Source organism: Chelonia mydas, chromosome 1, assembly GCF_015237465.2.
Source record: "Chelonia mydas isolate rCheMyd1 chromosome 1, rCheMyd1.pri.v2, whole genome shotgun sequence".
Lineage (NCBI taxonomy): Eukaryota > Metazoa > Chordata > Testudines > Cheloniidae > Chelonia > Chelonia mydas.
The window spans coordinates 170634624-170706712 of NC_057849.1; the positions used below are offsets into that span (position 1 = coordinate 170634624).

The 72089-nt window shown below is 39.7% G+C and overlaps 1 long non-coding RNA gene across 2 annotated transcripts; it reads left to right on the plus strand.

The window, feature by feature from the left end:
• The first annotated feature begins 11418 nt into the window (after nucleotides 1–11418).
• LOC122464104 lies at nucleotides 11419–56588 on the plus strand. Of its 2 annotated transcripts, XR_006287982.1 has the most exons (4): nucleotides 11440–11542; nucleotides 45256–45414; nucleotides 46693–46797; nucleotides 56480–56588. It is a non-coding gene; the product is annotated as an uncharacterized LOC122464104 (long non-coding RNA). The 2 variants fall into 2 exon arrangements; XR_006287981.1 differs by lacking the exon at nucleotides 45256–45414 and having other exon boundaries at nucleotides 11419–11542.
• Nucleotides 56589–72089: the final 15501 nt, after the last annotated feature.

The following is a 72089-nucleotide window of genomic DNA, read 5'->3' on the forward strand; positions in this document are numbered from 1 at the left end:
CACAGAGTTAGGAACCTAACTCCCACCTGCAGGGAGGCACCTATCTCTGCTTATGATCCATAACTGTGAATCCTGCGTCTGGAGTTAGGCAGCTTAGGTGCTTTAGCAGTTTTCTGTCTGAATGAGTTAGGGCAATGGGGGAGGGGAGTGATCTAGCCTTTGGACTGTGGAATATGCTGATGTGGGGGTCTCAACCTCTCCTATTGAAGTTGGTGCCCTTTAAGTAAATAATTAAATACTTAAATATTAATTGGGCTAGAGAGTGACAATCACTCTAAAGCCCAGTGGCTAGGGAACTCACCTAAGGTGACTCCTGTTTGAATTCCTTCTCCTCCTTTGGCAGATGGGAGAAATGAACCAGTGTCTCCCACATCCCGAGTGAGTGTTCTGAGCACTAGGATAAAGGCTCTAAGGGAGATCCCTCTCTTCTCTCCCTGCCATTTTGTGTAGAGTTTGGCATGCTCTGAGCATGCCTACTGGATTGCCCCACCCCCCCAGTCAAGACAGGTGCTCCTCTGCCTATCTTTCTGCCTATTATCCTCTTTGTGGATCACACTAGGGCTTAGGCATGAGATAGGTGTCCAGACTCCTAGAGAGAAGCAGAAGTGTGCATGCTCAGAGGTAGAAATATAGGTGGCTAAGGAACTTTTACAGTGAACATTTAGGCACCAAGTGAGGGTTAGAAGACAGCCGAATGGGGCTTTTGTGGATCATGGTGATGCCTAACACTGGAATTATGTATCTAAGTCAGTGTGTGGATCTGGACCAAAAAGTGATTTAATTAGGCTGCAACATTTATTAACCTAATAAATCTTGGAACTATCTGGCAATAACTCACACACTGCAGATCATTGTTTGTTCATTAATTGTGTCCACATGATGGAGGGCTGATATCAGCCACTCACCCTGCAGAGCTCCTCCCAATCAGTTTTTGGGACCGCACCACCTTCCTCTCCTGTGAGAGTTAAGGGGCTCGGAAAGGGGGTTGTTTCCTCATTGTACTAGACACTAAGAGCCCAAATCCCGTTCCTCAGATTCTTTAGGGGATTCCTTCTCTTAAGCCCACTTCCAACTCCCATTTTTCAGGGAACCAGATCCCAGTGTAACAAGTACCTGCACTCGACACCTACCACAAGGAACTGCTAGCAATTAGCTGAGCTGCCTCACTCCCACTCTAAGCTGGGGTCACAGCTACTTCACAGTTCCCTCCCTAACATTGACCAAAAGTGTATCCACTCCTCAGTCAGAGAAGTAATTCAGGTACAAAGTATAATATTTTTGGAGGGTAATTACATATCCTCTTTATTCCTAATGTTTCACACATCTTCTAGCCTTGTCAAGCCCTAGAGTCCTGGCAGCCCTCCATTTCTCAATGAATTCTTACTAACAAATTAGGTCCAGTCATGGAAGATGCCTGCTTCCTCAGTCAGTTGCAAAATACCCTTCCCCAGGGCATACCCAGTGTGTGAAATTGAAGATCGCCAAAGACACAGTTCATGCAAAGTAATCTTCTTGGATGATTCAGCCATCCTAGCCAGCTCCTGCAAACTTGCCAATTTATTAAGAGTGAGCAACGATACCTGCCTCATTGTATCAAACTTAGTATCCAGACAAGCAAATCTAGTGAGGATGCGGAGAGGGAGCTGTTGGTTTCTTCTGATGGTAGTATTCCTATCTTACTAGCCAAAGTGCAATGAAATGAATAGCCTTGAATCCTGCTGAATCCACCCTAGTTGCATGTAAAAGTGTATCCGGGTGGCCCATCACCTGCAAAGCTGATTTTAACTAATCAGTAACTCCTGGGCTCAGGTTATTCTGTGTTAGGTGGGGAAAGGGTATTGGTCCCCCTTCCCAGCCATGGGATGCCCTCTCTAGGGAGTCTGTCTTTACCCCTACACTGCATGTATATGAGGAAATTATCTCCCCTTTTGGAGACCCTTCCCTGGGGTCTGATTCCTCTCTCTGCCTTGCCTAATGGGGGGCTCCCTGACAGAGGTGTACCCCCAATATCCATGGGGTATCCATAAGCTCTGTAAAGGTTCCTATATGACAGATGGCAGCCTCGTGGCTCCTGCATATGTGCCTTGGGGTTCTCCACCCTCAAGTAGGAATCACACTATGTGTCTTATTCCTTCTCTTCCTCAGTTCTCCTACTTTTGTCTAGAGTCTTAGCCATATCCATGCAGAGTTGTGCTTCCATCTTCCCACTTTCAGCTGGGTCTTAGCTGCAGCAACACTCAGCTATGCCTCAGTTTCCCTGTTAAGTGAAAGTGGTTGACTGACACTTATGAGTAGGCTTCCTCTCTCCTCCCCTTACAGAGACTTCTACACAAACCTGCCTCACTGATGACTGAGACTACTGCCTATGTACAACTTGCCACACTGTACAACACGCTCACCTTCGTTCAGGGGGAGCTCTGTCTGTGGCCTTTGGATCAAAGATGTTAGAAGATACCAAAATTTAAGATTTCCAAAGCACCCTTCATTATGTTCTCTTGTGCACATGAATTGACGGTCTTTCCCTGACTGACTTTCATGGGCCTTTTCCTGTTAGGTAAGGTGGTATTATTAAACTCATTTCACAGATGGGAAATCAAGACAGATTTGAAGCCAACCCCGGTGTGTGTGTGTGTGTGTGTGGGGGGGGGTGTCACTAAGGCCCCAATCCTGCAAATGCATATGTATGTGTTTAACTTTACTACCATGATTTCAATAGGACTACTCATAGTAGTAAAGTTAAGCCACATGCATGTTAACAGGATTCTGGTCTAATTTTGGTGCATCAATGATTGGGCACTTGAAATACTTAAGACCTGATTTTTCAGAAGTGCTGAGCATTGATAGCTCCCACTGACTTCAATTTCATTCCCAGGTGAGTCATGAGTGCTCAGCATTTCTGAAAGTCAAGCCCTCCATGTGTCAAATTGAGTCCTCAGAAAGTGAGGAATACACATTTAATGGTCACCTCCAAAACTATGGAGGTAAGAGATTTGTCCAATGTTATTCGGGATGTTTGGAGCAGAGGCAGGGATAAGCAAACTCTCAGAGGTGGCATTTGAGTGTCTTAATCACAATATCATCCCTTTGCCACCTGAAGTCTTCTGCATCATTCACCAGACCCTTTCCAACTTCTGCAACAAATGAGGTCCTACAATCAACAGTCTCATTCCCTATACAACCCTTCCCCATTCACCATCTATCATGGTCACTCTTCCTCTATTTATACTACATTTCTTAATCTGTCCTATGATTTATAACCAAAATATCATCCGCATTAACAAAACAAAATATTTTTAACCTTCTAGCTCAAGAGACTTCATCATCAGAGAAGTCCAGCTATGAAATAGTCAATTGCTTATATGCCAGTTGGTAACTTGGCAGGATACCAACCATCCAATTTATGAAGCCAGATGGGACAATTATGCAGAAGTACTGGGGAAATGGTGTGATTAAAGGTTAATCTAATGATAATATATCAGATGAACCCATAAGGGGTTCGGTTGAGGCTGGCAATAAGAAATCATCATTATAGGTGTACACATAATCAATTAAGGTGACCCAATATATTAAACAGAGTGAGTTCACAAACTAGCTGTGATATGAACCTTAGTTTTTATAAGTTGTTAACTAAGATCAGCTGCATTAGAACACTCATCCAACAAATTAACTTAAAACTTACCAGTGATAGTCAGCTGCTAGCTACATAAACTAACATAAAATTCTACTTTAGTGAAGCTGTAATATAAAATCATCAGTGAAGTCATTCTGCAGTGTATACTGAGAATAATAAAACTGTTTAATTGCAATTCACATTCAATATTGAGAATATCTTATTTTACTTAGAGCTGTGTGAATAATGGATTTTTTGGTTCACTGATAATTCAAAAATTCAGGAAAAAATTCTTTTGGGTCTAACTGAAAGCATTTTTAAAAAATAGTGAGTCAAAAAATAAAAAATGAAAACAATTCATTTCAGGTCAAATGAAACATTTTGTTTCACCCAAAAAGAAACATTTCATTTTGATTTTGAGTATTAATACTTTTTTAATTTTTCAAAGGAAATTCCAAAACAAAAACTACTTAAAATGAAAAAAAAAGTCAAAATGAAACCTTTTTTTAACCAAAACAATATGATTGACACAAATTTGCAAAACATATCAGTGTTACCAAAAATGCATTTTTTTTGGGGGGGGGGGGAAATGGATCAAAAAAATCATCCAACTATAATTTTAATTTCTGAGAGCTCTTGTGATAAACAAAACCAAAAAAAACTGTATAGTTCCTAAAGTCAGAGTTTCTGTTCAGCCTCAGAATTCCTAATGTTTTAATCCAGTGTTAAGATAAAACAAAATTGGAGCCCTGTTGTTAAACGTTCTCTTTAATTCATTGGACTTCTGGAATTAAATCCTAAAGCATACAGATGAAAGGCCTGCAGCAGAGAATTTAGGATAGGATGAATAGTGCCTCTAAGTTACTAGTAAAAAGTACAAGATAAATATGTGTAATGGAAGAATAAAAAAAAATATATCATAACTGACTAGCTATTATACAAACAGGATAGGAATAAAAACTATTAAAGTATAAAAGAGACACAATGGAAAATGCATACAAATCAATGGGAGTGCTTAAGTAAACACATTGCTTACTAGAATGAATATAAAAGAACAACATATTGGATTCCACAATATGCTAGCTAAGGTTATGGCAAGTAATACAAAGATTAAATAAAATACTAAAGGTGTTTTCAAATATGAATGGTACAGTAACATTGCCAGCACAGTCAATTGACAAATGGAATAATTTCTGTTACTAAGGTTCATAGCATAGCATAGCATATTCAAACACTGAATAACAAATTTGGGAATATTCAAGCTGATTTCTACACCTATTTGTATTATTACAAATACAAATATATTTATAGTAGTATATGTATTATTAAATATATTCGTATTATGGTGATGCCTGCAGACCTCAATCAAGGATCAGTGTCCCATTGTGGAAGGTACTGTACATATTTTAAAAAGAGAGTCTCTGCCTCAGAAGCTCAGAGAAATCTGAATTGGTTCTGGAATCAGCTAGAAAGTAAATATACTAATAATTTCCAAAGAAAAGACAAAAGGCTTGGGATTTTCAAAGGGGCCCAATGGATTTAGTTGCCTAAATCCCATTGAAATCAGTAGGAGTTCGGGACCTGAATTCCTTTGGGTCCCTTCAAAATTCCAGCCTTTGGTCCCAATTCAGGATGGCATCCTCATCCATGAAAGCAATTACTCAACTGTTTAACTTTCTCCTCATGGTGTCATTACAGGGAAGACTACAGATATGTCTATTATACACATCTCTGACAGCAGCATGTAGGGTATGTGTAGCTACACATAATAGAGAACGGCAATCTGCGTCCTGCCAGAGCCTTTTCCTGCTTCTGGAGTCTTTCCCTGTCGCAGGAAAAGGCTCTTGCAGTGGGACACTACACTCCTAAAAATAACAGCATAGACAAGGGAGATGCTGCGTGGGCGTGCAGAGAGCCATGTAGAGTAGGTAGCCTAAGGGTTCAGGCCAAGGGCAGGTGCAGGGTCCACAGCTCCTGGTCCAGTCCGGCTTCTGGCTTGGCCGGGGTGGGACCTCTGGCAGAAGGGGTAGGGCCACGGAGTGGGAAGAGGCCCCTGGCACCCCCACTTTTGGGAAGACTCTGCCACCACTGGTTGAGGCACATCTTTACTCAGCTAAGCAGTGCTTCATCATCTACTCTGCTGTTTATATCCATGCGAAGGGTGTGTGCAGTGTGTGTACTCTACATGCTGCTGTAAAGAGTCTGAAGTGTAGACATGTCCTTAAAGCTGTCTGGGTAACCTAAATGTGCATTTCCGTGCCTTGTCATGTTGTTGTTGTTGTTTTTCCTTAACCTTAACTCTGAAGTTCCTGAGTTTATAATGCTAGTTTTGGGGTATTACAACATCCATATCATGTATTGAACCCTAAATTATTGGTACGTACTCTCAACCCTAACTCCATCTAAACACAGTTTTATCTGGGCTCTAATAAGGACCCAGTCCACATCCCCTTGAAGTTGACAGAAAGACTTCTAGTGACGTCAATGATAGCTGGATCTGGCACTCACAATGTCAACTCTTGCTTGGCATTTTATCCCTCCGCTAATACAAACCAGTATATTTTTTAGTTTGTTTGTTTTACAACTGCTGTTCACTAAGCTTAACATTCTAAAGATTTTTTCCAGTTATCTCCACATCCTTTCCCCATACAGTGTGCTGCATGGTTTGGTTCTTTGCTCTCAGACAATTTTTCATGTAGCTACTGAGAACTACATTTGCCATCTTCTGAACCATTCACCAAAGCAATCTGAATCCTTTCAGGTTCAGCAACATTGTTCCTCATTATTTGCTCTGTGGTGGAAACTCACTCCATCACAAATTGTGGGAACACAATGAAGACCTAAAAATCAAACAAACATCTACCAAGTGTCATGCTGTCTGGAGTGTCTCATGACTGTGAGTGCCAACCTCAGGTCAGTCTGTCAAAAAGCAAAGCAAAAATGCCAAACTGCTTGTGTGTTCTAATTAGATTTCACCAACCCAGTAACAAGTGTGAAATATAGCCATCTTACCATGGAGTCACAGACAGTCCCCTTGGACATTCCAGTCTATTTTGCCACCCAGGCAAGCTGGACTTTGTGACAGGTAGTCACTTACACCAAAAATTACATTAATATTCAGGTTAGTCCCAGTCCCAAAGGGCCAGTGACTTACAAATGTTTTCTGATCTCAAACCAAAGACAATGCTTGAAGCCAATCCTGTAACAAACTAACTAAAGGTTTATTAACTAGGAAAAAGAAATGAGTCATTTACATTTAAATCAGGCAAACATACACACATAAATGAGTTACAGTCTTAAATTCAAAAGGTAATAGAAGCTTCTATAATAAGCAAACTTTTATTTCCTTTACGGCTAATCTAAGCCAAGCAGTTTGGGGATCTTTTGCTTATGTTTGGGAATCTTTGCCCCTCAGAGTCCAGACAGCATAAAGATACCAATTTCTTCTTAACCGGCATTTTTATTCCCGTCGCCCTAGAGTCCAAGCTGAAAAGAGGAGCAGTCTGATTTCCAGCTATGCATTTAATAGTATTCACTTGAGGCCTAGGCATGAGCTGGCACCTGGTCTACCAGCATCACAACTAGTATAGAACCCTAAGGAACATTCTAGTCAATACCATTAAAAGCCACTCCAAAACCTCCATAGGTAACACAGTAAAAACAAAGGGTCTGATTCTCTTTTCACTTGTTCTGGTGTAAAGAATTCCACTGAACTCAGTGGTTTTACATTGGGGTAAAAACAGTGCAAATGAAAAGATAAATGGGCCCAAGATGAAAAACAAATTAAAGTGTTTCTATTATTCCAAAAGCTGTAATCAGCATTCAAAATATGCCTACACAAGCCTAAAGTCAAATATATCTAAAGCTAAACAAGAGCAATCTTCTATATAACCAGTTAAAAGCCTGATCTGCAACTCTTACTCAATCAAATAGCACAGATATTGCTAGTCAGTGGGATCAAGGTTTGCATAAAACGGTCATATTATATTCATAGAGAAATAAAGCAATGTCAGAAACATAAAAGCTGTTTATTTTCCAAGCAAGACAAATTAATTTGCAACAGGAACAATAGGAATTTGCAAGAGGCCCTGTCCTCCACAGCAGTACTGCGACCCTCCACCATCCGCTCCCAGCTACCTTACAATGCTGCCAGAGCTTCTTATGGTAATATCCTTTCTGACCTACTGCCTTGGGACATGCTCCTCCAACTTATTTGAGGTAAGGAGGGGATTTTCCATAGCATGATGGGAAAGTCAATGCAGCATGATATTAAATTAACATTTATGTGGATTTACAGCGGAGTTGTTGGAAAGGCTGAGGCGTGTCTAGATCTCCAGCCTACGTCCTTTCCACCCAGGAATTCACAGACCAGTAGAGGGCTGTCTATGGGTTCATGGACAGGATGAATTGTGTTACAGTGGCCCCTCTCTCATGTAAAAGTGTGAGATTCAAGAACAGAAACTCCATAACACACAAAGATATCAACAGGACAACGTACCCCATAGAAACATAAAAGCAACAGATTGTTGCTGGAAGACTAAGTGAAGAAAGTGAGTAAGAAGTGAAAAGTGTGGTTTATAAGGAAAGATATAACTTACAAAAACAATTACAAATGAATAACATCACCTTTGATGACAGCCTGGGAGACAGGCTAGGTAGCAGACTTATAATAGAGTAAGGAGAAAAAGGAAAGGGATTGGGAGGAGAAATCAGAAGATCTGTTTTGGAATGACTAAGTTTGAGAAAGCAATGGCTCATCCAGGAGATATTAGAGACACAGCTGGAGATGTAAGACTGAACAAAAGAGGACAGGTCAAGAATCAAAAGATAGAAATGGTAATTGAAGCCATGGGAGAAGATGAGCTTGCATAAAGAGACTATATAAGAAGGGAAGAGAAAGGAACTGGGTACAAAACACTGAGTGACCTCAACAGATAGGGAAGGCAATGAACCATCAAATAAAACATTAAAGGAGCAGTCACTGAGACAGGAGAACACTGAAGCATGGAAGACATGAAAAGAGAGAAAGTAGAAGGGAACAGAGTGACCAATCATCCAGTGCAGCAGAGAGCAAGAAACAGAAACTGAGACATGCCCTTTACAATATTAGATATTTGAATATGATAATGCAAATATTCCTACAGTGATTACCTGATGAGTTAAGAGTACTTGTTATCATGAATATCTGCATACCACATGAACAGCATTCCTTTGCAGAAACATATACTATAATGAGCATAATGCTAGGTAATCGAGTATCTTCCTCCAAGGAAATATTTACACCAATTACATTCACCCATTTTTTAGTCAATACATTTACATAATTATATAGTACAAGACACTATATTTTTTGCCACAACTAGGTTGCTTGAGGAGTCTTATGCTGCCTGTATAGAACAAGGTGGGCAAACTACAGCCCGCAGGCCACATCTGGCTTGCCAGCTGATTTTATCTGTCCCTCGAACTGGGGAGCAGGTTCTGAGGCTTGGCCTGGTCTCACGCTCCAGCCAGTGAGTGGGGTCAGGGGGCTCTCTGTGCGTGCTACAGCCCATGGAAGCAGCGGCAAATCCCCTGCTCTGGCTCTACATGTGGGAGCAGCCAGGGGGCTCCGCACGCTGCCCCTGACCCAAGAGCTATCCCTGCAGCTCCCATTGGCCAGGAACTATGGCCAATGGGAGCTGCAGAGGCAGCACCTGCAGATGGGGCAGTGTGCAGAGCTTCCTGGCCATGCCTCCACGTAGGAGCTAGAGGAGGGACATGCCGCTGTTTCTGGAAGCTGCTTGAAGTAAGTGCTGCCCAGAGCCTGCAACCTTGATCCCCCTCCCACCCTCTGAACCCCTCAATCCCAGCTCAGAGCACCCCAAACCCCTCATCTCCAACCCCACCCCATGGCCTGCACCCCCATCCAGAACCCTCTCCCCCTCCCCCATCCCAATCCCTATCCTAGCCCTGATCCCCCTCCCACCCTCTGAAACCTTCAGTCCCAGCCTGGATCAACCTCCTAAACCAAATCCCTTATCCCCAGCCCCACCCCAGAGTCCGCACCTCCAGCCGGAGCCTCACCCCTCTCCCACCCCACCCTTCTGCCCCAGTCCAGAGCCCCGTCCTGCACCCTGAACTCCTCATTTCTGGCCCCACTCTGGGGCCCGCACCCCCAGCCAGAGCCCTCACCCCCCCTGCACCACAACCCCAATTTCATGATCATTCATCGCACGCCATACAATTTCCATACCGAGATGTGGCCCTCGAGCCAAAAAGTTTGCCCACCTCGGTGTGGAACACTATCTTAAAAAATCAAAATGCTATTTACAGAAAGACGAACTGAACAGATCTGTTATGAAGACTGGGAAGGATTTTTTTTTTCAGATTGTTCAGTGTACAAGAAGTATGTTCACTGCTGAAAATAAGATTTGTTGCTTGACTTTTGCATTTCCAGGAAAGATATGGCGATGAAATGTTATTAAACAACCTTTGAAACAGAGCCCTTCATTTAATTTAGAATGATTGAGAGGAGACTTATGTATACTTCTACATAGGGCTCAGCTTCATAAACAAAAACAATAGTGTGAACTTTTCAAATTGCTCAAGTAATCACAAGCTATTAGTGTGTGTAAGAAGAGAATAAAATAAGCTTATTAATTAAACAATATTTTTGAGAGCAGCAAGGAGAGCATGTCTGTGAAAATTGGCCTTGTGGGAGAATTAAACTGGTTTAGAATGAACAGGGGTATAGTATTTTTAAACATAATCCTGAAATAGAGCTAATTCAAAATTTTATGTGAATCTTTGATTAAATGTGTCAAGGTTGAATCTCTGTGATACTTCTGTGTTCACCTCAATTTATTAGCTTTGATCCTATATTTAAAAAGTCACTTTATATCTATAGTATTATATGGACAGTCACAATAAAGAACTTAGGCCAGAAGAAGTCTGCAGAACTATTTTGATCAAATAAAAGGTTTTATAGGGTTATTAAAGACAGAGAAAATTATCCACTAGTCATTTTTTAAAAGAAAAAAAAGCAGATCTCATAGATACAAATGTGATGATGTGGTGTTAGACTATCCCCAAATACCTATTGTAGCACCAGATACTTGTTTCATTTATTAGTTTATTAGAGGCTGGGGAGGTGGGAAGATGTGTGGGGAGGCAGTGCTGTAGAGGATGAGTTCGTGGTCTCAGAAAGACATTGTGGGAGATATTGAAAAATGTAAGTAAAATCTTCATCACAATCTGAATTTTTGAAGGGCCAGAGCCACAAAATTTGGATCTGGATTTTGAAACTCTGCCAATCAAATCCACAAATAAAAAGATCAGAGGACTTTAAATCCAGAATTTTGGTTTAGCACCATTGTAGAAATGTGGAGGCTGTCACAAAATGTTGACTTGTAACAGACTTTGGATTGTGAACCACCTCCCATTCAATGGTGTTTCCGTTCAGGTATTTGATTTAGGTTCAACTTTAATTTGAAATAATAAAAGACCCATTAAACCCAAGGTTATTCATCTTTGGGGAATGCTGGTCGTTCATAAATTGCTTAAAATATGTTGTATGAGTTTTTGCTGGTTGATCACTTTAAAATGCAGTTCTGCTCTGCAATGTGAATGTATAAAAAATGCATTGTGGGTGTGACAGGGTGGTGGTGTTTAGGAATACAGGGCTCATCTGTTAGTCACCCTAGGCACAGGTGATAAAACCCTGCATTAAGATTCACTGTAATTACTAACTAATGGTGCTAGCAGGTGAGGCCAATTAAGTCCAACAAAGCTATAAGAGGTGGAAGCCAGGTTAGGGACTTACAGGGAAATATAAAGCTTAGGCTGATGGTGTAGTTTTGTGACTATCAATAACACAAATACTCCTTCACTCTGGGACATAATTTGGACACTAACTCAAGGTCACTGTGTTCTTCCTATCTTGGCCTGCTAACAGTAGGTTTTCATGTTTATTTATTTTAATGACTCTAGATTGAATGTGCTTTGTTTAATGCTTTTCCCTCTAACTTCAATTCTGCCATCTCATTTTCAGATTTGAAAGTAATATGCCTTTCTTCTACCACAGAGAGTTTATCCATATTTACTTATATACTCAGTTCCAACTTCGCTGTCTTCAAAATCAACTTTCAGAAGACTGGGCAGACTTGCACTAGTGTAAATGACCTGAAAGGTTAAGAAACAAGACTCTTGTTCATGCATAGAATCTAGCTTACTCTCCTATAGCTGCTTTTAGTTAAGCACAGCCAACAGGAATAAAAAGCACTAAAAGTTTTAGTTACTGGAGTAAGGGGATAGGACTTTGAATAGATAGAAGGTACAGATTTGTTCTAAAGATGGTACTATCTTTACATAAAGCACATTCTGCCCTAGATAGTGACTAAGTGATTTATAAACTAGAATTTAAGCCATGTCCATTTCCTGTAGGTAAGTGCACCATCATACAGAATTGTATGAAATTTTACATTCCTATTTTTAGCATTTATTGCTTTCAATTCGTGCTACTTGGAGAATTATAAGAGTCACTTAGCATACTACAGTTCTCACTGAATAAACTATATAGGCTTAAAAGAAGGGCATTTACAAATAATTACCTCCTACAGACCATCTATGTTGTTATCAAGGGGCTTGTAACCTATGAGGCTTCACACTTCTCCTGTGCCTTTTGGTGCTCTATGGAGTGAGACCAATGTAGAGCTTTTCAAAACACACTGCCACAGCTATTTTTTCCCTTCTACCTACAATAAGTAAAAGTAAAATCAATGTTTGAAAGTGTGTGTACCTCCAAATATTTCATTTAGTTGTTAAAGATGTCTTACATAAATCTTCAGTAGATCTGTTGTTTGGGTGAGCTAGTGAAAAATACCAACACAACACTTGTTTTAATAGTCTTTTACTTAACTTTTAATTTTTCTACTTAAAGGGGATATAAATGGGATAAATATATTGAAAAATGTTAAATCTTAGAAATTAAATTGGCAGTTTCAGGACCAGATGCTAGGTCTATTAGTACAAGCAGGAAGAACATCAAAATAAAATAAAAAAATGCTTTCACTTTTTCCCACTTTTGTCTGCTGCTTTCTCCATTGATATTCTCTCTGGTCTCAATCCTGCAAACACTTATGCAAGTAAAGTTAAGCACATGCTTAAGTACTCCTTTGAAGTCAATGGCATAGTCACATGGATAAAGTTATTCACGTGCATCAGGCTTGGGGTCTAAACTAGTATTCATTAATGCTTTGGGTCATCAAGGTACTTAAACACACTTCTGACTTAAAGTACAATAGTCCCTTTGACTTATAAGAATACTCACATGCTTAAATGCTTTCCTTAATCAGCCTCTGATATCTCACTGTAAATTATTACAGTGGCATTGCTCACTCCTCCCCCCCCCCCCCATCAGGGTCAGTGGTGTGAGCTATTTATTATATTATCTGTTTTTTACTAATGTCTTTCAGTTTTCAGCAAAGTGATACTGACTTTCCAGAGCAGATTACCAATAGCGGGTCATTTGTTTTGGTTTGCATTAAAGTAATGGTTATATGCAAAAGGTTCAGCATCTGAATAGAGTGATATATTTTTCAAGTATAAATACTGTTGGCCTGATCTTCAGAGGCAGGGGAAAGTTCAAGATAAAGGACAAAGATAAAACAGAAAAGGACTGGGGGTATGAGAGAGAGAGAGAGGAAAAGAGAAGATGATAAAAGAAGAAAAATCAGAAGTTTATATCAGGTGAGGGGAGGAAAGATGATTTAGCAATTAGGGCACCACTCCTGTGATTCAAGAGGCCAATCTTTAATTCTCTGTTCCACTGCAGACATCCTGTGTGATTGTGGTTGCACAAGTCATTTAGTCTCTCTGGGCTTTGGTTCCCCATCTGTAAAATGGGTATTATAACACTTCCCTACCTGACTAGGTAGATGTGTTGCAGATAAACACATTAAACACATTAAAGATATGAAGTGGTGGGATACTATAATAATGGAGGGAAGGGGGCATATAAGTACCTAAACTAGAGATGGAGCAGACTGTGTGCATTGGCTAGAGTAAGAGATGACGTCAGGCAGGTTGGGGTAAGAGGTACACTGTGTTTAAAATTCCTTCTCAAATCAATGAGAAGGTATTTCAGTGGTGGCAGCACAAAGCAATCCCTGCCAAAGTGAGGTGAAACATTCCCAGAGAAAGCAGAAACCCAGATGAAATATACCTGATCTGGGGTCTCAATCCAAATATTAAATTGCGTGAGGTCAGTTGAAGGATGTGAGAGAGAGAGCTGAGTTATGTTCACTTTACTACTCGAGCATGTTCTATTTTCAGCCCAGAAGAAACGAAACTATTTCATAAAAATCACAATCTGTTTTTTCTTATACATGTATACACTATTAAATGGATGGAAGACTAGATGGCTCAAGGTATGGATGATGGAATCTAACGTCTTACTACTTGTTTGCTCTTCAAACATAGTGCAAGTAACTAGTAACCAAAGTTATCATACTTGCAAAGTTTGGTACCCTAAGTGGAATGATCTGGAGGTATGTGTTTCCCCTGCACTGTTCATCACAAAATCCACTGATGCAGTTGATGCTAACCAGCAACTTTTTTGAAGGAACAGCTCAAGGGCAGTCTGAAGAAGCTTTCTGGCGCTCCTGATTTGTAAGATAAATAGACACATCAGTCTCCTGAGCTGCTAAATTGGACCTTTTCACCTGAATTACGTTTATGTGCAATCCCCATTTTGGATTTTCTGCTGCTTTTTTATTGATCCTTGAGAGACTGATTTTAGTTAGTAGCTGCTAGTGGAAGGGCTAGAAGGTAGAAAATGTTCTTGTTCAATTTTATGTAACGTTCCTTTGTGTACTTGAAGGGTTTAGCCAAAATTTCTACAGAATGTGCTCAGGACACAGGTCTTATGCTCATACTGTAATTCAGAGACACCAAAACTAACTTTGTAAGGAACAACATCATGCACTGCTCTTCAGGGAGGACTATTTCCATGCCAAATTGCAAGTTTCCACTGAAAAGGCAAAGTTTTTTTCATTATCTGAAAATGGCTTTTTTGTATTTAGGTACTTCTATGACTCCTCATTATCATAGTAGCTAAATAACTTACCTTCTTTACTGTATTTACCCAAACAACACTCCTGGGAGATAGGCAAGTACTATTTATTCCCATTTTACATTACTAAGAACAAAGGCACTGGAAGACTAAATGACTTGCCCAAGCAAGTGGTAGTGCAGGGACTTGAACACTAAAATCCTCGTCTCTTAACCACTGCGTCATCCTTTCTCTCCATGGAAAATGGGATCATGACTCATAGAAAATATTTTACATTCTTAATTATAGGAGCTTTATTGCTTCCATTCTGAGTTATGCAGTTCCTTCCTTTAATATTATCTTGCACTTACTGTGTAAGAGCACCTGTCATATGAATGTCTCAAGTGCTATAGTTTTAAAGCAGGGATTGGCAACCTTTGGCATGTGGCCCGCTAAGGTCAGCCCCCTGGTGGGGTGGGTGTGACGTTATTGACATAAGCGGGGACCGTATAGATCATTGTTGCAAGCAAGTTCCTGTAGTGGCATCAAATATTATATAAAGAGGGTCAAATGAGGTGTCTAAGACAAGGTTATGGTTTGCTGATTATGATTATGCTATCTATATGTGTGTATCATTTTTGTAGTTGAAGTTATGAATATTAGCTCTATACTGTCTGTATTTCAAACTTATGCTGTGCTTCTGGGTGACACCCCAGACAAGTTGGTAAGCTCTGTCTAGCCTGCTTGATGGCCCATTAAGGACCATCAGCTACACAACTGACCCATTGAGAGAAGGCAGACATGCCTTGTGACTCAGCAAGGTGTGCAGGGACATGCCTATGGACAGAATTCTGAGGCTTTTCCAGGCCAAGTGATGGACAACTTGTCTTTGGAACAAAGAAAGAAAGACCACATGGCATGAGAATATAAAAAGCTGCTGCAGCTCCTCCTTCTGGTCTTCAGTCCTGCTTCTTACCTCTGGAGGAACTTGCTACACTGAAGCATTGAACAAAGGACTGAAAGACCCATCCCAGCTGTGGATGTACTCCAGAGACTTGATTTGAACCTGCAGTTTATTCTATCACTGAAGCAAGCCTGAACCAAGAACTTTGCCATTACTCTATGTAGTTGATTCCATTTAATCAATTCTAGCTCTCATCTATATCTTTTTCCTTTTATGAACAAACCTTTAGATTTTAGATTCTATAGGATTGGCAATAGGGTGATTTGTGGGTAAGATCTGCTTTGTATATTGACCTGGGTCTGGGGCTTGGTCCTTTGGGATCAAGAGAACTTTTTTTCTTTTACTGGGGTGTTGGTTTTCATAACCATTTGTCCCCATAACGAGTGGCACTGGTGGAGATACTCGGAAACTGGAGTGTCTAAGGGAATTGCTTGTGTGACTTGTGGTTAGCCAGTGGGGTGAGACCAAAGTCTGCTCTGTTTGGCTGGCTTGGTTTGCCTTAGAGGTAGAAAAACCCCAGCCTTGGGATGTAACTGCCCTGCTTGAAGCAATTTGTCCTGAATTGGCACTCTCAGTTGGATTCCACCAGAACCAGCATCGTTACAGCGGGACAGGACGGTTTGTTTATCTGCCATGTCTGCAGGTTTGGCCAATCGCAGCTCCCACTGGCCGTGGTTCATTGCTCCAGGCCAATGGGGGCTGCGGGAAGCAGCGGCCAGCACATGCCTCAGCCCACGCTGCTTCCCACATCCCCTTGGTCTGGAGCCAGTGGAGCTGAGATCTGCCAAACCTGCGGACGTGGCAGGTAAACAAACTGGCCTGGCCCTCCAGGGGGCTTACCCAGGCTGGCCACGTGCCAAAGGTTGCCAATCCCTGTTTTAAACATTACTTAAACCTGTAAACATAGGAATGTGTATTAGAGGAAACTGTGGTAAACAGAATTTAAGGGTGAATTCAGCTTCCGTTAATGTAAAGGTGTGCATTGACGCTTGAGTAATTTTATGAAAATGGATTGAATTAAGAATTTCTGGAACCCTATATTGACTGATTCTACGTCATGTGCCTGTATTTTTACAGGAGATATGTATACACAGTCTCTCCTCTTATTCTGTCTCATGTTGACTTTCGGTTCAATTAAGCTGGTGGGTGAAAAGGCTAGTAAAATATATTTAATGAGTAAGAGACAGCTCCTTTTTCTTTTCTGACCACTAACATCTCCCCAGCCACAGCTGTGATCACTTTGATGATGTCAGATAGGCCAGTCAAGTTCTTACTTAAAAATATATCTTTGTGAACAGCAGCGGGAAACTAGAAGCTGTGTTGTGGACAAACTGCTAGCCAACACATTGGTTTCCTTATGGCCGTAGCCAACAATCTCCCAGAAGTATAAACCCTCAGTGCCGGATGCCGCTTATGCTAGTTTGGAAAGTTTTTTTATTTTAATATACTGTTAGATAAGAAAACTCTCTTATGAATAAAGGGTGGATAATTTTGTATTTCCTTTCTTCCTTGTGTGATAGGCAATGGGGATGAATTAACACTGCTTGTAGGACTATCATTTACTAACCTCCTGGTTTTGTGATACCTTTGCAACCTTAATATTGTATTAAAATAGTTGCTTACCTTCAACTAGCACTTGTCTATGCACAGAAGCTGTTTAACTAAACAGGTTAAAACTAACAACTTATATTGTGTTAGCTGCTTGGGTAAACGAACACCAGGTTTAAATTGAATTAATTCTTATTGACACTATTATCACTGTTTTTAAAACACCTTTAGTTAAACTGGTACAACTTTGTGTGTAGACCAAGACTTAGATTTTGTAAGGACTTTAAGATCAACAGGTCAACAAATTTGTTACACACACTAACTATTTGGTGCTGTGTGTGTGTGTTTACATACTATATAGTAAATTCATTATTCTAATGAGGAAAGTAAATGCAAAGCAGAACAGAAAAAAACAAAACTGACACATGCATTATGGGATCTTTGATGCTCACACAGAAATACAAAATGACAGTGTTTAAATCTAATTCAGAGATATATTTGTGTGGTGTAAATAAGTCTTACATAATTTTATTACTTAGTGGTCATCCTGACTGTCATTGCTGATGGTGGAGAGTTGATGGTTGTATTGAATTATATGGACTGGGGTCTTGATTAGCACAATGAAGGAGTCATTCAAGAGAAATACCATGTGCACTCAAATTCTTGCTTCTGTCAAAAAGGTTATACAATCATTTTGGACACAGCTTGTGATCTAAGGAAAGATGATTAGGCTCAGGGAAGACTTGACATGTGAAAAAAAAGTAATGAAACAAAATGGAAAAAAGGAACAACTCGAGATGATAAAATGCCTTTGGCTTTGTGCTGCTGGCTTTTGAAGATGACAATTAATATAATTGAATGTAACTAATATTCTTAAGTTTAGCTGGTGAAGCAGTTTGAGGCACAGGAATTTGGAAAGAGTTGCACCTCCCAAATGTTTGGGCTAGCCAAAAACCAGAATGATCCCGAGGGACTGCTCTAATGTATGTAGTGGGGAAGCATCACTTTGTGGGTCATTGCCAAAGCACAGAGTAGCCAAAGCTCACTGTACTCTGGCCACATTGCCTCCAGCTCCTGAAAAATCCCCTCTTGCCCATGGCCCCAGAATGCCTTACAAAAGAAGTTGTGAATTGGGGAATGTGGCTTAGGGCAGTTGCCCATCACCACCAGGGAATCCTCTGTACATATCTGGGTTACTCAGTGAAGAGAACTGCAAGCTATAGGGCACCTACTGCAAGCAGAAACCAGAACAAAGGCTTGTTAGGTCTGAATTGGAACCCCCAACAGGGGCTTTTTGCCTTTCTGCTAATTATTAACTGTTGTGATGTGCCTGATTATGTGAAAATCCAGTGACTATATACCGTTTCCCCCATGAAAGAAAAAGAAAGATGCAGAACAACTAGCTGACCCAGTAGAGTTCTTTTTCATTTGTGGGTGTTTTTGTGTTTTTTGCTGAGTGCTACCATCTGCTTAATAGAGGAGGATTAGATGTGACCCCCATATGAGTCAATCACTACAGCTTTAATGTAAGGTGCTCAGATATCAAGCTGACAGGCCCAGTGTAAGAATTTAAACAGAAATAGCTGTTCAAAGGGCATGCTGTTGAATTCTGTGTGGTTCCTTCTTTTTCTCTTCTCCCATTGAAAATGGTTGTTCTTTCTGCTGCACTCCACCTCCTGATGCTGTCACTAGCTCTGCCATTTTTTCATAGTACTTTGGAGTGATGGTATTTCAAAGGACATTTGTGGTCACCTTTTCCAGTCCCCTGCAGCCCACTATACTTTATATCTAGCTTTTTAATCTTGCCTTTAATGCATCTAAAGATTGAGCAATAACTACTTCACAAAGCAAACCATTCTACTCTGATTGTCCTTCCTGTCAAAGTTTTTTTTCCTATTAACCAAGCGAAATTTATTCTTTTAATTCAGCCCATCACTCGTTGTTTTATGACTAATGTCCAATGTGACTAATTCTTCCCCTCTTACATTATTGCCCGTTAAGTATTTATATAGTTATCATGTTCCTCCTTAAGTGCCATTTCTTTAGACTAAAAAAATTGGAATCCTTTAATCTTACTTTGTAAGTTTTATTTTATGTAGAAATAAAACAAGATGGGGTTATCAGAGATTTGTCTTTTCACAGACACTACAATAGTTAAAATAATTTACTCTTCTGTGAAGTTCTGCAGTTGACTTAGTAAAAGCCTTTTCCTTCCCCAGGAGCAGATGAATGGCAACAGAGAAAAAGTTCAAAACCGGCTATGTCTCTCTCCTTGACTTGTGTGGGGTTTACAGAGAAAACAGGGCTGTTTGAAACAGTAGCTGTAAAACATGATCTATAAATGTTACTTTTTATTCTGTATCATACTGTTCAGTGTTTGCTAACTGCAATGTATTTGAAATGATTAGATGTTGATTTTTAAAGGTATTTTATTAGATTAAAGCTAAAGGCACAACTGCAGGTCTGGATTAATCCTGCTTCACTATCTATGATCATTTCTGCCCACAGCAATCTTTTTAGAAAAAGAAAGAAAAGGTCAAATTAATCATATCATTCATCTGTGGAGCTGTGTTATCACTGGATAATCACCCTGAGTGTGAGCAAAACCAACATCTCTTAAGGTTCTGGTTTCTTGTTCCTCCACTCCTGCATCAGGCATAGAGATAGAGTGAGGTACTGTCACAGTTCAGGGAAACTGCTCCCATATTCCCCTTTCATGGTCCACCAAGGGCACACACTTTTAGCCTTCTGGTTCCCTGCCTTCACCTCTCTCGGGCCGAGACCCACTTTCTCTCCCTCCTGACTGGAGGCTTTCAAAGCTGCACAGTTCCTGGCCTTACCCTATGATATCCCCAGCAAAGCCAGACTTCCTAATCATAGAATCAAAGGACTGGAAGGGACCTGAAGAGGTCATCTAGTCCATCCCCTCATGACAGGGCTAGGTATTATCTAGACCATTCCTGACAGGTGTTTGTCTAAATGAGGATGGAGTCTCACTGGAGTCCAGTGATGGAGATTCTACAACCTCTTTAGCCAATTTATTCCAGTGCTTAACAGTTAGGATTTTTTCCCTAATGTCCAACCTAAACCTCCCTTGCTGCAATTTAAGGTTTTTGTCCTATCCTTAGAGGTTAAGAATTTTTTCCCTTCTCCTTGTAATAACCTTTTATGTACTTGAAAACTGTAATCATGTCCCCTCTCAGTGTTGTCTTCTGGGAATGAGGGGCGATCAACAGGTTATCTCAAGTGCTTATATACAAATGCACAAAGCCTTGGAAACAAGCAGGGAGAACTGGAGGTCCTGGTGATGTCAAGGAACTATGACGTGATTGGAATAACAGAGACTTGGTGGGATAACTCACATGACTGGAGTACAGTCATGGATGGTTATAAACTGTTCAGGAAGGACAGGCAGGGCAGAAAAGGTGGGGGAGTAGCACTGTATGTAAGGGAGCAGTATGACTGCTCAGAGCTCCGGTACAAAACTGTGGAAAAACCTGAGTGTCTCTGGATTAAGTTTAGAAGTGTGTGCAACAAGAGTGATGTAGTGGTGGGAGTCTGCTATAGACCACCGGACCAGGGGGATGAGGTGGATGAGGCTTTCTTCCGGCAACTCACGGAAGCTACTAGATCGCATGCCCTGATTCTCATGGGTGACTTTAATTTTCCTGATATCTGCTGGGAGAGCAATACAGCGGTGCATAGACAATCCAGCAAGTTTTTGGAAAGCGTAGGGGACAATTTCCTGGTGCAAGTGCTAGGGGAGCCAACTAGGGGGGGCGCTTTTCTTGACCTGCTGCTCACAAACCGGGTAGAATTAGTGGGGGAAGCAAAAGTGGATGGGAATCTGGGAGGCAGTGACCATGAGTTGGTTGAGTTCAGGATCCTGACGCAGGGAAGAAAGGTAAGCAGCAGGATACGGACCCTGGACTTCAGGAAAGCAGACTTCGACTCCCTCAGGGAACAGATGGCCAGGATCCCCTGGGGGACTAACATGAAGGGGAAGGGAGTCCAGGAGAGCTGGCTGTATTTCAAGGAATCCTTGTTGAGGTTACAGGGACAAACCATCCCGATGAGTCGAAAGAATAGTAAATATGGCAGGCGACCAGCTTGGCTTAATGGTGAAATCCTAGCGGATCTTAAACATAAAAAAGAAGCTTACAAGAAGTGGAAGGTTGGACATATGACCAGGGAAGAGTATAAAAATATTGCTCGGGCATGTAGGAAAGATATCAGGAGGGCCAAATCGCACCTGGAGCTGCAGCTAGCAAGAGATGTCAAGAGTAACAAGAAGGGTTTCTTCAGGTATGTTGGCAACAAGAAGAAAGCCAAGGAAAGTGTGGGCCCCTTACTGAATGAGGGAGGCAACCTAGTGACAGAGGATGTGGAAAAAGCTAATGTACTCAATGCTTTTTTTTGCCTCTGTTTTCACTAACAAGGTCAGCTCCCAGACTGCTGCGCTGGGCATCACAAAATGGGGAAGAGATGGCCAGCCCTCTGTGGAGATAGAGGTGGTTAGGGACTATTTAGAAAAGCTGGACGTGCACAAGTCCATGGGGCCGGACGAGTTGCATCCGAGAGTGCTGAAGGAATTGGCGGCTGTGATTGCAGAGCCCTTGGCCATTATCTTTGAAAACTCGTGGCGAACGGGGGAAGTCCCGGATGACTGGAAAAAGGCTAATGTAGTGCCAATCTTTAAAAAAGGGAAGGAGGAGGATCCTGGGAACTACAGGCCAGTCAGCCTCACCTCAGTCCCCAGAAAAATCATGGAGCAGGTCCTCAAAGAATCAATCCTGAAGCACTTACATGAGAGGAAAGTGATCAGGAACAGTCAGCATGGATTCACCAAGGGAAGGTCATGCCTGACTAATCTAATTGCCTTTTATGATGAGATTACTGGTTCTGTGGATGAAGGGAAAGCAGTGGATGTATTGTTTCTTGACTTTAGCAAAGCTTTTGACACGGTCTCCCACAGTATTCTTGTCAGCAAGTTAAGGAAGTATGGGCTGGATGAATGCACTATAAGGTGGGTAGAAAGCTGGTTGGATTGTCGGGCTCAACGGGTAGTGATCAATGGCTCCATGTCTAGTTGGCAGCCGGTATCAAGTGGAGTGCCCCAGGGGTCGGTCCTGGGGCCGGTTTTGTTCAATATCTTCATAAATGATCTGGAGGATGGTGTGGATTGCACTCTCAGCAAATTTGCGGATGATACTAAACTGGGAGGAGTGGTAGATACGCTGGAGGGGAGGGATAGGATACAGAAGGACCTAGACAAATTGGAGGATTGGGCCAAAAGAAATCTGATGAGGTTCAATAAGGATAAGTGCAGGGTCCTGCACTTAGGACGGAAGAATCCAATGCACCGCTACAGACTAGGGACCGAATGGCTAGGCAGCAGTTCTGCGGAAAAGGACCTAGGGGTGACAGTGGACGAGAAGCTGGATATGAGTCAGCAGTGTGCCCTTGTTGCCAAGAAGGCCAATGGCATTTTGGGATGTATAAGTAGGGGCATAGCGAGCAGATCGAGGGACGTGATCGTTCCCCTCTATTCGACACTGGTGAGGCCTCATCTGGAGTACTGTGTCCAGTTTTGGGCCCCACACTACAAGAAGGATGTGGATAAATTGGAGAGAGTCCAGCGAAGGGCAACAAAAATGATTAGGGGTCTAGAGCACATGACTTATGAGGAGAGGCTGAGGGAGCTGGGATTGTTTAGTCTGCAGAAGAGAAGAATGAGGGGGGATTTGATAGCTGCTTTCAACTACCTGAAAGGGGGTTCCAAAGAGGATGGCTCTAGACTGTTCTCAATGGTAGCAGATGACAGAACGAGGAGTAATGGTCTCAAGTTGCAATGGGGGAGGTTTAGATTGGATATTAGGAAAAACTTTTTCACTAAGAGGGTGGCGAAACACTGGAATGCGTTACCTAGGGAGGTGGTAGAATCTCCTTCCTTAGAGGTTTTTAAGGTCAGGCTTGACAAAGCCCTGGCTGGGATGATTTAACTGGGAATTGGTCCTGCTTCGAGCAGGGGGTTGGACTAGATGACCTTCTGGGGTCCCTTCCAACCCTGATATTCTATGATTCTATGATTCTGCAGACTAAACAAACCTTTTTTTTTTTTTCAATCTTCTCTCATAGGTCATGTATTCTAGAACTTTAATCATTTTTGTTTCTATTCTCTGGATTTTCTCCAATTTGTTCATATCTTTCCTGAAATGTGGTGCCCAGAACTGGACACAATACTCCAGTTGAGGCCTAATCAGCACAGAGTAGAGTGGAAGAGCTATTTATTGTGTTTTACTTATAACAATCATGATAGTACATCCCAGAATTATGTTTTGTTTTTTTTTGTTTTTTGCAATAGTGTTACACTGACTCATATTTTGCTTGTGCTCCACTATGACCCCCAGATCCCTTTCCGCAGTACTCCTACCTAGGCAGTCATTTCCCATTTTGTATGTGTGCAACTGATTATTCCTTCCGAAATGGAGTACTTTGCATTTGTCCTTGTTGAATTTCATCCTATTTACTTCAGACCATTTCTTCAGTTTGTCCAGATCATTTTGAATTTTAATGCTATCCTCCGAAGCACTTGCAACCCCTCCCAGCTTGGTATCATCTGCAAACTTTAGAATTGTACTCTCTATACCATTATCTAAATCATTGATGAAGATATTGAACAGAGACAGACCCAGAACTGATCCCTGCGGGACCCCACTCATTATGTCCTTCTAGCATGACAGTAAACCACTGATAACTACACTCTGGGAATGGTTTTCCAACCAGTTTTGCACCCACCTTATAGTAGCTCCATCTAGGTTGCATTTCCCTAGTTTGTTTATGAAAAGGTCATATGAGACATTATCAAAAGCTTTACTAAAGTCAAGATATACCACCTCTACCGCTTCCCCCCATCCACAAGGCTTGTTACCCTATTAAAGGAAGCTATCAGGTTGGTTTGACATTATTTGTTTTTGACAAATCCATGGTGACAGATCCTACCTCATTTTCACTGATGGTCACAATGTTAGACGTCCAATCACCACCAACCTTCTTGGTGAAAACAGAAAAAAAAATCATTATGAACCTCTGCCATTTCCACATTTTCTGTTATCCTCTTCCCCCCCCCCCCCCCGCCTCCGGCCCCCCACACATGTTGAGTAACGGGCCTACACTGTCCTTGGTCATCCTCTTGCTTCTAATGTCTTTGTAGAATGTTTTCTTATTACCCTTTAAGTCTCTAGCTAATGGGCACCCTACACTTTTCTTTCTCGCCAGAGGCTATGAACAGCCTATTTACTGACAGATACAAATCACCACACAGCACTTTATTCTTAAGGTGAAAGCATTAGAGAGAAAACATTAAAAATAATAAGCAAACCTGCATGCATGTGAAAAAAGCTTACCAGAGGTTACCCCACTTCCACCCTCAGGCTAGGGTGTCAGTTGTTCAAAACTCACAATTGGGTTTTCCCCGTGGTTACAGGTTCATAACTGTCTCAGGTTCAGATCCAGAACAACAAGATGGGCAGTTCAGCTGTTTCTATATACAGATTGGGCCTTTGATCTCCACTCTCTGGAAACAGGTAATCATCAGACAAGCACCCTCTCCTTGGGGCGCACCTTCAACAGCCTGGGGTTTTGCATAACTGGAGGAGAGAAACTAGCATTAACTTCCCAGTAGGTAGCCCACCAGGAAATCCACTTCACACTCAGTGTCACAAAACACTCTTGTCTGGCACATTTTCAATATAGTCCTTTGAACTCCCAGGCTTCAGATCACATCTTTGCCCTAGAGAGGTTATATGCAATCCAAACCCATAATAATATATAAACTTTGCACCTAATACACTGGACCCAAAAGATAATGAATCTTAATTCAATAAGGTCTCCCAAAGATATGCAGGAAATTGAAATATCTGTCACGAGGAAAAAGGTACATTAAAGTTAAACCACCTGTGCTCTTCTCACATTGTGGCCCCGGTATAACTTAAGAGCATCTACACTGTTTCTCATAACTCCCTACAGGTGTAGCATAGAGTGACCCAGGCTCTCCCATACAATCTCCTGTAGCCTATCCCCACCCCACGCCTACTATATCCTGAATGCTGGGAACAGGACCATTATAGAATCTTTATACCAGGTCTACATTGGCCAGCAAGGCCTCCTTTGCAAAGGCTATATTCAGAGGACCATTTCCATCCTCAGGGAGGCTTCTTTATACTCCTAGAGTGGTGTAATGGAGCTGCGTGTGACCAAAAATTGAGACTAAAGAGATCCATTTAGGTGCAGATATCCAAATGGACACTTTTGGAGGAGAGAGTGATATGGAGAGTGTGTCCCCTGCTCACTGCCTAACTTTGCAGAGTTTGGTCCTGATATAGGGGCTTTGTGCCCCCTCAAATTTTGCAGATCAAGAGATTATTCTCTGCATAATTCTCTTGGTTAGGTTAGGATGAGTTAGGCTAATAAAAGGCACATAACTGTTTGTTTTAGTGTAATCTCCTGAAAATCATTGTTCTGCATGAACCTATTTAATGCCATCTGATTTTTGTGACACCCTGACAACAATTAATTTGATGACAAACCTGTCCTCTCCTGCAAAAGTTGCAATGGGTTCTATTAAATGCTAGGGCTGGAATCTTGCCAGACAAACTTCCACATGCGTTTATCAATCTGTTCAGTTTTAAACTTGGAGATTTGTAAGTATAGGCATGAAGCTAAAAATACATTTCTTGGCAGTATGTTCATTTGGATTTTTTCCCTGCAACCCATGAGAGAAAATGAGAGGATTTTCCATCTGTTTTGATCCTCTTATTGTTTTAAATCTCCTTTTCATAATCTGCCTTTTGGAAGTATTTAAAGAGAATATTTGGAGACGTTTCACACCCAGGTAACAAACCTACTAGATTCCAATTAAAAATATGTTGATTACTTTGTGTATTTTGTGGGTTTGACCCGTTTAAATTAAGAACTTCAGATTTTGTGTAATAAATTGTATAGTTTGAGATTTGACTCATTTGTTTAACCAAGATTATTTCATACAATACTGGTTTAGAATGTAGGCCTGGATTCTCACCTTGGGTAAATCAGGGTAGCTTCATTAGGTTCAGAGGAGATATACCAATTTTCACCAGCTCAGAATCTAGTCCTTACATTTTCTATTATCTGCTAAGCCTAAAATGTTATCGACATTCTTATAGAAAAGTCCTCAGGCTCTAAGAGAATAGAACTCTGTGTTATATATTATTGCTACAAAATTCTAAAGGAGGGTTAAAATACATATATAGAAGTGATCTCAAACAACTCAACTGTTGTATTTTAATATTTTCTCTTATTGGCTCCCAAAGGTTCTACCAAAATAAAAAAAAAAAAAAAAGGATTGTGAATGAACAACACTGATAGGATTTTTTTCTGTAGGGGAAATAGTTCCAATCTAAAAGTTATTAACTCTCTTTTCCTTTGGGACATTAATACATACACACACACACATCCAAAAGCACTACATTTAAAGAGTCAAGTTTACAAAGTCAAGAACTCAAAAGTTAGTAAATGGCAATATTAAGGTTGCCAGAGTATAAGATCATTTAATAAAGATAATATCAGAGTACAAATACATGGGTCAACTGGCATCTCTAAGCTTTTCAGTGCTTGACTTTGGAACCTTAGCTTTCTTTAAATAGAGGGGTTCTTTTAAATGTAATTTGACACTGCACCCCATATTTTTCATAGTTGTATTATTATGATGCATCTGGTACAAAATGTCTTGTGAGGTGTCATTGGAAAAGTTATGATCTGAATATGATTGTCCTATTTGTGTGCATGTATCATGTTTGTATCTGAAGTTATGAATATTGACTATGTATCTGTATTTCAAATGTGTTTACACCAGGGTGACACCAACTAGGCACAATGCTTCCAGTCTAGACAGCTGGTTGTGAAGGGCCTATTCAGTGTAATGCACCATTAGGGGAAACAATAGGCCTTAGGAGAAGCTTATCCCCCCACCTGGTGAGTCTTCCTGAGAACACTTCAGATAGTCTATGAGTAATGGCTGCTATGACTCAACAAGGTATACAAGGGCATGTGACCAGACCACATGACACTGAACTCCATTATGGTACTGTATTTTTCCACAAACTGGACTGGGAACTGAGTTTGGAACAAAGGGTTCCCACCATGTGGAAAATCTGTATAAGGCAGGGAGTGACATAATCTCTTGTCCTCACTCCCCACACAAGAGAAGTCCTGGAAACACCGGAGGAACAAAGACTGAACTGGGGGGGGAGTGCTGTTCCCAAGTTAAAGGGATTTCTAGCATGTGTATGGAAACTTGATGGATTGCTTGTATCATCAGTTAGTATGAGAAATTAATTCAAATCCTATCCTTCTAGTATGTTAGGCTTAGTTTGTGATTTTTGTTTATTTGCTAGGTAATCTGCTGTGACCTGTTTGCTACCACTTATCACTAAAAATCTATCTTTCTGTAGTTAATAAACTTGTTTTATATTTTATCTTTACCAGCATGTTTTGAGTAAAGTGTCTGGGGAAAGTCTCAGCTTGGTTAACACAAACTTGCTGTGCATATCTTTCCCACATCAAGGGGAAAGCAAACTGAATTACATTGTACAAATCCCTGTGCAGTGCAAGGTGGTATAATTCTGGGTTTATACTCCATTAGGAGTGCAAGGTTGGGAAATTGGGAAATTGGCTGTATGTCTTTGAGTGGCTTAGGTAAAGCACTCAAGTAACTTAGTTGGGTGTGTGGTGCCACCTGCTGCCCTGTTGGGTGATAAGAGGGCCTGGAAAGGCTGACTGAATCTCCAGCAAAGCAGTGTGACAGAGGCCTGCCCAGCTTGGGGGTTAGAGTCCACAGTGATTCCCAGGGCCTTCAAACTATACCCCGGAGGTGACAATCTGTCAACATTTTCTAAATGTTTTGGTTTTGTTTTTTTTAAAGCAAACTGGAAAACAGACAGTTCTATGAAGTGGAATTGTACTGATTCCCACATGGTTCATCAGCAAGGTTGGAACCTTTAGATCTGCCACATAGACCTCTGACATTTGAGATAGTGGAGTAATTAATAGCAGTAGTAGTCTGTTATCCTTTATGTGGATCAATCCAGCAGGTTTCCTGGATATTTGCTGACTGAAGAGGAATGCTGGGATTCATGAATCCTGGGTTCTATTCCCTAATCTGGAGAGGAGTGATTATAGTGGTTATAGACCATTATTTCTCTACCCTACCATATTATCCCCTGCATCACATCTCTGCTCCCCTCTCCCCCAAAATAACCTGTCTCTTTCACCTTTTTCACCACACCCATCATCTGCCTCTGTTTTGTATTACTCCTACAGCCTGTGACTGCCACAGTTGTCCTTTGCCCCTCTGCATTCCAATCACCAGCAGGAATGCAAAGAGTCTTGGAGATAGTGTCTCCATACTCTGTTCCTGTACCTGGCATCACAATGGCACCTTGCCGCTAGCAGGTACTATAACTCCTCACTTAATGTCCTCCCACTTAACGTTGTTTCAAAATTATGTCACTGCTCAATTAGGGAACATGCTAATTTAAAGTTGTACAGTGCTCCCTTAACGTTGTTTGGCTGCCTGCTCTGTACACTGCATGTAAGATTTTGTGGAAGAGCAGCGACTTTACAAGGGAGCATTGCACAAGGTCCTCTTCTCCTCCCCCTCCCTCCCAGTACTTCCCCCACCTCCGAACAGCTGTTTGGTGGTGCTTAGAACTTTCTGGGGGCAGGGAAGGAGCAGGATGCGACATGCTCCGGAGAGGAGGTGGAGTGGGGGGTGGGAAGAGGTGGGCCTGGAGTGGAGCGGGGATGGGACGAGGCAGGCCTGGAGCATCTCCCAGCAAAGTCGGCGCCTGTTCTTCTTCGGGTAAGCTGCCGCTGCTGCTGCGAAGGTGCTTCCTAACGTCCTTGCCTGCAGCAGTCTGTGCCTGTGTGGGGCAAGCCAGGGGTGCTTCCCAACCACAGTACAGTACTGTACAGTATATAATGCCTTTTGTCTGCCCCCCCCCAAATTTCCTTGGAACCTAACCCCCACATTTACATTAAATTTTATGGAAAAATTGGATTAGTTGAACATCATTTCACTTAAAGTTGCATTTTTCAGGAACATAACTACAATGCTAAGTGAGGAGTTACTGCACGATTATAGGGAAAGCCCTGGGCAGCCCCTGTGTGTTTGGAGAAACCTTTGGAAAATTTAGCTGCCAAATGCTAACAAGTCTCCAGTGATCTTGTCCAAACTGAGGGGCATTTATTTGTTTTGGAGCTGCATAACTCCACCAAAATTGGACAGATTATTATTGGCACAGCAGAAGCAGTATACCTGAAACTAGGGCAACCATCTGCCAGATTCTGAGTCTTTACTTCAAAGAATGGGATAGCTTCTCAACTAAATAATTGTAGGATTTTTTTAATATGGGCAAAACACATTTTTCACTAATCTTGTTGTCAGAAATAGCTGAACAGTTTTGCTGAAAGTTTCCTAAAGATATTGTCAGAGGCAGACATCTGGCATGGAAAATTTCAGTCTGAGTGATTTCAGTTTGGAAAATAAGCAACTGAAAATGGCAGGGGTTTATAATAGAAAGTTTTAGGCAAACTTAAGAATAGGCCTCACATCCAGTTGTACCGTCAATGAACAAAAATGACCTATCTAGTCTTTTAAAGGCCTTTTTGGCACTGGGTGATAAGATGTTTTGCTTTTTATTACTTGGGCCGAAATCCTCTGCCCTGCACAAAGCCTCAGTAAATGACTTTGTACAAAGGAGTTTCTTCAGTCGGGGAGATGTATTCCCTCTAGGCCACGGGGCACCAATGGAGTTAAGTGTGCAGTACAGCAGTCACAGTATCACTATACTTATCATTTCCCTTTCTCCCCCATCCATTTGTAGAGGCTGGCAAAACTATGCTTCATGTTGCACAGGGGTGTGGAGGCTCTGTGCATGATACCTCTGCTCCCAGTCTGGAGGAACATGTAGATTCAGTCTGTTTCCTTTGGGGAACTGCTTTAGCATATGTGCCAAACCATAGCTGTTTGCTTGTGTCGTCTCTATGTCCATGATTCAACAAAGCCCTTAAGTATATGCTTAATTTCACCCTTTCAATAACTTCACTGCAATTTTAAGCACATTCTTCAGAGTTTGCTGAAGCAGGACCTATGCACTGAGTTGTTACTGGGCTTTGTTCCTGTGCGATCAGAATTGTTGAACGCTCATGGCTTTTATTAAAGCAATAAAATCAACATTTTGGCAATGCATTTTATTAGAGCACTGCATCATTTCATCACCTTTGGGGCTTTTCCTTGGCCTAAGAATTTAACCTCAAATATTCTTGTTGTTACGCTATGCAGTTACATTGAGTTAATTCTATTAATTTTGAATCCAGTTTGATTGGCATCAGTTACTTATCCATTAATGGTCTGATTCTTTGGGAAATACTTTGGAATGGTTCTTCGGATCAATGTAAAGAAGGGAAATTAGTATGTAAGAACCACAGCACCCTTTTGATGATATGGCTATTTTCCATGTTTCAGGAAGCTGATTTTCATGTAATTGATGCTACCCGAAGAATGTGAATTATTTTAAATGTATTTACAAAATTCCCCAATGTAGCAATCCAGAACTAGAAATTACATTTCTAGAATAACATTTTTAAAAGCATTCTGGATTGTCTTAACTATGTTCAAAATTGAAATCAGTGATAAAACTCCTGTTAACTTAGTGGAAAAAGAGTTAGACCAACACTGAGAGCTTTTGAAAATTCCACTCTTAAAAAGACTTTTTTTTTTCCCATTCAAATGAGGGTGTCTAAAATTTGGCAGCTAGACCCACCCTAAGACCCCAACCCTGCATTGTGTGATGTGTGAACAGATTGAGTGCCCACCCCTTCAATGGGGCTGAATCTGCCTATGCACAACTCTGTAAAGGATTGGGACCTCACATGTCAACATGAGGCCTAATTTTCAGTTAATTCAGTGGTAGAATGGTTAGATTAAGAACTGGAGGGTCAGGCCTTAAAGTTGTGTAGTTGGTTGTGCTGGATTTCTTTCTCATTTGAACTGCAATATAAGGACACTGAAACAGTTGGTTACTGAGTTTCTGTGGAGAGTGCGTAAACAGAGTAGTAATTAGACCATAATCGAAATTATTTTAAAAATACTTAGCATTTTTTCCATGACACTGTATAGGAATAGAAATACCAAAAGATCTGATTTTTCTAGTTTAAGTTTCTAAAAATCATAAACTTCCAAACAAATCTTCTTCTTCTTCTTTTTTTTTTTTTTTTGTATTTTTGAACACTCTGCTGCAAGGCTGAGACTCTGTACAGTATGTCAAGTTTCAGGGTGCAGTGAATTTTTCATCTCACCTGTAAAACTCCTTTCAAAAAGGTTTATAAGGGAAGTTCCTGTAGCACTGTAACTATATTCCAAGGAACAGGAAAAATATTTGATAAGTGCAAAATATTGAAACTTTCTAGCCAGCCTCAGAATAGAAAGTAAATAAACCAATATCTGGTATACAAAAGGCATGGAAAAACTCAAGGCTTGATCTTGAATCCCTAACTCACATGAATAGCCCAAAGAGGTAAAAAGTGATCAGCATGAGTTTTATATTAGCCCCTGGAAGTGAGCCTTTTGTTAAAGGACCTCATCTCTGATTTTCTTAGCTTCAAAATCTATAGAGCTATTAGGGATGTGCTGAGTTGCAGTCGGGATGACCAACACCATTCCGGTAGTGCTCAGAGTTTCCTTCTGCCATTTTTTGGCAGAAGAGATTTCCAGTATAAAGATATGGGCACGAAAGAGGGAGAAAGAGTGACTGATTTCTACATTGAAGGGGAGAGTTTCTGTAGAGGAAGAACTTAGCAATTGGCAAAGATGGGAGACAGCACAGAATGAGAAGGCAACAGATGTGTAAGAGTCCCCTTTCTAGTGTGAAGGAGAAACACCAATCTTACCAAAAAGGATAGTGGTAAATTACAATTACTGAAATGAGGGACAGTATACAGTGTGTTCCCAAATCCTGTTTAACAAATGTAAAAAGTTACTGTCACTGAGTTTTGGATGTATTCTCTTTAAAATATTTTTCTTTAATTTCACATGTACAGTTTTTTTCATCTTTACAATGATGGGTAAACAATATTAGTCTCACTTAACAGATGGTTTAATGGAGGCAAAGGAGTTTAAGCATTTTCTCTTGCGTGAGGGTCCATTGGGATCCAGTGGCAAAGACAGAAATGTAATAGATCTTGCTTCTAATTCCAGTTTTGGTGCAAACTTCCTATCTGTCTCAGTTACTTCATCTGTGAAACCAGGATGACAATATTTCTACACCTCCTTGTGGATGGTGTGAGATCTATGCTACTTACATTATAAGCTGTTTGGGGTTGGGACTGTCTTTGTTCTGTTTGTGCAGCACCTAGCACAGTGGGGTCCTGGTCCATGACCGGGGCTCCTAGGTGCTATGGCAATTCAAACACTAATTAATAATATACCCAAGTAAAGTTCAATGTATTATGAAATCGATACATTGGAAGAAGAGGGTTCAGAAGTCATTATAATCTGACAGTCTTTCTAGGACATGGTACATATTAGTTGGCCGTACACAGGCATCACTTATAAAGATGTTCTAGCTGATCTATAGTGGTTCAGTGGGCTAGGCATTCGATAGCTGTGCCTGTATGCACCCCCACATCTAAGGTTATCATTGCGGCTAAACTCAATAGTCTTTTCTGTAGTACATGTACCTTTACCTATTTTCAAATGTTCAGACCTTTGTTGCTTGTCAACTGAATGTTTTGGAATAGATAAAATTGCATGCTACTCATTAAAAGGAATACAGATGGCAACATTCAAGTTAATTGGTTCCACCATTTTTAAATTATACCCAAGCTCATACTTGTATACAAAGGTGAGGATATTTTTCCCCAATGAGGAAAATGTCCTTCCCTCCCCACCTCACCCCACCTTCTCAAAACTGAACCAAGTAGCTGTGCATTTGTGTGAGAGGCTCTCCTAATCCTCACTTGCTGGATGGACATCAGATGGTGGTTCAGTACTTGCTGCTAGTGTGGCCCTCAGCCTTCCATCGTTTTTGCTGTTGTGGCAGGATTTCTCCCTTCATTTCTTGATCACTGGTTTTGGTTTGCTGGGAGAGGTAGCTTCCTGGGCTGAGGTGTACAAACTCGTCTCCCTAAATAAACTGTCTCAAATCAATCTGGAGTTGTTCACTCTTCCCCGATGCCCTCCTGCAGTTTAAAAATATCTTCCCTAGCTGAAAGGCATGAGTGATAATGATTTCCATTAGGTAAGAATCTGCTCCTCAGGTCAGCCTGTCAGTCATCATTCTGGAGGAAGGGATATTTTATGTCTAGTCTGCAAAGGCCAACATTCATAGGTGCTGGGGGTGCTGCCGCACCCCCTGACTTGAAGTGGTTTCCATCATATACAGGGTTTAGAGTTTGGTTCAAGGGCTTTCAGCACCCACACTGTACAAATGGTTCCAGGGCCCCTGCCAACATTTGCTTCATGCAGATACTTCTGAGGCAAAATACTTCCCTATTCCATTTTTAGCTTCCTCCTCCCCGAAAATAGGTAGCAGCCTCTGCAATTGGAGAGCCCAGCAGATTCATATAGCCTTTTCATGTTACACAGCGATGAAAGCAATTTGGGGCTGAATAAGAGCCCATAATCAGTAAAGTGTTCAGGTCTGAAAACCGTTCTTGTTAATTATCTGCTGCTGCAGAACAGCAGGGGAAGCACAGAGACTGTTATTGAGTTATCACATGAAAAGGTAGTTATCTTTGTTTTAAGATTTTTTGGCAGTGAAATGGCAGAATGTTTCTTTGTTTAAACATGCATTTAGAATTTGAAGGGCATTCTCTGCAAGATTTATTATGAGTATTCTAATAGAGGTCAAATATTTTGCCTGAGCATTTTGAAAATATACCTTTAATATAGCAAATGTCTACACTATCTCTTCTTCAGGAAATAGCTAGAGTGACTGTTTAAACCAGATTATGATTAGAATCAATTAGAAGTTAACCTATTTATTTTTCTTAAATGAATTTGCCATAATGTGTATCTTGCTCTAAATACTGAATCCATTAAAATCAAACAAAAATGTCAGGGGAAATGGACACCAAGTTGTTTTTCAAAGGGTTGTGTATTAGTGTTACAAATAATTCTGCACAGAGAATAAAACAAAGCTACCCAATAATTTTGGATCTCCTTTTTCATATATCCAATTAAAAAAATCCCCTCCTTTTGATGTAGGTGACAATATAAGGGGAAACTTCAGGTTTCAGAGGAAAGGGGAAATGTGAAAATAGAAATTTTAATGATGGAGAGAAGCTTTAATCCACCTAATTAATATTAGCCCTTGCCATCTGTTAGAAAGTACACCCAGGAACCTAGCAAACTAGAAAATGTCCATTTTTTTTTTCAATTGCATACTTTACAGTAAAGCTGGTCAGGATTTTTTCAACTAAAGTATTTGTCAGAAATGGCAATTTGTCAAAACAAAACTCTTTGTTTTCAACAAATTTGACTTGGTTTTAAAAAAAATTTGAAATGGTCAAAATGTTGATTTTTTTGTTTGTTTGTTTTCTGAAGGAAAATTATCCTGTTTTCAAGTTTAAAATGACTTTGGGTTTATGTTTACACTGTGAGTGGTGGTGTGATTCCCAGCACAAGAAAACAAACCTGGTCTGGCTCTGATTCAGTTAATGCACTAAAAATAAAGTGTAGCCATAGCAACGTGAGTGAGAGGCGCCAGCCACCCTGAGTACTTGCCTAGTGTGTATGACTGACACCTTCTTTGGGTGGCTAGCCCCTTCCTCCACTTGCACTACTTTGGCTATGCTGTGTTTTTAGATCACTAGCTCGGTCAGAATCGTACCTCAAGCTCAAAGTGTAGATGACATACCCTTCATTTTAAAATTTAAGTCAATTATAGTTTTTTTTAAAAAAAGTTTAAATCAAGATGAAACATCCTGAAGTTATCAAAAGAAAAGAGAACCATTTTAATTGGCCCAAGCCATTTTTAAAAAAAAATTTGGTTTGCAATTTTTTTTGAGGTTTTAAGTTTGTCCTGATTGGAGATGGGTATTTTTTTCCCCCTGCTATATTGGAAATTTTCAGGGGATAGCCTCTCTTACTATCTATTATACTCAGTTGAGTGTTCTAAACATATCTTCTAGCACAATAGCTTCAGATCATCAGCTGTCACTAGCCATTTCGTAGGTAAACTAAATAGATCCTCCAAAGCTCACTGTGGGCATGATCTAATGCCCTTTGAATCCAAAGGAAATCTTTCAAATTATTTTTCTCTTGGCTTTCCATCATGTCCTGTGTTTCCTACTAATATACTTTTATCATCTCACACTGATGCAATGTCATTGAGACTCGGGTATGTAACAGAGAAATTGGTCTAAATTTCTGTGTTTCACCTAATATTCTCTTTTATTTTACTTTCCCCTTTAAAATATTTGTGGAAAATGTTACGTTTGTCATTTATATTGCTTATCACTCATCCTTGCTATTCTCCTCTAAGTGTCTCTTCTAATTTTCTTTTGCATACCCTAGCTCTATGGGTCATCCTTCCTTAAGTAATTCCCTCTAGATGTTTCATAGTTCTTCTTAAACCCTATTTTTCATTAGAATTCATTCCTTTATTTCCTTATTTGTCCAGGTGGGCTAGTTGGATTCGCTGGTATGAGTGACTGAAGTGAGAGGAACCCCTCTTGAACATTGAGTATTAACACATGGATCCAAGTTTATTCCTTTCCCAAAATCTTGTCTCTTCAAAACCCAGGTCCTTGTTTATATTGTCTAATTTCTCAGCTTTAGGTTGTGAGCAGACCTAATGGCTCTTGGGAATTATACTGTACTCTGCTCCAGCTTGATCTCAGACAGACAATCAGCTGCAAGGGCCCCTTAATAACCCATCAAAATGCCACCTTCCAGAAAAATATCTCTCATAGGAAATGACCCAGAGCTGATCAAAAATTGGAATTTCAGTCCCATAGGAAATTTTAATATGTTTTCATTGCAAATAGTGACAAAGTCAGAATATCAACATTTTTCTCAGGAAAATAAAGTTCTCAAAAGATTTGATTTGGCCTGGCAGGACTACATCTCCAGTGAGCATGATCAGGGCACTGCCACGGTACACCGCAGTAGCTCAGCCAAAAGTGAAGCAATGGTACATCGTAGGAGGTAGAGTCTGCTGAGGATCCTGGCCCATACTGGTGAATGGAGGCATGAGGCTTCCAAACCACAACTCAGTTTGACTGTGGCACCACAACAGCTCACGTGGATTTAGAAAATTCCTGACCAGCCCAAATTATAGAGCACTTAATATGCTTGGACAGAAACGGATACTGAATGATATTTATACGTTCTCGGTAATCTGGAAGCCTATTCAAAGTCCCAGAGCACAAAAAACAAAATATTGAAGCTGTTCTAAATGCTCATTCATTTAGTGGGTATTTCAGATACCTTGGTGGTATGTGATATAAATACCTAATCTGATTTAGTGTGCAGCACCTCTTCAGAATAAGTACCAAAAATGTGTACTCACTAAACTGTGGACTGCCTTTGTGGTATTGCTAGATCTGTAGAAGTTTTCCTTACAGAAGGAAAAGCATGTATGTGGTATACACAAACAGATTATTTGTTCTGAGTAGGTTATATGAGTTTCTGTAAAGGTACAGTGTGGGTTGGGAGACCAAGTAAAATCTTGCCACTTTGAAAATAAACAGGACATGGCCCTACATGTAGCATAAAGTCTCATATTACAAAGTGTTTCTTGAGCAATAGCACAGAATGTATCAGTGCAATTAAGAAAATAAGACATGGGGTAGAAGGGGGAATCTATTACAAAGAAAATGTGGACTTCATTAATGAAATCTGTTTCCAAAGTTTAATATTAAATAGTATAAATTAAGCCAAATGTTCAAATATATTATTGAAGTTTAAAGGTTTCTCTTATTTTTAACTTGTTCATCTGTGTTCATTTGTTATACATATGCTATATGTTATGCCTAGAATATGTACATATTGCCAAAATTTTAAAAATTGAGGGTCTACAATTTTTTCTCAAGTATATATTTAAGCATTTAAATAGGTAGCTAACATTTTTGGAGCTGACCATCCAGCAGCTCTGTCAACACTGTCTGGAGTGGCTCACTACCGTGACTACCAACCTCAGGGCAGACTGTCAAGAGGCAGGGCCTAAACCCCAAATTGGTTGCACGTTCTAGAATTAGATTTCACCAACCCAGTAACAAGTGTTACTCTCCCCCCGCAGCTAGCGGCTTAAAAGCTGCAACTTACAACCCAGTCCTGAATGTAAATGCCAGTGTTAAAATACGATTGCTGAGGGAAAAGGATTATCATCAAGTTTATATTGATTTCTGCATTCATCTGTGCTCCCTCTTAAACCCTTTCTCCTGTCATTATTCATTTTTGTAGCCATCAGTTTTTCTTTAACTTGTTGGCACATAATCTATAGTATACCCTAACGTGCTTCTAGAGTTCATGGGAAAACCATGTATTGCTTAAAAAATAAATATATATATCGTTCTTTTACCCATGTTGTTGGATGTGCAGAAAAATTAAATTTTTATCAGTAAAAGGAAAAATATAATATGGTTTTAACTTCTTATACCATAGTGCCATCACCTAGGCGATTTACTGTTACCATGATTTGCGTGACATAAAGTGGCACAAAAGTGTCTCTGGAAGCAAAGTATTGTAGAGCCAGAGCAGCAACTTCATACTGTTCAGGATGTAGGACAGTTTCCATTCTAAACTCAGTTTTAAAAATATGCTCTCCTTTTAGTTTTCACAAATATTCCTTTTGATGAGAAATTTCACATGCTTAGTCTTAGACAAAATTCTACTAAGTTTAATATTAATCGGCCTTTCCATTTATTTATATATTTACATAAATAATTGCCTACACACTATATCCCACAAATGGTTTAGAGTAGAAACTCATCTTGATTTGGATGATTTATTATTTTAATTCTCCAAATATAAAATAATGTTTGTGGGTACGACTGTGATACTTATAAATGGTCTGAACTTGGTGTGCAGAACTAGTAACATAGGTCAGACAAGTAAAGCTTGGTGGGAAACATTTTTCCCATCCGTCAAAACATTTCAAGATGTGAAAAATTCTCCCATTCTAGATCAAGATGAATCTGAGACCTTTTGAGGTTTTTCACAAGAAACAAGAGTGAGATAATAGTCTGGTGCAGGGATCGGCAACATTTGCCACGTGGCACGCCAGGGCCAGCACATCCCTCGGGCCCGCACTGCTTCCCACAGCCCCCATTGGCCTGGAGTGACGAACCAAGGCCAGTGGGAGCTGCGATCGACCGAACCTGCAGACGTGAAAGGTAAACAAACTGGCCCGGCCCCCCAGGGGGCTTACCCTGGTGGGCTGCGGGCCAAAGTTTGCTGATCCCTGGTCTAGCGGTTAGGTCATACACATAGGATATGGGAGACCCAGGCTCAAGTTCCTCTTCTTGTCTGATTCAGACCAGGTACTTGACTTTGAGTGTGTCACATCCCAGATGAGCACTCTAACCCCTGGGCTATAATCTTTCAGTAACCCAATGAATACTAATGTATGTAAAGTGGCAAGTTCCCACAGAAGTTTGATTCCTCAAATCTGCATTTTCTGACCCCAAAAAAGTGGTGTTGAAAAATTCCCAACCAGCTCTAGAGAAAAGTAGGAAGTGTTCAAAAAATGTATGCACTCTTCTGGCTTTGTAAGTGGGCCATTGCCTAGTGATCTGTGCATGAGAATTGTGAACTTCTAAGCTCTGTCACTGACACTACCTCTCCTGCAGTACTGTTGTGAAGATTAAGTAGATAATGTCAATCAAGTGCTTTGCAGGTGAAAAACGCCAAGTATTATTGTTTTATGATGAGCTTTTGGCTGTTCCACATGTGTGAATCTCGACACCCATGCAGAATCAAACCGACTTCAGCAGGGCTCTGCGTGTGTGAAGGGGTGCATCCATGCAGAGCACCTTGCAGCGCTTGGGCCTCTGACAGCAAACTTGGCAAGAAGTGCATGAGACATTGTGGGCACTCCTAAAAACAAGTCCTGTGAAAGAAGTAACTGCTTCAGCCTGCTCAGTGTTGAACTATTGGAATGTGTGTGAGCTGTCCATGGAGCTTTTCCACTGGGTGCCTGAAGCAGAGAGCAGCCTAAGCGTGGGATCTAATATAAGTTATAACAAGTGCCAGAGGAATTTCCTTACTTTTCACAGTTTACTTGTTTTTAAATGAATAAAAATGACATGTAACAAGTTTCTTCCTTAACTCTGTCTTAACAAAGCACTCCGTCCAGGATTTTTGTAATAATCACCTTGAATGCAATCTAGCAGATACTGGTTTGACAAAGTACAACACAATGTGTGCTTTACGCATTCACAGTCCTACTTGTCTGTTTAGTTCTGTTTCTTGGGGAGGTACAGTAGTGGAAATCTTAGGCAAAAGGCAAAAAGGATGAAAATGACTTGGCTAAATGTAGCCCAAGATCATAGAGTACAGTGGGATTGCTATGCAATTATCATTTTTTATGCTTGGACACGCATCATTGTCTGCCATGAATGTCTTAAACTTACTAACAATTTTTTTTAACTTTATCCTGGGGTTATAAAAATGTAAGCTCAGTTGACTTTTATTTCACTATTGATTAGGTTAACTATGCCAAATGAATCTTGCTGTCCACAACATTGAGCAACCTCATAGCTTTGTCCAAGACAAATGTTAAATATAATGTGAAGGTTAGTGGAAACGATACAATAGTTGCTGGGAAGTACTTACTATCACTTTATCCTTAAACAGTCTTCTCTCTTAGTGAAACAGAAAGATTTAAAAAATTGATTGCAGAGATAAAGAAAAACAGAAAGCAAAACACTAGCAGCTATGTTTTCAACCTTGAGCATTCAAAACTTGAGACATAGCTCTTCTAGAAATCCCAAATGACCAGATTTAAATATAATAATAAATCACCAGGTTGTTTGGTCTGATTACTGATTGTAAAGCCCTTAAGTGAAACCACCCACCCTCAGTTGGTGTGCGATAATTTCAGGTTCAGAATTCAGGCCTGTCCACTGCCTGCTTAGCTGGGGACTTCATTTATCCTCTTCTAGCCCCTGGATCATTCTTCTCCTCTTCTATCAGTCTTCTGTCTACTCTCCTTCTTTCTCCCACCCAGATCCTTTCTTCCCCTCAGGGTATGTTTACACTGCAATTAAAAACTGGCTTGGTTTAAGGGGCTGTTTAACTTTTGTGTGGACGTTCAGGCTCAGACTGGAGCCCAAGCTCTGGGGCCCCTTCACCTCACAGGGTCCCGAAGTCCCTGCTTTAGGGACCCTGTGAGGTGAGAGGGTCTCAGAGCATGGGCTCCAGCCTGAGCCCAAATGTCTACACAAAAATTAAACAACCCCTTAGCCCGAACCCAAGACAGCTGGCATGGGCCAGCTGTGGGTATCCGTTTGCAGTGTAAAGATACCCTCAGTTTCCCGTTCCCTCACATTCTGCCATCCATTTTCCAATCTTGATCCCCACCCACCCATTCACATTCTGCTTTATTGTCCACTCCACATTATATTAATCTCTACAGCAGTGGTTCTCAACCAGGGGTATGCAGTGGTCTTCCAGGGGCTACGTCAACTCATCTAGATAGTTGCCTAGTTTTACAACAGGCTACATAAAAAGCACTAGAGAAGTCAGTACAAACAATTTTCATACAGACAATGACTTGTTTATACTGCTGTGTATACTATACAAGGTAATATAAGTACAATATTTACATTCCAGTTGATTTAGTTTATAATTCTATGGTAAAAATGAGAAAGTAGGAAATTTTTCAGTAATAGTGTGCTGTGACACTTTGGTATTTTTATGCCTGATTTTGTAAACAAGTAGACTTTAAGTGAGGTGAAATTTGGGGCTACACAAGACAAATCAGATTTCTGAAAAGGGTACAGTAGTCTGGAAAGGTTGAGAGCCACTGCTCTATAGTGTCTCACCCTGCTACTCAGCCATCTTACCTGCCTCCATTTCTTTTGCACTCAGTCTCCCTTCCTGTTCCTGCATCACATTCCCCTGCCTCCAGTATCCTCCGACTTCAATGATTACACCATATTATATAGTTTTATTGCTACTTAGAATACTTTGGTATGTAGAATATTGCTTCCCCAAATTGTGAAACACATGAACCACGCTGAAAGATTTACACCTTTAAAAGTTTCAGACTGAAACATCATTTTATATTAAGAGTGATGTGACATATTGGTAATGGAATCTGACAATGCACAAAAGTGACTTGGTTTGGAGTTGTGTTACAAACTTCAAATTCTAGCCATTGTTTTTCAAAAGAATCTCCCTGGTAAGCAAATCTCTTAGAAAAAAAAACTAGGCTTTGTTTCTAACAATCCTCGTCTGATTGTTTGGTTTTGTGTGATAATCTTGTGAAATTTGAGATTTTTTTTATATGTTTCAAATATGAATCCAGGTGAAACTAAACAATTTCAACTGAGTTTCATATGCATAATTAGGTTCTAATGAAAACTGAAATTCAAAGTAAAACTCATGAAGTGTGAAACCCATTAATTGGAAATCAAATAATGCTTTCATGAGTTTCCCTGAAGCAAAATTGTCAGATTTAGTAAACGTCCAATATTAAGTCACTGATGGTTACAGACAACTTTACAAAGACAGGCCAGTCTGAATATTTTTGAAAGCTGTAACAGTAAAAGTAAGTAGTTATAGGCATCAGTCTAGCTGGAATATCTCTAACACTATATCTGTTTAAATCTGGCTTCAAATGATTACCTTTGCAACTTTAGGAAACCATGAAGTCCTTTCTCCGTTGCTTATGTTAAGCTTTGCTGTCTGTTTGTGATCAGATCAGTGTATAGAACAGATGCTTTTAAAAATGCCAATGCAGTGTTTGGCTTCAATCACTGAGTCAGTGTTTAAATCCAACAGCTGGTACTGTGTGTCAGCACCTGAAGTCAATAACATTCTTAGTGATGTACTTGTCTGTCCCAATAAACGTGTTCATTTGAAACTGTCATTGATAGATGCCATGATTTATTACTGCTCATGCTTCCTCAAAATAGCACACCCACAACTGCACAACAGAACATTTAGGCAAAATCTATGGCTGCTTTCTGAAGCATAATATTTTTTATTTGTCAGAGGATTTTAATAATAGATCAGAGCAGAACATAGTTTAGTAATATCATGGAGATGTTTGTAGCAATTCTATATTTAATTTCTAATCTCTCCCAACTTTTGATTGGGGTAACCAATTTATTTGCAAATTGAGATGCTTAAAATAGGGTTGATTTTTTTTTGAGAGAGAGAGAGAGAGCACATTTAAAATATGCCAGATTCAAAGTGTTTATGTGCTGGTTTAAAACTGCAAACATTTGATTTCTCCTCCGCAACTTCAAGGTATCATGATTTGTCAGCCTGTCAGTTCTCAGCAGTGGCAGGCTTTCAGAAATCCAGTGTTACAATCAGCAGAGGGTGATTTTTTTTTCATAATAGGGTTGCTTTACAGAAGAAAATTATTAAGAAGTCTTCATTTCATTATTCTTTGAAAGTGTCTGAACTGTTTACTATTCTTTATGATTCTGGACTGGAGGATTCTAGTTGTCCTCCAGGATATGAGAATCAGAGGAGAGCCTGAGGAGAAAATGGGAACTGAAAAGGAGAATGTCAGGAAAAAGGAGATCAGGATCACAGAGGGGAACCGGTGACAGAGATGGGAATTAGAGAGAGGAAGATAGGGGGTAGATACGGCCTTAACAGTTAAATAGGGGGGTTAGAGTATGTGAGACTATAGCAGGATGATTATAGAGGGTAACTGTGGTGGTGGAAGGGCATAGATATGGCACATGTGCATGGCAGGAGAAAACATTGTTGAAAGTGATGACGTCATTCAACAGTGAACACATCAGCACTAATGCCTTTGTTATTGAAATCTAAAGGTGGGAAAGGCAGTGCTCAAGCAACAACGGGAAGTAATGTAATGATGCTTTGCGTGTTGCTTTGATGTCCATGTCAATACTGCAGTACCTCACTGGGGTGAATTCTCCTTTCCATCTGCTCTGGTGGAGTGGACCTAAGGTAGTTCAACTGGATAGGATGGCACCAAAGTTGGGAAGGAACTCTTTTTATCTTCCCACTGGAGCCTATGGTAGCCTGAAGGCATATAGTGAAAATTGGAGCTCTGTGAATTGGAAGGGGCATACATATGGTAGGAGCATGTGATGCCAAAGGAATATCCATTTTCTTCAACAAGCTCCCTTAATCTGAAGCAGAAATCTGTCTGGGACTTAATGATTCTCAAGCATTTCTAAGGACTTAATTTACAGCTCATTAAAACAAATGGAAGCCTTCCCACTGGCTGTATTGCAGACATGGTTGAAATTTTTCCTTCAAAATGGTTTTGGGTGGAAAATTGTTTTGTATATTTATGAAAGAGATATTTTCACTGACAATATTTGTGGTTTCATTGAAATTTTCACAGGCTTATTTTCCTCTTATACAAGTTTCATTCCTTTTTTTCAATATTGCTTCAGTCAGGTGAGATTATCACAGTATTTCATCTAAACAGCAGCCTCCTTACAAAACTAGTACAAGAGAACTAAGAATCTGGAAATGGTTGTCTATTTCTAAACACATGGGGCCAGATTCCAATACCTTTATTCATGCTGATTAGCAGCTTTTGAGCATGAGTATTGCTAATGGGATCAGCATGAGTAAGAGTGCCAGAATCTGTCCTTCAATGCTTAGACTTGCAGTTGTCTAGTAAAAACTCAGCATAAAGGAGAGAACCTTGTCTCAAAAAACAAAATAACCAAATGAAATAAATATTCCCAGCCTTACAAAAATTATTATACCATATGGGGGGGGGGAATAAAACACTATGTATTTATTAGTATGATGCAGTATAAAAGTGTACAGCTTTTTTAGACTGCAGCATTGTGATTTTTTTTTTTAATTTATATACCATTTGGTAGTTACAAGAAGAAATGAACACAGGTGCAGTTTAGAGATAGCAGCTTAGCCACACCATTTGGATGGATAAGAATAGAACCTAAGCTACAGAAGTCTGAGAGGCCAGGTTTATTAAATATCCCTGACAATTGTAACTATTCTTTTTTGAAAAATAGCACTATAGCAAATCTCTTTTCTAATCCCCTCACCAGTTTGGGAATTAATTGGGCTGTGCTGTTTTGTTTTGGGTTTTTTAGTCAATTTATATTTTTAGTTATCTCTTGTTAGATGCCCAGAGGCTCCTTGGCATGGCACCTGAAACCAAAAATGTTCTCTTATTTCTGTGTGCTTGCTACACTGCTCGCCAAAAACAGTCATCGTAACTCAACAATATGATTTGTTGGGATCTATGATTGTGATTGTCTGTCTATTATGGGACGATATGTGAGAATTAGGCAAGTAAAAAGTGTTACAGGGGACGGGGGGAGGGGGGAGAAGGAAGAAAGGAGGATAGAAAAGAGATCAGGAAAGAGGCTTTTTTCCCCCCAGGCTATGTTCAAGAATAGCATTTAAGTAAAAATAAAGATATGTTAATATCATAATATATTGGACCTCTATTTGTAATGGAAAACAAATAGAGATTAGGGAGGATAGAAATAGAGACAATCTGCACCTTCAGGGCAAGAGAGGAAACAGGGGAGAAAAGGGAGAAGGAGAGAGAAGGCTGACATCAACATAAGGGAAAGACTGGAATGTCAATGAATTTTAGAGAGAGCTGATTACAGATTTCAGGTGAGATGAAAATAAATTATTTCCTTTAAACATTAATCTAGGAACATATATGGAAGAGGTCATTTTTATTAAACATGTATATTACATAGCAAAAAATGATAAGAATATTAAATTTCAAGTGCTCTAAATGTAGGAAATGCAGAATTAAGGCTGCTTGTGCAAACTTAATTTGGCCCCTTTGTACATATGCATTATGATATCATCTTTAATCACATGGCCATATTTTTTTTCCCCAATAGGACCCAGAATTGTGTTGCCACTTCAGAGAAAATATCTTGCAAAATGAGTGAGCTATTGTAAAGATTGAGAATATAATGATCCAGATCCTGGCCCCTGCTAGCCTCCCTTGGTACCACCTAGCAATGCAAAGGGGACATAAAAAGGACTTCACCGGCTAGGTGAGAAAATCCTCTCCAATGGGGAGACCTCAGGTGATATAGTTGTTTCTATGACACCTTCCCTCATGGCTACCAGAATAGGAGATTGTTAGGGATGCGTGCTCTGAAGGAGAGAAGGTGACCAAAGGACTAATGCATTTCAATGAGATCCCCAAGTAGAATCTCAGCCTTTTGGGATCTATTACCAGCTAGCACAAAATAAGCAGCTGTGAGACTGGACATGAGGATGAAGCCCAAGATTTCTTTTCATAGACGTAATATAAGACTACAAGGCTATGTATACAATGGGACAAAATCATCCCTAATGAAACATCACTCAGTGGAGTTGCAATGAATTTGATGCAATAAGTATTTTTAAAATCCAAGATGATTGGTGGCTATATTTTTTGCTGCTAAACTTAAGACATCTTAAAGGGGCTTGATTTTCTTAGAATGCTGAGAACGCAGTCTCTGAAAAAAATCAGTTCCCTTCAAAGTGTCTCAAATTAGGTACCCAAAATCACTACTGACTTCTGAAAATCTTGATCTAACTATGTTTTCAATGGCTGTACAGTTTAGGATGTCATAAGTTGCTTTAATTACCCATGTTGAACATTTGTGATCTTTATTTCAAATGAATAAAAACCTAATATTAAAAAAAAAAAGTTTTTTTCCCCCAAAAAGCTACGAAGGAAATGATAAGGAAAAAAAGAGTAAATTTAGTGACTATTATGGGGAGAGGGAATATAGAAAGAAGAACTACAGAAACAAAATATATAGAGAAGAAAATAAAGAACATTGTCAGCAATATTAGTTTTTTCATCTTTTTTTTTTTTTAAATTTAGGTAGTCACTGAACAGTGGTATCTATCTAGTGTTTGAGTCTCTTTTGATACTTGTGCTTCATTTTGCATTGTGTAGCCAGTCTCTGAAAACAGATATCGTACGTGAGCAGAAATAAATTTTCTCGCTGAATGACAAGCATTCTGTTTGTTATCGTTGTGACTGCAGTCTATGCTAGGATGTGTTATAGCACTACAGGCTGATGGAACAAAATATGTATGTGACATCAAATTGAAGGTTCAACTGATGCAATGCAAATATGATGTAATTCCTGTCCTACTCTTTTGCTACAGGAATTCTGCCAGCAGCGTGAACCAGGACACCCTTTTCTGCTGCTTTGAAAATATTTGCACACAGACTACCTGCAGGCCTAGATGCAAACCGAACTTGGTACTCCATATACCTATGGAGTCACAGTATACTGTCAGGTGTAATAATTGTTTACCTCTCCTTCTAGGGCTATCAAGAGATCTAGTTCTGCCTCCTGGATTAAAAGGAAAGGGTCCCTACTCTCTTTTCTTCCTTCATTTTTGTACTCCAGCACATCAGAATATCTAGCCAAGTGAGTATGTAGTACCCAGTTCAGCCTAGGAAACATACAAGACTGCATCTTCAGGTTAGAAAGATTTGATTCCATGTCACTCAAAATGGCAAATTTATATGTTTCCTTTTTTTAATATCATGGTATAATCTCTGATCCTTCATGACCTGGTTTGTTTGTTTTACTTTTACCTGTTTTTCCTGGTAACTTAAGAGGAGATTGAATAAGAATGATCACAGTTGACACCTTTGATAGTCTGGATACATTCCACTGTTATCAAAAAGTTTATCATGTACTGTAGGTCTCATGTACGCTGCTTCTAAATCATGAGTAAATTCACTGAGATCAATAGAGTTGCACTAGAGTAAAATAGGTGTGGGAAGATAATCAGATCCCACTCTTCCCAAATCTCATGAGTCATCCCATCCCTATTCCGAAAAGCACTTGAGCACCTGACTTTCAGTGGCATTTGGGTGCCTACCTGCCCTTTGTATTTTTTTGAGAATCTCACCCTATGAGCTGTGTTGAATTGGGGTCTATATTAACCACAGTTCATTGATAAAGGCGGAAATAATATAAAATGACATTTCATATATTTATTTGTGGTTTATCTATGGGGTTTCTGTGGTATGCTTCATGTGGCTTTGGATTAGTTTATCAGATCAAATTTTACTTTTACAATGAAAGTGAGTAAGGAAAAATTATTTTGCATAAAAGTTTACAAATATTAAAACCCTCTTCTATAAAGGAATAAACATATGTATATGTGTATATATATATAAATAAATTAATCTAACATGCTCTTGATGAAAAACCTCATTACACAAGGGAAATTAGCAGCCAAATAATGAGAATCCCATATAAAACAAATTTATTTTATTTTCAGTACACAGACAAGGACCTTAGTTACATGACTTTTGCTGTCGTGTCATTTTTGCTTTCCACCTAGGCGCAGAGGTTTATAACACATGTGACCAACTCAGTGAAATATGACAAAGAACGGTACATTTATTCATTTTCCTATAATTATATAAAAATGTAACTTACAGTATAAATGGAAGAAGGAGCTGTGATACATGGAAAAATAAATCATAAGTGAAGTGAAATTGTCTCCTTTGTAGTATACGTTCATGAAGTGTTAAAACTACAGCTACTCTGCAGCGAGCATTGCCAATTACCACAACTCCAGAAAGTTTCACAGTCACCTTTATCCTGACTCTAGCCCATTACAAATGAATTAATAAAACTAATCAATCAAGCACTAAATTCTTCAGCCATCTGGGATCTGAGACCTCCCTTCCCCCATTCAAGATGTTATGTTCATGACTGATTTAGTACTTTCCAACACTGCACTTGGAGACCTTCCATGCACAGTTTAAATGCTAAACTTTACATATTTTCAACATTAAAATTTTATAAATCAAATATGTGAATGCATCAGAATTAGAACTAGTAACCCTTGTAATACAAAGCACTTCTTAGGCCAGAACACTGATTGTAATACATCACACTATGTGTTTTCTTTTAAATCAATAGTTTATGTAAGTTTTGTAGTCCATTTATGAGCTTAATGACTTTTAGCGAGCATCTACTCACATGAATAGTCCTATTGCTGCTGATGTGATTTAGGGTATGTCTGCACTGCACAGAAAAATCTGCAGTGCCAAGTTTCAGAACCTGGGTCAACTGACTCAGGCCGTGGGCTAAAAATAGCAATGTGGATGTTCCCCCTGGTGAGGGTAGAGGATCTGGGAGCTCGGGTCCCAGGCCAAGCGGAATGTCTATACTGTTTTTAGCCATGCAGTGCTGTGAGTTTTTTCTTTGCAGTGTAGCCATATCCTAAGGCGCTCATCATGATGCTTAAGGGTTATGCAATCAAGCCCTATGCTTTTTTGAACAATAAGGTTCCTATACTGAAGGCTTTCTTTCAGAATAATGAAGGATATATATCAGACCAAAACCAGGGTTTTATAAATAAAACCCTGCAGTCTGTTGCTTCAAATGCCTGTTTTGGGTCTGATCACACCTGAAAATTCATTAACATGCTACATAACCTCTCTCTCCCAGGTATTTAATGAAGATGTTTATAAGACAAAACTAACACCAATCTCCATAGTTTGCCAGTATGACTTCTAATGACAATATTATTATCGATCATTACCCTTTGTTCACAGTCATCTAGCTACCTTTCATACCATGTGGCAGTGTTGCTATCATAGTCAATTTTATTGAAATCCAGATATACTACGTCTACTATGTTCCCTTCGGCTGTTAATTTTATGATGCCTTCAAAGAAAGAAATCAAGTTTATCTTGCAAGATTTGTTACCAGATATACTGCATATATAGTAAGTAAAAGGAGAGCTCTGTTATGAGGGGCAAACCCTGCTGCTCTCTCCATGACTCCAAAGGGCCCTCAGGAAGTGGAATTGATAATGTCATTGTGCAAGGGGTGGAAGGAAAGTTTTGATGGGAAGCACCTGTGCCACAGAGCCATGCTTCCTAGGGGCTCCCTGCAGAACAGCACGTGCAGGAAATGGCCAGATTCCACTGCTGAGCAAATACTCCTATCCCATGCTAATGAGACCTATTAGGGCTGCAGCAATACTGCTGCCTGAGGATTGCAGTGATAGCCATGGAGAACGTCTGCAGTCACTGTCTCCAAGCTGTTAATAAATTTTAAAGGGGTCAAGGAAACTTTCTTTCCAGAAAAGTAAATACAAAATAGCAGACCCAGGAGAGCCCTCACTGCCGTGTATTGGGACAAATTTTACATACAGATGCACCCATAAAAGTAGTAAGTTATATCACAGTGGCTCCCAGGGTTCCCAGTTATGCTACGCATTGTACCATCCCTGTCTCAAAGATTTTATAATGTAAGAATAAGGAGAGAGAACAGATGGGTGTAACAAACAGAGGCGTACAAGGAAACAATGATAGAGGTCAGAGCACAACACCTACTCAGCCATTTCAAAGATACAAGAATGCAAGTTTCAGTGGGGTCAATTAGAGTATCTGAGGGTGAGCTTAGCTCTCAAACTTGGAAAACACTTTAAGGATATAGTGAAAAAATAACAAAGAAATTTAAAAGTTTTATCTTGTTGAGGTAGTGCAAAAAAAAAAAAGTGGAGGCTGGGATATAAAGGCTTTTCAATTTCCCCATTTTTCTCTTTGGCCATAAAATGCTGGTGATCAGAAATTTATACTGTAATTTTTAAATAGTTTCAACACTTTTGGTAGAAAAAGGCAGTAGAATGGGGTTTTTGTTGTAAAATTAAAATTAGGAACATTCTGAATTACATATGTGCTATCAAAAGTATCAATTGCCCTTTTTAAAAAAACAAACGAAAAGGTAAAATGTCAACATAAATGTATCCAAATTTCGATTTTGTAAAAATGGCTCTTACAGACGGTACTATTGTCTTTAATTTAGTGGAAAAAAGTCTCTTGGGGGCTGAGTCCTCATTTGACAAATCTCACATTTAAGAATGATTTTTTTTTTGTCCAGTTATAAATCGCTAAGAATATAGGGGCTTATAATAGTGCAGCTCTCTGAATATTAACCACAATGGTGCCAATGGCAGCTACTATAAAGCTACCATAATAGCTACTGTAAATACAAAAGCAAAAGAGAGAAGAGGACAGAAGAGTGAGAAGAAAGGGCAAGTGAAGTCTTCAGCTGATTTTAGATATCCAAATTGCAGCAGTAGCAGGGGACACTTTTTGTTTGTTTGTTTTTAGCTTAGTAAGGAGCTTGCAACTTTCCTTGAAGATGTTGACTTTGCCTCTGTTATCCTTCCCTTAATTACTTCAAAAACAGATTATTGCAATGCACTGTACTAAATGTAGGGTGACCAGACAGCAAGTGTGAAAAATTGGGACAGGGGGTGGGGGTAATATAGGCATCTATATAAGACAAAACCCCAAATATTGGGACTGTCCCTATAGAATTGGTACATCTGGTTACCCTAACTAGATGTTGTATCAAAAGGTATCTTTAAAACTTCACTCAGTGTAAAATGTGGCTGTCCCACTTAAAAGGTGTGTTTCTTGCATGGGAAACATTACATCTGTGCTCTTGTGTGCCCTGAATTCTAATTCATTTGCTGATACAATCAAATGTTTGCTCCTTTATATAAGGGCCTACATGGTTTATATATAGGCTGTCTTAGAGGCCACAGTGTCTCCTCTCATATCTTATGGGGATAAATGAGATCACCTGTGGCACTGAGCAATTTTCAAAATCCCCTGATTTAAATGTCTGGGTCTGGGATAGTAGTTCATAGGGTGGATCACATCTTAATAGAGATTGTCTGAACTATTGGCTTTACTCGTCCCTTCCTACTTATATTCACCTACGGCAATTTCTATCCTGGCAAAGTAAACTAGGTAACTCTTTAATATATTTTAGTTGCCTTTTAAGGTGATTCAGCAACTGGAATCAAGGAAAACCAGCACCATGTGACCAACCAGTTCTTGGTAGACCTCCAGCAATCTGCAATAGTTAGGCATGGGTCCTGCCTGAACTCAATTCTTCTATGCTGTTATGACCACTGAAATATTTTATCATCACCAATCAGAATTATTGGTAGAGTTATGCAAAATGTTTTCAACAAATCCCAAAATGGTAGGACTTACCTTGTTTTGACTTTCATTGAAAACTTGAAATTCAGTCTTGGTTCCTCAAAAGATTGCTAAAATTCAAAACCGCAGCATTTCTGTGAACACATTTTTTAGGATACATGGTTTGATTTGTGGTTTTACATATAAATAGTATGAAAATCACAAGTTTGCATATTTAGTGTTTTTTACTTTAAGATATGGGGTTTGTTCAATCATGGATCAAAACTAAAAATGCTTTTTATAACATGTTAAAGTTCAGAAAACAAAAGAACAAAACAAACACTAAACTATTTTCTTGTTTCATCAAACTCAAATATAATACCTTGGTTATTTCTCACATAACTTACATTTACTACTGTGTGGTAAATGTTCAGATTATGTTAAACCCTGTCTCTCATCTGTGTTTTAGTAAGCTGATGTTTCCTGTATCTTGAACATCATGTCACTCAACAATCCAAAGACAAAAGAAAAGATTTCCTAAACTTATGTGGATCCCGCTATTTCTGTAATCAAGTTTCGTGACAGATTAGATGGAAATAAAGAGAGAGATGACAAGACAAAGTGAAAATAGGAACAGGTTCACTTAAACTGTTCTAGCAAACTTCAATCCTGACATTGTCAGCTTTTGGTCATGTTATTTCTAATGGTTTTGGAAGGTTTACTTGAATAATCAATGTAATCGTTATTAGCTCACATTTGCCTGCCACATAATGTCATCCAAAAATAGAACATGCAACCAGAGTGAACACCTCTGGCTCAGTGCATTTTGCAGTCTCATATATAAATTCAGGACCATGTCCTGTATAAAGAATTGATTTCCACCTGAGTGGGCAGAATCAATGGATCAAATGTCTCATCATTTACTACATGTACAGTAATCAAGGCTTCTTTGTGATTTGTGTTTACAGACTACTTTTATTTGTTCTTTCACTAACTTCATTGCAACTAGTAAATTCAGGCTGCAGAAGAAACAGATGAAAATTGCCCAAACTAACGAAATACAGCTACTCAGTTAATTAAGACTGAGAATCAGAATGCACATGCTAAGTGAGGTCATGTATTATTTTAAACTCTGGATGGTCTTGTACATACTGTTAAAAGCACCAATTGTCAGAAAAGAGTGATTTAAAAAAATACACAATTGTAAGTATCCTATTGTTCAGAGTTGCACTGTTTCAATCCATGATAAAGTCCAACCTATGGTAATGCTGTCTATGTTGCATTGTGTGAAAGCTAGAGGTAGGTGAAGATAAGTATTAATAGATCCATTGTCAAGAAACAGGAGAAGGAGGGCTAATGGTATCACAGCGCACTGCAATATCTTGTGCAAAATGTGTATAAAACCTGTGCTTGTCTTCACTGTCAGCACTCTAATCATATGAGAGAGACAAGTACATGGGGGGGGCAAGAAAAAATATGAAGCAGTACAATATATAGCGCTTTATCGGATCCACTGTCATTAATGCTTACTGGATTTGCATAAAGATCCGTTACATAAATGTAGAATATATTCCTCATGTATATTGTACATAAAGCTAGAGTCAATACCTGAGTATTTTATAAAAATAATCTGTCCCTTATGAAGAATTTATGCAAATTTGGGGAAAAAAAACCTTAAGCAATTACAGGTATTGCATATGAATTCTAAACCCTTGGGAAATAACCCTTTAGTAAGAAAGAAATGTGGAAAATGGATACAATATTTGGAAGCACTTACAAGCCTAAGATGAGTGTCACTCTACCAGGTAGAGCCTTCCCTCCACAATAGGATCTCAAGGGAGGTACTGCCTCCCCAACCAAGCACTCTCCATTGTATTTCTTGACATATATGGGGGGGGGGCTTATTTCAAACTCACCCCCCTCTATGAGAGGGGCAAGACTCGAAGTTCAGTACAAGTTGTGCCTCACCACTTCAAGATGTCCTTATCTCTTCACAAATCTTAAGTTTGACTGATCTTTGTGGAGGTCCTGGGGTCTCCATACTGCAGAAAAACCTTGGGTCTGGGTTTTGCCCTGAGAATTTTTTATCTAATCTGTTTCTAAGCTGCCCCATGACTATATTATCTGTTCAGAAGCCAATACAAACCTAGCCTGTAATTTTCTTTTTCCTCTTCATCCTGTTAAGGAGACAAAGGCTCATCAAATAGAAACCATATGATTTGGTGTAATGACCAGTTTGGATGTGCCTATAAACAAAAACTAAAACAAACAAAGGCTACACTTTAGTGCAAACTGTGCAACCAGGAAAGAGCTTTCTGGCTGCATATAAATGCTGCTTTGATTAGCTGTCAGCATTGTACTCAAGGGTATTTGGCATGTTTTTAAGGACAAAAAGAAAAGCTCTGCACCTTACCGTTTGCACCTTACTTCTGACATTTTCACAGTTTAGTGTTTGGCTGTGTCCTTTGCATGAATAAATATCAAACCATGTGTTACCTCTTTAGGAGTAAGATTGTTCATATAATGTATGTAGAAAAAATCTGACTGGTTGATAGTCAAATTTCTGAGGTTGTTTATGATTTAAAAAAAAAAAAGGAAAGGTCAGCATTTTGACTTCATCTCAGTATAGTATTTTGCAGATTGTTCTAAGGTACCAACAGTTAGAATAACTAAAGTATAACTGTAATAATGGAAAATAAGGCTATGAGCATTTGAAAAATGCTGTATTACTCAGCAACTGGAACTGGGTTGTATTTTTCAGCCACTAATTGTCCCCAAACAGATAGTTGAAAAAAAAAATCAAATGTCCTAGAATCTAGTGCCTTTTCTGAGAGTTTATACTTGTATGCAGTATATAGAAGCATTCTATTGTACCTATTAATTTTTGGTTTCACTTGCAAAAGGCAACAAATATATTTTCATAATTAGTAAACTGTCATGTGTGATCTAAACCATTCTTGTTTCAATAGTGTTAATGATCTCTGGCTATCCACAGAGCCACAATTTGGTGTTTTCCTATTTTGAATGAGATTGTACCCGGAAGTAGCATTCTTTCATTAAAAGTCTCTATTTGATAAGAGGCTTCCATGGGATTTGTAGGCAGGAGATATGTTTTTAGGAAACATACCCAAAATGGATTTCCCATGGGGATTTTCAAAGAGATCCCTTTATTATCAGTTGCAATATTCTTTTCAGTGCAGCTGCTCCTTGATTTTCAATAGAGATGTTTGCTTTGAGCTCTTGTGGTCTCTGTGAGTGAAATCATATCACCACTGAAGTTGGTGGGCGTTTTCCTATTGACTTCAATGGGGCGAAGATTTCACCCATTAGTTCTTTATTTAGACCTTACTTAATCCTGCCATGTTAGTCACAGTCCAGATTGTGTACACTGATGTGACCCAGGCTTTTTACAGTTGTGAATATACTCACACATGAGACTTGACTTGCTCCCATTTAAATCAATAGCAGAACTTCCATATATGGTGCGGTTAAAAGCAACAACAACAGCATTGGTTCTAAATTTAGATAACTCAGGTTCAGGTCAACCTGGATGTGCAAGTAATTCAGCCCCTTCCCTTGGAATTAAAATGGTCATAGTACATTTACTTTTTCTCCTCAGTTTGGTAAATCATGCTTTCTATTGCTATTGATTACTTTTCAAATGTTGTAAATCAACTGTTGGAGCTGTGTTCATTTAAACCAGCTGAGGACCTGGCTCCTGAATTTTACCACTACAGTATTCTGGATCTTCCTAATTACTCTGGCTGTTATGTAATATACAAAATGATAGTGGTAGCTGGCATTTCTTCCAGTACCACAGCAGGAAGTGTCAGTGTTAGCTGAGCAGGTGTTTCTGGGGAAGAAGGACCTATTTTGTTTTCATGAGAATGCTCCAGGTGGGCTAAAACACATAGAAGAGGTCAAAAGAGCAGAGTCAATTGTTTCAGAGTCAAGAGTTATCTGAGACCTAGGCAAGAGATGGACAAGGACAGGGACCTTGGTTGAGCCAAGCATCCTAAAACAGGACTGCATTATAATACATCTTTGAGTATCAAAATGTTATGGTGAAATAGTGAACAAGGCTTGATAGGTTAGATAATCAAGGGCATTGCTTATGGAAGTTTTGAAGGTCACTTCCTGGAGAGGGAAAGGGAAGTTTTTCCTTTTCACTTTCAGCACAGAAAAACTGAGGGACATTACACTGGATTCGATAGGAGGGAGTTTTGGACAATTATGGTTAGAATAATCTAAACTAGTGTATTATGACTTATTTATGCATTTGCTATATTGTGCTTAAACAAAATTCCTGCTTTGAAGAGCTTGTGTGTTCAAGACAATATAGAACAAATGTGATTCTAATAAATAGAGTGCTTCACAGAATGTTACAAGACTTTTTTGGAGAGGGACTGTAGTGGGGCTGAGACCACCAAATCTACATGACAAAATATAATGCCAAATGTTGGTGTAGATGCTGATTACCAGGACACTGAAGTTAAAAATAGTGTTATTCTCTTCAATTGTTAGCTGATTTGTTGACATTCACTTACTACTTGTTGTCATTCATAATACTTCAGTTGTATTTCTAATGCCTTTAGTAATTTCTGTGCTGTTCTTTTCTGTGCTACGTAATATGCGTGAATTGGTGATTGATATGGTGTCTGATGGCTATTCTGAAATACTTCATATAGGAGATGTGCAAACAATTCACACTGTTCCTCATGGGGAGGAAATTAATATAGCTACCAAACTGAAGAACACTCTGATTCATGGATGAGCCATCCATCCTTTGAAACAAGAGCAGGAAGAGCAACAGGCTCATCCAAGATAAACGGGTTGAGTAAAGGAGGGAGGAATATAGGGAGTCACCTACAGGGGAAGGGAAGTAAGCTTTTTCCCTTCCAAGGCTGACTGAACTACAACCTCTAAATGAATCTATACAGTATTGTTCACTGTCTTCCCCAGGAAACAACATCAAGGTTGAGTTTATGGAACCACAGACCAAGCCTTGCAGGGATCTCATAGTTCTAGTCATACCTCTGACATTGGTGATGTAATAGATGTAACATAGCAGTCTTTAGTAAGGAATATTCCGGCAATAGTTTTGTTGATTTGTTGATTGCTACTTTGTTTTGTTTACTCAGGGTCTAATCCTGCACCTACTGAAGTCGCAAGTGACGTGCTCTTTCCTGGAGATTTTGTTGTTGTTTCCTTTGTTCTCTGAATAGAAAGTTAAGATATTTCTGACTAATTGTATAAGGTTGCTTTTTGTGTATGGAAAAAAGGTAATTAAATATGTTGTTGATTCCAGTAAATTCATGATGTATGCATGGGCCTCCATTGTGCTTTTAATGCACAACTCCCCATTGGCAGTAGTCTGGAGATTCACCACCCCTTCAGGACCTCCATGAGCTCAAGGATTCCAACTGTGTGGATTTTTGTGCAAGGGTGAGAAGGAGGTGAGGGAGGTATTTCACAGCCTTCATTCTTCTTGTATAACTGTTAGGGCCATATAGTATTGTATTCTATACAAATTCTAATTATAGATGGAAAGAACTGAGGTGCCAGTGAATTTCAGAATGGTTTCAGATCTGAAACAATCACAGAAGAACATAAGAATGGCTATACTGGGTCAGACCAAAGGTCCATCTAGTCCAGTATCCTGTCTTCTGACAGTGGCCAATGCCATGTGCTTCAGAGGGAATGAACAGAACAGGTAATCCTCAAGTGATCCATCCCCTGTCTTTCATTCCCAGTTTCTGGCAAAGAGACTTTGAACACCATCCCTGTCCATCCTGGCTAATAGCCATTGATGGACCTATCCACCATGAATTTTTATGATTATTATGTATATATTTATACATATACACACGCAGCAAAATATGTACTTTGAGTGAAGGAGTGAACATTGTGATAACTTGCCATTTGCAAAGAAGTTTTGTAGATGCTAAAATAAACCCATGCTAACAACTGCATTCTTAAATCATCAACATAATGCCTGTACATCAAAGCCAATGGACCGTTTCTAAACAAATTAAGATAGTTCCCAAAATAGCATCTCCATATGTACTGTATGAGTAATAAAAAGCACAATCATTTGTCTCTTCTAAATAATAATAATTCAAACAGGATCACAATAAGTTTACCCCTTCCAGTATGAAATCAATTAAACAACACTCTTCTGTAATTTATAAAAGTTAATACTGCTCTCCATTGTCATTGGAGAATAAGCCCCATGTGTCTCTTTCAAGATAGCCACAACATGAATTAAATATCAATAAAGAAGTGATTGTTTCATAAACTGAGAAATACTTCCAATAGTATGAAAAAATACAATACTTTATATAAAGGGTTTTTTTAATATAATATTTTATATTTATTTAAAGCTCATGGAGGGTGCCAGATTCACAATCCTGGAGGGTAATGTCCTTTGTTTTATCTATAGAACAGATTCAGGTCAGTCAACAGCACTGCACATGTCCCTACACTGCTCTTTCAATATGTATCAACCTTGACCCAGTCGATGTATCAGAGATTAGTTCAGGCTGTGCACCGATTTATTTCTGATTTCCTTACGTTGCATGGTCCCACTGGTGAAGCTGTGAACAAGCTTACAAATGCATGTCAAATAGTAAAACCGGGTGGCAAATTTTACGGGCTAGCTGCTTTACAAACAACTGCCTTGAGTCCACCAGCCTATTTTATGTAGGTCACCGAACAGTTGTCAGATAGTAATTATTTTTGATCCCTACCAATCTGGGCTTGATATGAACTGGTGACCTAGAGGTAGGTAGGTAGACTCAATGTCTCATTACTGATATAGAGCCATACAGTCATTCTGACCATGTGTATATGCCTATTGTGTGTTATATGTATAATAAATGTTAGCATTTTAGGGTAAATTAAGACCTAATGACTGAGAGGGATGTCTAAAATTGCCTACTCATATGAGAATGGATGCTAGCCAATGATAAAGCTTTCCTTACATAGCTTTTCTGATGCAAATTTATTCCTACCCTACACAGCCCCCAGACTCCATTACTGATCCTCTCTTGAATGGAGACTGGCAATCAGATTAGGCTCTATGCAGTGATTTTTGTGATGTGCCCATATGGGGACTAGAGTGGTGCAAACCTAAAATGGGATTTAATTGAAGGCCTTTGGTTGATGAGACATAAATAAGCATAGCAGCCTAAATTCAGCCCTGGATGAAACTCAGAGGTGACATGTAATGCAGGATATGGTATACTTTGACATAAGGGAGATGATGAAGAGGAGCCATACGAAGGTGCAAGGATGTGTTTGTGGATTATTTGTGGGAAAGTTCCTAGGTGGCTGTAAACTGGCATAGCTTTATCTAAGTCAATGGACCTAATACAATTGATATCAGCTGAGGCCAAGTTTTTCTAATTGTCACAAAGTACAACTGCAAGGGTAGCCATGCTCCTGATGCTGGAAAGTTAGAGAAGAGGGTGGTCAAGTTAGAAATTGAGTGGTCATGGGAAGGAAAGTCCAGAGCAACTAAAAATGAAAAAGCAAAAAGCAAATTTAAAATAAATATATAGTAATCAAGATAACAGAGAAAAGACATTTTAACCTTCCCCTACTATTGCCACTGATGCTTCATAATAAGGTGCTATGTTGCTTAAAACAAAATCCTTCTGCAATTGAATTTACATTTTTCCAATAAAATTTTAAGTAAAGGATCCTTTACTGCAATAACAATATGCTATGCCTGGGTATGCATTAGAAGCATGCTGTTCTACTTCTCATGTTCTAATCATTGTTCCTCATAATACTTGTACATATAGCATACTAATGTACAAATAATTTTAGCTCACATTTATATTATGCTGGCATATAGGTATATTTTTATTGTTTGTTAGTCATATACATAGTTTTAGTTTTGCTTAATTAAGGGCCACAATTAGCAAAAGAAGAAAGTGTGCAAATTGATCCAAATGCATTAGGTGATATTTTAATAATATACTGTATTATAATAATTTATAAAAAGGCTATCACAATTTGTCATACATGCAAGGTATAGAGTGAATAGTAGGCAATGAAGAGTTCAGGGGCTTTAATTCTGTTGGGGTTTTCTTGTAGCTACCCAAACTACTCAAGCTCTTCTGTCAGTGTTGAGAATTTCTCTGTATTTAAATCTATTTTTTTTATTTTATTGAAAGAGTAACAAATACCAGATACGCTGGGTAGATGAAGCACATTAGGCTACAGATTTAACAGTAGTGAACAGGTACAGTTCCATGGACATAGTATCCAAATTAAAAAATAAGCTTCTTTTAGTGAACATAAGAGGGGGAAAAGATGTTTACTTTGCATAATCAAGCATGAAAGGACACACGGTAAAGTCTCCTTACCCTCTGATTAAATGTAATCAGCGTTCGTTCAGTGTCCATGTACAAATGACACATTAAGACACAGTTCTAGCAACAAATAAAATACCATAATTCTAAGAAGCGTGCCTTAAAAAAAAATCTTGGAACTTGATTATTTCTAATTATAACCTTGAGACGTAGAAGAGAGAGCTGATGTAAAAAGATTTTCCAGAAGCCCTCAAGAAGCAGGCTAAACTGTTTAGTCTGCATGTATAAACAAGGAAATGTTTATTCTCTGCTTATTCCATGTTTAATTCTAACAACCACAGAGACAGCATTTTGTACATACACTAAGGCACTCATTACATACAGCTAGCTGAGGACCATAAAGCTGTAAGCATAAAGCCTAAAATGGTGGAGGAATTTCAAAGCCTCATAATAATATAAGGCCCTGGTCATGAAACACATAGCCTGATTATCTCATCAGACACTATCAATGTAAAATTCTATAATGTACCACTTTATCTTACAGATATGTACATAGACAGGTGATTATTTCATTTTAAGATTAATTTTCCTATTCTATATCTCTTTGTTTAGCTCAAAACAGCAGACAGATTTAGACATAACAAATCCTGAATCTTCTCAGGGGGTTAGAGATGACTCTTGTGGTCCCTTCTAACCCTATGATTCTATGATACATACACAGATTTCTCTACAAAAAAGCTTTTATCCTTCTTTTATGTACATGTCCCTTTTTTCACCTCTGCACCCAAATGGTCATTAATATTTTTTCTCTAAATGCTTGCTGGAATACACAAACTTTTCACAAACATATCCATTACTAACTTGCTGGATTTATGATCAGTTGTTCTAGGTCACAAATTGCTTGAAGCAGACCTCCATTAACATTTAAATTATAATATCATGCTAGTGGCCTTTTTGAACTCAAAGGGGAAATAAAGTTTTTAGATTAGAGTTGACAGACAAAGTACCGAAAAGGATCAAACATCATAAATACAAATACATCATAGAAGCCCCCTGTTGCATAGGTGGCCTACAACATGTCATATTACATGAGTGGGCTGTCAGTTCAAAATTCATAAATTGATTTTGGTATGTCTGGATTAGGGCCAATATTAGTGTCTTGGGCCAAACTGTCAGCTCTTCTAAATCCGTATTTCTGTTCTTTCAATGCAGCTATGCAGATGTACACCAGCTGAGGACCAGGCCCAATGACATTCAGTAGAAAAATAAAATGTGTATAGACATTTTCTTTTGGATAACTCCATAATATAGGGTATTTCTCCTTTTTTAAGCCTAGGTCTATAAAAATGAATATTAGTCATTTAAATCAAGTGGGCAAATGAAAAAGATTATCCAGATCAACACCCACAATCCAAAGATCTAGCTAGCCGGGGTTGTTTGCTCTTCTATGTTTGTACAGCACCCAGTATAATAGAGCTGCAATCCCAACAGGAACCTTTGCATACCACAGTGATAAATATTTTCTACTAATGATATGTTGTCTAAATGTTAAAACTGATTTAATTTGTCAGTCTTCAAGTAAGGAACCTCTAGAAGTTTTGGAGACACTGAGGAAGTCAAACTTAGCAGCCTTTCTGTGTGAACTATCAACTCCAATAATGAATTTGAGGCTCTGATATAAACGGTCAATGCCTATAGTGGAAGGGTTAGAAATGAAATATCAGGCAGGTAAATCAAAAATCTGACATTTATGTTATTTAGAAAAAACCTACTACTCTCAACATTAGGTTAAAAAAGACTAGATATACCAAGATGCATAGGCAAAAGAAAATGGATTTCCATTTGTAAACATCTGTTATATGAATAAAATGCTTAAAATCTGTCCAAGGAGGACACAAAGCAGTATAGAAAAAACAATTAGTCAGAAACTACTGTTCTAAATACTAGCCATGGCTAGCTGTCATTTTATATTTGAACCTGCTCCTAGATAAATGGTTCTATTAATTATTTTAAATTAAGTAAGCCGCCTGAAAGTGTGGGTATACTTGAAATTACAGTCCTAGATGGCTTGTTGTAGAATAAGGAACTAAATTCCAGAGTGCTATATATATTTTCAAATTGTTTGGTTGCATAAATAATATTCTCAGATGTTACAACAGAGGACGTGATTTTACACAATTTTTATGTCAGTTCCTGGAAGCTGGATTCCATCAACTCCATTAGGGTGCAATAGCAGTAGATAGGATCTGATTGCTCAGCCCAGAGGAACACAATTGTGTTCTACTTATTAATAATTTCTGAAGTAGGCCATTGTTCGGCTTTGTTTCATTGTATCATGGTTGCAAGACCTGGGAAATTAAAGCCAGACAACCTTCAGGTATGCAGGTAGGCATGCAAACTAGTTTGTCTTTATGTTCATATTATTGTACACCTATCTTGTCTTCACATCTTTGGTTGTATATGAATGAACTGAATATTTGCATATGAACATGTCTAGGTAGTCACACTGTCATGCTCAGTTTATGGACATGCAAAGCATAGAGTCAGACGCACTTGCTCACACACAGTTGTGACTGGGTACATGTCCTGAAGTCACCTGAGCTTCATCCCACTGCTAAGGTCCTGTCCATATTGTTAAAACATAGACTACACAAGAATCATGAGATTCTGAAATATGGCATGAACCCTGAGTGGCAACTGAAAGGGAAGCCCCCAGAGCGGGGCCAAAATAGAAAGACAGAAGTAGGCCCAGCATAAAGAATCTGGTCTGCCAGACCTGCTAGGCTCCACCAGTGGATTTTAAAGTAAATAGAGCAGGGCAGGGGTGAGACAAACCAATTAGAACCTGGAAAAAAAAAAAGATTTGATTTCAAGAATAAGAGAAGGTGAAGGCCATTTCAGCTATCCCTATCAGACATACAGAATTACAGGGCATGGGGGGGGGGGTCACAGTCAGCTCCACACTTTGCCATTTATTTGAACTGTAATTGACCCTACTGTTAAGGGGAAAAGGAAGTGGCTGGATACAGTGTGCTACATAGGAAATCATAAACAAAGTGATAACCATAAATTTGCTTTTAATGTACATGATCTGCTATCAACATCAGAAGTCTCTGAACAAATTTAATAGCATCCTCCACAGTAACAGAATCCCATGAGCAGAGTGTTTTTTTAAAGAATTTCTGTTTATCATAAAAAAAACTATAGCAGTGACAGCAATTGCTTTTTAATTTGTTGCCCAAGGAGACAAGCATAACTCCATCTAGCATAAAACCCATGTATATAAAGCTCACTTATATTTTAATTTTTATGGGGCAATTATGATTTATGTTCTCTCTGCATCTGTAGCTACTGAGCAGAAGGAATGGAAAGGCTTGGTTTGAAGTGATGTGTCCATTAAAACACCATATGCTGCTCAGTAACGGCTCTAACTGTAGACCAGCATTCCTTCAATATGGAGTGTTAGAGTATTAAAGTATATTATAAGGAATCTGAATGTTAGGATATAATCATTATCAGCAATTAGCTTGTGAATTGTCCTGTTCATAGGTATAAAGGGTTCTGTGCAGCACACTGCTCCAACATGGCCACCACTCCTGTCTGTGAGCAACTGGGTGGACAGTAGGCAGAGAATGGCTGGAAATGGGCCTAGGGTGGGGGCAGAGAGAAGTAAGCTGAAGTAAATTACTTTTCTCTTTCCTGCCCTCCAACCTCCCCTGCACCCCTTGGAGAGCAGCAGAAGAGGAATTGTTTGAAGCTTGGTCTACTCTTGAAAATTGTACCAGCATGAATATATTAGTAAGGAGTGTGATTTCTTCTGACATAGTTATGCCAATAAAAGCCTTAATGTAGATGCAGTATAAGGCATGTTATACCAACACATGCTATTTCTCTTTGATAAACCACAATAAACTATACAGTCATAAGACTTATTTTGGCAATACTGCATCTACGCCAGGGGGGATGTCACTAGTTAAAGTAGTAAAACTTCTAAGCACAGACAAGGCCTGAGATACAATTCTGCATGGTGGTTCTCTGGGGATGGTACAGCTGCATACCACACCCCAAACGCAGGGCTGATCATACAGTCTCATTCTGGCCCTTTAGCAGAGGCTTTACTTTATGAATGGTGTACATACATTTTGTAGCTAAAACCAGAGGCAATTAAAAGGCCTGGGATGTTACAAAAAGAATTGGAAAATATTTTAGGTGAGAACCCATGCTGAACCAGCCGAGAGACCGTGAAAGTGTTGGAGGGATTGAGGAGCAGAGAGAAAATTTTGGAGGGGGTCAGACAAAGCTGAAGGGCACAGTAAGGTTAAAGAGCATCAGGTACAGCGAAAGACACACACAGAAAATGGACCTGAAAGAGGGACCCAGGGCAAATTAAAAAAAAAAAATCCAAAAAATATAGTGTGTGGTAGGATGGTCACTGACCATGTAAAAATCTGGAGATCTTGCCAGGATAATGGAGTGATGAGCTGTCTGAGAGGACACACTTACCGTGCTAGAGCCATGGAAGAAGGTGCAGTTGGAGGAGTCTTTTCCCCTTCTAGCACCAAGGACAGTGTCTGTAGGGAGCAGAGGTAAGTTCTCTGAATGCTCCCATACCAATGTGCTTGACATTCTACAAAAACGGCAACCTAAATGTCACTATTGTATCTGCATATATAAGAATATGAGTAATTTATGGCATAACTTTGTTTTTATTGAAGCAACAAAGGATCTTGGATGCATTCATATAGCTATTAGGCTAACAGTAGGATGAATTTCAGTTTCAAACAGGATTCAAGCTAGGAAAGTTGCTTTACCTAATACAATGAACTAAATAAAGAGCAAACCTAGGCAATAAAAACAAATATTAGAAGACCCATATGAATCCATTCCACAGCTAACATTTAACATAGGACATTTGTGGCATTTTACAATATGTCCAGACTCTCCTGCCATTGTAGTATTTGATTGCCTCCATCGCTGTGTTCACATGTACAAAAAAAATCCATTGAAATGATAGTGTAGTACTGTTACTTATGAGTTATAATTTTAAAAGTTATTATTATTTCTTTGAAATAGTCATGATTTTGTTGAATTTGTTCTTCTGAGGTACACACGTCAGGTAACTTTTCCTACGTATTATATTATATTTTATTATAATCAACCCTTAATGATTCAGTGTAGTTTTCACAAGCTTCTATTCACAAAAAATAGTGCCATCATGACTCTATTTGATATCTTATGCTGGGTCCGACTCCATTATCAGTCTAGGTGGAGAATAGGATGATTATTTTATTATAATTTTTTATTTTAAGGTCAAATTACATCTAAATTAACTACTGTTCCTTCATGCAAAATAAGCTAGACTACACTGACACAAATCACTCTTTTCAAGACCAGGCTAACTAGTAGAATGTATATATATCTTGTCACAGTCATTTGTTGCCTAATGAATAGGCTATTAACCTCATTAATTTGTATTGCTGATGCCTGGCTGCTTAATTTTTTACAATAGTCTTGCTGACTGCCTTTTAGAAACAGACAGCAATAGTAGTGTTCAGCATGAGAAATACCCCAAACAGTGATTTCTTCAGTACAAGTTTTACATTCCCACATTTTTACTACAGTAAGTGATTGACATAACTGAACTGGGAGAGACACCTATGTTTTTTGCTGCATGAAAATCTCATAGCAAATCTTGAAAATGTCAGATAGTGTAGCGAATGTTATTGTTTTGCAAAATATTCACAAATCAAAAATTATTTTTAAAGAGTGGGGAGAGATCAGGAGAAGACTTTGGTGATGAAAGCATACGGATACAGGAGCAGCAACAAAAGGAAGCAAACAGTATCTTATTGCCCCTTGCCTCAAGCCAAAACCATCACTTTGGAAAGGGGAGCTATAGTATCCTGTAGAAAAAACTAATGGCCAAATCCTGCCATTTTTATTCATGCAAATCCCTTTCAGCTATTCACTTGGAAAACTTAGCCACAAATAACACACGGTTTTGTTGTGGTTTTTTGTTTGTTTGTTTTTTGGTCAAAAGGGGTTAACGGAGAAGGAAATTTAGTCTGTCAGACTGTTACAAATGGATTGTTATGGTTTCTTGTAAACAGTATCAGAGTTCTCAACCACTTTCGTCCCCGTTAACGTTTTCAGTGGCCAAGAAACAGTTAATGCAAAAAATAGAACATCAAATGCCAAATAAAAGCAGAATTATTTTTTTCCTTGAGAGAAACTTGGTACATCAAAATCTTCCTGCTTTCTCTGTTTTCCAGGGGAATTACTTTCTTCCCTGTCCCCTCAAAGAGGAAGCCAAACTTTTTCAATAAATCTCACCTGCTGTGGTTAATTCAGGTGTAGCAATGCAACCATCTACTTTCCCTCAGCTTTTCCTAGCTGAGTGGGGGTTTCATGTCCTTCCTTTCCACAGGAATACAGCTCCCAGGGACCCACCAGAATGGACAGGATCTGAATGGATAGGACCCACCAGCATAGACAGGATATTGAGCCCTTGATCCCACAGTTTTCATGGGAGTAGTCGTTGGCTTCAGTCTACATGTGGTTCCTTGCACCTGTTCTGTACTTGCTCTGGCATGTGGCAATTCTCTGTAGCAGGAAAGCGGGGGCAGAGAATGCTTTGCTTAAGAAGGGTTTTTTTAGGGTCCCCCAAGTGTCTGTATATCCCATTGTATTACCATTAAAGTCAATAGGAGATTAGTTCTGATAAGTTCTGCAAGATTTAGTTCTACTTAGGTACTTTGTAAGCTGGTGGATGGTTTCACCAGCTAAGGAAGGGGAAATCCAAACAATAGTCCTTTTAAGTCCCTTTCCTCAGAGCTTGTTTTATTATAGACAAAAATGGCAAATCAGCTGAAAAATACAGGGCAATATTTCCCCAGAGGATTTCTCCGCTTCAGTATGGCTACGCAGGTGGTGTTGGAGAGAAGGCTTTGGATTCTTAGACCATGGGATGGTGTTCCAAGAAGGAGGAGTGCTAGGCAGAGACAGGCTCCATCTAACAAAGAGAGGGAAGAGCATCTTCACAAGCAGGCTGGCTAACCTAGTGAGGAGGGCTTTAAACTAGGTTCACCGGGGGAAGGAGACCAAAGCCCTGAGGTAAGTGGGGAAGTGGGATACCGGGAGGAAGCACGAGCAGGAGCACGCGAGAGGGCAGGGCTCCTGCCTCATACTGAGAAAGAGGGACGATCAGCAAGTTATCTCAAGTGCCTATACACAAATGCAAGAAGCCTGGGAAACCAGCAGGGAGAACTGGAAGTCCTGGCACAGTCAAGGAATTATGATGTGATTGGAATAACAGAGACTTGGTGGGATAACTCACATGACTGGAGTACTGTCATGGATGGATATAAACTGTTCAGGAAGGACAGGCAGGGCAGAAAAGGTGGGGGAGTTGCACTTTATGTAAGGGAGCAGTATGACTGCTCAGAGCTCAAGTATGAAACTGCAGAAAAACCTGAGTGTCTCTGGATTAAGTTTAGAAGGGTGAGCAACAAGGGTGATGACGTGGTGGCAATCTGCTATAGACCACCGGACCAGTGGGATGAGGTGGACGAGGCTTTCTTCCGGCAACTCGCAGAAGTTACTAGATCGCAGGCCCTGGTTCTCATGGGAGACTTCAATCACCCTGATATCTGCTGGGAGAACAATATAGCGGTGCACAGACAATCCAGGAAGTTTTTGGAAAGTGTAGGGGACAATTTCCTGGTGCAAGCGCTGGAGGAGCCAACTAGGGGCAGAGCTCTTCTTGACCTGCTGCTCACAAATTGGGAAGAATTAGTAGGGGAAGCTAAAGTGGACGGGAACCTGGGAGGCAGTGACCATGAGATGGTCGAGTTCAGGCTCCTGACACAGGAAAGAAAGGAAAGCAGCAGAATACGGACCCTGGACTTCAGAAAAGCAGACTCTGACAACCTCAGGGAACTGATGGGCAGGATCCCCTTGGAGAATAACATGAGGGGGAAAGGAGTCCAGGAATGCTGGCTGTATTTTAAAGAATCCTTATTGAGGTTACAGGGACAAACCGTTCCAACGTGTAGACAGAATAGTAAATATAGCAGACGACCAGCTTGGCTTAACAGTGAAATCCTTGCTGATCTTAAACACAAAAAAGAAGCTTACAAGAAGTGGAAGATTGGACAAATGACCAGGGAAGAGTATAAAAATATTGCTTGGGGATGTAGGAGTGAAATCAGGAAGGCCAAATCACACCTGGAGTTGCAGCTAGCAAGAGATGTTAAGAGTAACAAGAAGGGTTTCTTCAGGTATGTTAGCAACAAGAAGAAAGTCAAGGAAAGTGTGGGCCCCTTACTGAATGAGGGAGGCAACCTAGTGACAGAGGATGTGGAAAAAGCTAATGTACTCAATGCTTTTTTTGCCTCTGTCTTCACGAACAAGGTCAGCTCCCAGACTACTGCACTGGACCACACAGCATGGGGAGGAGGTGACCAGCCCTCTGTGGAGAAAGAAGTGGTTCGGGACTATTTAGAAAAGCTGGACGAGCACAAGTCCATGGGGCCAGATGCGCTGCATCCGAGAGTGCTAAAGGAGTTGGCGGATGTGATTGTAGAGCCATTGGCCATTATCTTTGAAAACTCATGGTGATCCGGGGAAGTCCCGGATGACTGGAAAAAGGCTAATGTAGTGCCCATCTTTAAAAAAGGGAAGAAGGAGGATCCTGGAAACTACAGGCCAGTCAGCCTCACCTCAGTCCCTGGAAAAATCATGGAGCAGGTCCTCAAGGAATCAATTCTGAAGCACTTAGAGGAGAGGAAAGTGATCAGGAACAGTCAGCATGGATTCACCAAGGGCAAGTCTAATTGTCTTCTATGATGAGATAACTGGCTCTGTGGATGAGGGGAAAGCAGTGGACGTGTTGCTAAAGTCAAGGAACAAAGTTTTTGACACGGTCTCTCACAGTATTCTTGCCAGCAAGTTAAAGAGGTATGGGCTGGATGAATGGACTATAAGGTGGATAGAAAGTTGGCTAAATTGTCAGGCTCAACGGGTAGTGATCAGTGGCTCCATGTCTAGTTGGCAGCCGGTATCAAGTGGAATGCCCCAAGGGTCGGTCCTGGGGCCGGTTTTTTTCAATATCTTCATAAATGATCTGGAGGATGGTGTGGATTGCACCCTCTGCAAGTTTGCAGATGACACTAAACTGGGAGGAGTGGTAGATACGCTGGAGGGTAGGGATAGGATACAGAGGGACCTAGACAAATTGGAGGATTGGGCCAAAAGAAATCTGATGAGGTTCAACAAGGACAAGTGCAGAGTCCTGCAGTTAGGACGGAAGAATCCCATGCACCGCTACAGATTAGGGACGGAATGGCTCGGCAGCAGTTCTGCAGAAAAGGACCTAGGGGTTACAGTGGACGAGAAGCTGGATATGAGTCAACAATGTGCCCTTGTTGCCAAGAAGGCCAATGGCATTTTGGGATGTATACCTAGGGGCACTGCCAGCAGATCGAGGGACGTGATCGTTCCCCTCTATTCGACATTGGTGAGGCCTCATCTGGAGTACTGTGTCCAGTTTTGGGCCCCACACTGCAAGAAGGATGTGGAAAAATTGGAAAGAGTTCAGCGGAGGGCAAAAAAATGATTAGGGGACTGGAACACATGACTTATGAGGAGAAGCTGAGGGAACTGGGATTGTTTAGTCTGCGGAAGAAAAGAATGAGGGGGGATTTGATAGCTGCTTTCAACTACCTGAAAGGGGGTTCCAAAGAGGATGGCTCTAGACTGTTCTCAGCTGTAGCTGATGACAGAACAAGGAGTAATGGACTCAAGTTGCAGTGGGGGAAGGTTTAGGTCAGATATTAGGAAAAACTTTTTCACTAGGATGGTGGTGAAACACTGGAATGCGTTACTTAGGGAGGTGGTGGAATCTCCTTCCTTAGATATTTTTAAGGTCAGGCTTGACAAAGCCCTGGCTGGGATGATTTAGTTGGGGATTGGTCCTGCTTTGAGCAGGGAGTTGGACTAGATGTCCTCCTGAGGTCCCTTCCAACCCTGATATTCTATGATTCTATGAGTAGGCTGGAAGGGGAGAGGACATATCTTTCCCCTTAGCTCTCCTTGCACCTAGCTTCTCCTTCCTTTACTACTCTGCCCTGACTAGCCACATGTCTAACCACCTGTTGACCCACTGTAATGCCTTTATCTTGTCACAATACCATCCATCCTATTCTCTATTTCTGTCTTTTAAATAAATAAATAAATGAATATCTCTAGAGAGAGATGAACAGACAGACATACACGCACACGCGCGACTGGTCACAAGCAAGGCCTAAGAAGTGATCTCCTCCAGGGAAAACACTCTGCAATAACATAACCACCATTTATTAAACTTAAACAAAAAATACATAATTACAAAAGGGATAATAAGTTGGGCTCCACTCATGTTCTGTTGCTTTATCCATAAACCTAAGACTGGAACAATAATAAAGCATGTTGTCAGCTGCTATATCAACATAAAGTCTCATAACAGACCCAAAGGCTGGAAGTCTATTTAAAAATCCAACTAGAAATTTGACAGTGGTTGTTAATAGTGAGGATAATTAATCAGTGGAACAGCTTAATAGGGAATAGTCTTTATAAAAATATAATACCAATTCAACACAAGTGATTGGGCTCTGTGCAGGCCTGTGTTATGCAGGACATCAGGCAAGATGACCCTTCTCATCTTATAATCATTGAGTCTCAAGTTTTGAAATATTTTATGAGTAAGCTAGACTGTTATTAGCATCAAAATAATAGATGAAAGATAAAACCGTCCTTCCCCCACCAAAAAAACAGTCAACCAACCAAAAAATTCAAGTCAACAGCCAGAAAATGGTTGTTCCTCATGCACCTGTCTTATCTCTTCTCCCCAAGGGCTTTGGACTGCAAAGCAGTATACAGGTGTTCTAAATATGAAAGTCATTTTCATTCTACTTACTACTATTAATCTTAGCAATGTCAGACTCTTCAACATCATCAATGTCACTCACTACCATTATTGCTTTCTGCAGCTGCACCTCTCAAGGCTCTGATGCCACATTGCTTGACAAGTTAGAAATACTAATAATTGGGCCATAAGCTTCATCCCTGAAGGTGACCTTGAATTTTGAACTGGAGGCATGACTCAGTCACAGCAATCTAATTGTTCTTGCCTTTTTTTTTTTTATTGAGACAGTAGCTAAAGACTCATCACCTGTCACTTCTATTGTACAGGGAAACACACTATGAGAATGTAGAAATCTGGTTAAGCTGGGACAAGACTCAAAGTATAATGGGTAGATGCTGCATGTCAGTATGCGATATGAATGAAACGCCCTAGTGAGTTCAATGGGAATAATGTGAAATATCTATTTTATTTAATTATTAAAGTTTCACTTTTAATACTCCTAAAGAACTACTGAATAAACTCACATGAGTAGGAAAAGGAGATGGCTTGGTGGTATAGGCTTCAGCTTAGGACTAACTTGTGTCCCTAGACCCCAAGTTCAAATCAGCCCTCATGCTGCTTGTAAATGACTAAGTTCCACATATTCTACTATTTTGAGTAGTGGGGTCTTTCAAATGAGACTCTACAAAGAGAAGGTCTGGCCCATTCTGTGTGAAAATGAAAGATCGCTCTTCACTAAAGAAGGGATTTAACATTAGCGGTGTTACCCCAAATTTCCCTTCCCTTATGCTGGGACTGATTCTTCCACGTAGGCCCCCATTAAGTCATATATTACTCTGCTAGTATTGATTTAAATGGAACTGTTTTCAGAGCAAAGTACTATTCTACATGTGTAAGGGCAATAGAATTGCGCCTTACTGCTAAATGTATTAGGTGTTAAGCTGAAAACTTACTACTGCACCCCCACCACACCCATAGGTGGCCGTAAGGGTTTAGCCCCTGATTCAGCTCAAGCACTTAGGCACAGGCTTATAGTGCATGCTTAACTTTAAGAACTTGAGTAGCCCAAATGACTTAAATATGAATTTCTTGTGCTTAGCACCTCTAAAAAGGAGGTAACTTTTATTTAGGAGACAAAATTGAAAATGTTGGCCATAGAAATTAGAGACAGAACATATCTATTAGCTTATTTACTTTGTTTCAACCTTCAGAAAGAAGGCTGCTTTAATATGAGTAGTGTGGGTATTCCATTGTTTAATATAGTCAGTGTTTATTCCCCCCAAGCATCTGGTACAAGTGAATGTATGTCGGACTATTTTAACAGATCACCCTTTGTTATTGGGAAGCTCATCAGTTCAGCAAATCTTTTACAAATGTAACATTGACTAACCCCTTGAGTAATATTCTAGATGGCTGTCCTTTTTCTTGAATCCCATATAAACTCTTGAAAACTCACAATGCTATAAAGAGTGTACATCCCTAGAGACATAAAAATTATCCATTAACTAAGTATACAGTATGTTATGC